This window comes from Muscardinus avellanarius (assembly GCF_963383645.1).
Source record: "Muscardinus avellanarius genome assembly, chromosome: 4".
Lineage (NCBI taxonomy): Eukaryota > Metazoa > Chordata > Mammalia > Rodentia > Gliridae > Muscardinus > Muscardinus avellanarius.
This window is the reverse complement of record NC_137789.1, coordinates 120,287,891-120,359,979: the sequence shown is the minus strand read 5'-3', so window position 1 is coordinate 120,359,979 and position 72,089 is coordinate 120,287,891. Positions and strand designations below refer to the sequence as shown.

At 41.2% G+C, this 72,089-nt stretch overlaps 1 protein-coding gene and 1 pseudogene across 2 annotated transcripts in view; both read right to left on the bottom strand.

Annotated features, from left to right (window-relative positions):
- MCU (mitochondrial calcium uniporter) overlaps positions 1 to 14,104 on the bottom strand; it is a gene marked incomplete at both ends in the record, with an annotated part of 180,900 nt that extends 166,796 nt beyond the window's left edge. Inside the window, one exon of the mRNA XM_080694594.1 lies at positions 13,961 to 14,104. Within this exon, the coding sequence (XP_080550720.1) occupies positions 13,961 to 14,104 (144 nt within the window). The remainder of the gene's footprint in view (positions 1 to 13,960) is intronic.
- Positions 14,105 to 24,994: 10,890 nt separating this feature from the next.
- LOC308262401 (glyceraldehyde-3-phosphate dehydrogenase-like) lies at positions 24,995 to 69,639 on the bottom strand (annotated as a pseudogene). The gene is made up of 4 exons: positions 69,572 to 69,639; positions 67,056 to 67,223; positions 54,322 to 54,376; positions 24,995 to 25,671 (listed from the first exon to the last, which is right to left on the bottom strand). The product of its transcript is annotated as a glyceraldehyde-3-phosphate dehydrogenase-like (transcript).
- Between the last annotated feature and the right edge of the window lie 2,450 nt (positions 69,640 to 72,089).

Genomic DNA, 72,089 nt, shown 5'->3' with positions numbered 1-72,089 from the left:
TGCACTTGAGATATCTGAGGGTTTTAGGAGAATAAACCAGGCTTTTGCAGCTCAATCCCTCATGAGCTCATACTATTAGAGCAGATGCTGTTCTGCATTTTGCACAAGACATGCTCATCTATGGAATGAAACATTATCCTTCTCCGCCTTCTCTGGGGGGAAGTACAAAGGGTTTTCCCAGGGATATGATAAATGAGGACATTTTATACCAAAAAAGGAAATTGGCTTTTTTGAAAGTCAAAACAACATTCCTGGTCTTAACTTTAAAAATGACATTATAAAGTTCTCTTTGCTGTCCCTCAAAATATTCAGCTAAAAACACATTCTGTCAACAGGAGAATGACTAAATACATGAAATAGAGACAGAAATGCCACAGAGTGGTTAAAAATGAATGAACCTGAACCACATGTATCAACTATTTTTAATATCAAGCAAAAAGAACAAATTGCAGATGGATACATACAGCATAATACAGTTTTAAGTCAGGTTTTAAACATGCTTACCATACTATGTAAACGTTTATAGATACATATATTATATTCCAAAAGGATAAACACATGCATGGATGGTAAACACCAAATTTAAGAGAATGTTACTTTGCCAGATGAAGACACACAAAAAAATGGTCTAAGGAAGGGTACTTGAGGACAGCAATTACAGTGTTTAGTTTTTCAAGCTAAAGAACATGCATTACATTACTACTCTTATTATTATCAACATGACATACTTTATAATTTTAAAAGGCTTTCCCATTATATATGTGACTGAACACAATGCCATTTCCTTTTGAAGCACACCCTCCACCCTTCTGGTGATGGATGGCCTTGCCAGTGGGCTCCTTTGAGAAGGTGCTCATCAGTAAATTCTTCTGTCTTTTCTTCCACCTGTGCTGTGATTTTCTGATGCCAGCTGTAATGTGACCTTTGGATCCAGACTCAGGACCTCAGCTCGCCTCTACTTTTTAATCCGTCCAGAATACTCACTTTAGGCAAGAAATCTAATATAGTTCTCTTTTGTTCTTCCCCTTTGGCTGCTAAAAGCTCTAGCAATCATTAAAAAAAAAAAAAAGAAAGCCATTATATATTTAAAGCTCACCCAACTTTGTGGCACTTGGTCATGCTAAGAACTTGGATTCATTCTGAATCAAAGGCCAATACAGAATGAGATACTAAAATTAAAGAAAGCACTGACTAGCGTTCAGCTCTATATAAATGAATATTCCAAAATTATATGTTATACAAAATTTCTGTTTTATCATCTCAACTGTGCCTAAGCAACAGTTTGCTTTGATACGTAAGTAGAACTAAAATTAAATATGTTAACATTTAATTTCCTTTTGAACTAAGAAAAAAATAAAGTATGGTCAAGTGTGATAGCACACACCTGTAATTCCAGCTACTCAGAGGCTAAAGCAGGAGAATCAGAAATTTGAGGCCTGCCTCAGCAATTTAGCAAAGTGCTATCTCAAATTTAAAAAAAAAATAAGGATTGGGGATGTATCTTAATGGAAGAGCGTCCCAGGGTTCAATCTCCAGTGCCAGAGGAGGAGGGGGGGGAGGAGAGGAAGAAGAGGAGGGAGGAGGAGGAGGAGGAGGAGGAGGAGGAGAAGGAGGAGGAGGAGGAGGGGAAGAGGAGGAGGAGGAGGAGAAAAGAAAGCCAGGCATGGTGGAATATGTTTGTAATCCCAGTACTTGGGAGGCTGAGGCAGGAGGATCATAAATCTGAGGCCAACCCAAGCTATTTAGCAAGGCCAACCCAAGCTATTTAGCAAGACCCAGTCTCAAAATAAAAAATTTAAATGTTTCAGGGGTAAAGGGGATATAGATATAGCTCAGTGGTACAGCACCCTAGTATCACCAAAACAAACAAACAAACAAACAAACAGGAGCTTGGCATGGTGGCACACATCTGTAATCCCTGAGAGAGAGGAGGATCACAGGTTCAAGGCCAGCCTCAGCAACTTAGTGAGGCCTTCTGCAACTTAATGAGAACCTATACAAAATAAATAAAATAGAGCTGGGGGGTTGGCTCAGAGGTAGAATATCCTTGGGTTCAATCCTCAGTACCACACACATAAAAAGTAAAATAAAGAAACAAAACCGAAGTACTAACACGTATTCATATAATTTCATATAATTTCAGGCATGTGAATGCATACTACTAGAGTGCCCTAGGGGGGGGGAAAAAAAAGACCAAAACCAAAACTACCATCTGTGTGACCAGAAAATTTGTTTATGTCTATCCAGGAGCTTCTAGCACCAGCAGCCAAAGATCAGGGGAAGAGGGGCAAGAGAAATTGACAGATTAAGACAGATATAAATTGATATTCTTCTGTTTACAAAGGGAAAAAGGAAAAAGGAATTCCATCAGCAGCAAATGGAAAACCTTCAGTCCTCTCATTAGGTTTTTACTACTTCTACTCCATTGGAATCTATCCTTAAATACTTCTTTAAAGTATTCCAACATCTGTATTCTAGTTTTAAGTGAAAAATAGGTTTTTATCCTACTTGGCCACTTGCCGCAGCTCTGTTTCATGACAGCTAGGATTCTGGCAGCACGAGGTATGGACTGCAGTGATGGCAGAACGGAAATTCAAAAAGTCCCAAGATGAACATCTCCAAAATTCTGCCATCTTTGAAAACCTATATATGTGAGAAATCCAGAGTTGGCAGCATCTCTTTCAAATAGTTCCTTTTTCCCTTCTGCAATGTCCAGCACTATCCAACCCCCACCAATATATGCCAGATAGATATTATTTTATCATTCCTTATTTTTGTGTATGTATGGTACTGTGGATTAAACTCAGGGACATTCTACTTCTGAGCTAAACAATCCTATTTAAAAAAAAAAAAAAAAAGAAGAATCTCACTAAGTTACCGAGGTTGGCCTTAAACCTATGAGGCTGTCTTAGCCTCCCAAGTACTGGGATTACTAGCGTGAACCACAATGCCAGGCTATCTTTTTTTTTTTTTTTTTTTTTTTTTTTTTTTTTTTGTGGGTCTGGGGATGGAACCCAGAGGCATTTGACCTCCGAGCTACACCCCCTGCCCCATTTTTTATTCTTTATTTTGAAACAGGGTCTCATTGAGTTGCAGAGGACCTCACTAAGTAGCTGAGGCTGTCCCCGAACCTCAATCCTCTGGTCTCAGCCTCCCGAATGCTGGGATTACAAGTGTGCGCCACCACACCCGGCTTTGTAATTTTTTTTTTTAACGCTTGTTTTCGTGGTGTTGAGGATTAACCCCAGACCTTGGACAGGCTAAGCAAGTGCTCTACCACTGAGCTATAACCCCAGCCTGCTTTAATGTAACAGTTCTATAATTGTTTCACTGTTACTGTTACTTAGCCTTTAATACAGTTCTGCTTGTTTCAGCATAATGTGAACTGTTTTATGATTTCTAGCTGCTGCAGAGAGCAAATAAGTCATTCTTTCTTGACATTTCTATGATCTATCACTCATATCTGGGCACAGAAAACAAGATGATCTATATCTGCATTTACCCCCAGGGTTCAGGACTTAGACAACGGTCTCTAGGACTGCTTAACGTGCCAACTCGCGTTCATCCAACATGGGCTGAATGTCTACAATTCTTAACAGGCTCCACACAGAGCTGGAAGAACTTAAGGGCTATAGGACTATGGGCAAGTAGTCAGATTTTTACACTGAGGTTTCCAATAGCATAACCACTGAGGAAACCAGAAACATTTTGTTTCAGACTGGCAGGCCACAACTAAGAATAAATCTACCAATACAATCCCCTTCCTGCTCTGTCTCTTATCCCAACTCCCTGGACTCCCCACACCTTTACTTCTTCCTCCAAACCCTCAGCAGTTTGTATTAGAGAAAAGACAAGAAAGAAAGATGGGACTGAGGGCATCATTGACTGTTTAAGAGGAACAAACAAAAGGTAAATTGTTCATCAAGGTGTTCAGTGACTCTGAAAAGGAGTGGAGGACTGTCTATCCAGTTCTAGCTCCTAACCCTGTGAGAATAAGCAAATATATGATACCGGGGTTTACAATTTTATATAAGCCATACAATTAACTGATGTAAAAGACAGTTATAAAGGGTTAATTAAAGAAGCCCTTAAGTTCACCTAATCAAGCACCCTATTGAACTGACAAAAGTACTGTGACCAAAGAGGTTAAGTGACTTGCCCAAGGTCAAATCACAAGTTAATGAAAAGAAGAGGAACAGAACTCAAACTCCTAACTCTATTAAATCACAGAGCACCTAATCCTCTTTGATTACTTTTATTTTGGCAAGAAACACACACAACTACCATCTCTTTGTTTATTTAACTATTTCATAACAATAATAAAAATACTTAGTGATGGTACAGCAATCCTTTGCTGCTGAGATTTCAAAGGTTCACAGATGACATTAATTTTTTCTGGTTTAAAAATTTAAATAACCAGCAAATATAAATTCCTCTAGTGGAACTGATACTGTGGTGTCTCGAGAAAAATAATGTCATTATTAAAAAAAGCTATTTTTGCATTATATTGCCTAGAAGACTGAAGAATATATGCTTTCTAAATAAAGCAATCCCTTAAGGTACTAGTCAATTAAAATGCTAGCAAATCACTCCAAATGATTTTTGTTTTGTTTTGGGTTGGTTTTCTGTTTGTTTGTTTGTTTGTTTGTTTTTGGAACCCAGGTGCATTCTACTTCCAAACTATACCTCCAGCCCTACTTTTATTCTTGATTTTAAAACAGGGTCTCACTGAGTTGCAAAGGATCTCACTGAATAGCTGAGGCTTCCCGGGGAACTTGGATCCTCCTATCTCAGCCTCCCAAATGCTGGGATTACAAGCGTGTGCCACCACACCCAGCTCTATTTTTATTTTTCAGGAATCTCATATATTCACTTTTCCACTGTGGAAAGAAAGGTTGTTAAAATTTTAGCTTTAGAAAAGGTTTGATCCTTAGAAATGACTACGTAAGAAAGAAATGGTGTTCTATTGTCCAGTAGTGACTACAGATAAATGTATTTGAACGTTCTCACCACAGAGAAATAATAAATGTTTGAGGAGATGTTTACACACTGATTTGAACATCACACAATGTATATACGTATCAAAGCATCACGTGGTATCCCATTAATAGGTACAATTTTATGTCAATTTAAAATGTTAAAAAGAAAAACAGAAATAAGACCATCATCATATAATGCTCAGTATTCCCTATAGTGAATCCAAACAAGTTAAGCTTATTAAAGAGGTCTTTACCCATTCATATTTTACAAAACTGTAAAGAGAACAGAGTCAAAGAAATATAATCAAAAGTATTCCTCTGATTAATAAACATAGTAAGAGTTACTACACAAAGTTTTGGAAGAATGTAATACACAGAATATACTCTTTCAACAAAGATTTTCAAGCTGTGTGTACCTTTTCATACTGCTGTGCAAATCTTCCAAATTCTATGGGGAAGAGGAAGGGAGGCAGGTTCATGAGAATAAAGCTTCTGATTTGACATGTAAATTTTTAAGTCACTTGCAAATAATTAAAACACAAGAGCACATTTTAAGTATAAAATCAGAGGCACAGAAAAGACAAATATATTTAACATTACTATATAAAAGACACATCAAAAAAAAAAGGGCAAGAAACAAACTTTCAGTGCCTGAGTCATACCTTGAATTGAACTGCCCTCTTCTACCTGATACTAGCTCAAAGATAACCCACCAAATTCTAACTATTCTGCTCCTGAAATCTCCCTCTTCTCTTTTCCCAATGCCACTGTGGTGGTTCAGGCACCTCTAGCCTGGTCCATTGAGCTGCCCCTGACTGATCTCTCTGCCTCTCTGGCCCACTCACCTCTCACACCGATGCCAGCATAACCAACCTAAAAGCACAAACCCAACCAAGTGACTCTCTTATTTAAATTCTTCAAGTGGGATATGGTGATGCATTTCTGCAATCCCACTACTTGGGAGGCTAAGACAAGAGAATTACAGGTTCAAGAACAGCCTCTGCAAGTAGGGAGATTCAGCAATTAGGGAGACCCAGTTTCAAAACAAAGAATAAAAAGGCCTGGGGGTTTAGAGAGTTAAAATGTCCCTGGATTCATTTCCCAGTAAAACACACACACACGCACACACACACACACACACACACACACACACACACACACACACATACACACACACGCACGCAGTAAATTTTTCAAACTTTGGCTTAGGTTGTAAATCAATGTTAGGGGAGCTCCCATCAGTATTTAAAAAAACACAAACTATGTGTGCCTCATACATAGTAAAAAAAATTTGTTTCATGAAACTTTTCTTTAGTTTTTTCTGTACACATACTGGGTCTTGATATAAAATGCTCTTCTATGTAGGTTGAGAAACCACTGACATACAGAATAAAATTTCAAGTCCTTCACAAGTCCCTTCATTTGCTGGCTGTGATCCTGAGTAAGTTATTTACTGTGGGTCACCAGCTGTGAAGCCATGCAGATCACTTAACCAACCTGAGATAAGTTTCCCCATCTGTAAAATGAGGATAATAACTGTACTCATGTCATAGGGGTAACCAAGAATTAAGTGAGATAACAATGTCAAGTGCTTGGCACATGGTGTACTTGATAAATAGCAATTATCATTGGTATCACTACACCATCCAGCCTAACCCCAACTATCCTTGTCCGTACTCTGGTTGTATGCAATGAACTACTGGCTGCTTCTCAAATATGTATTATTCCCTCATATTGTCGTGTGAGTTCTTGGTGCTACCTCAAGCACCAAAGACACTAACCAGTCTACCATGCATTGTATTCTTCTGTTTCACCTCAAACAATCCTCAGCACCTCAAAAAGCCCACCACATAGCTCTGAGTGCTCCCCCTGAGCCTCAGAAACAAAGGCAGCAGCTCAGCCAGTCGGACTCTCCTCCTTTTCCCCCCTAGCAGGACTGTAAACTCTTTTAGCACCAACATAAAAGTATCTCTCTTTTCCCAGTGAAAAGCACAGCATCTCACAAAATGATGAGTTCCACAGATATTTTCTGAAGAACTCCAGGTTATTTAACCTTTCACCTTTCCAGGTGTTCATTTTCCATCTGTAGAATGAGAGTAGTATTTCGCCTAAAGGATTATTGTGGAGGTCACTGGAACTGTTATAAGAGTGCATGGTATTGAAGCAATACTCAATAGTTGCCAGGTTTACTGGGAACAGCATTGCAAACTAAATTACCAAGACCCCCAAAAGGCAAATACCTTAGACCCCAGTCAGTTAATGTCCAGAGGGAAATATGAGAAGATTTAAGAAATGTCAGTGGAAAGGACCTTGAGATGTCTTAAAAGAAAACTTCAGTAGATACTTAAGAAAGGAACCGGCTAAAGGAAAACAGGAAGAGGAAGGAGGACTCACACTGACACTCAGCAAGGTTTAGTTTTAGTTCTTGCCAGACCGAGGCTTAGGTCCAAAGCATTTCTCTTGTCCATCTCTGCATCCCTGGCACTGAAACAGTTCATAACACTTAGAAACAAGGGAACCTACCTTATCCTCAATTTCCTCATCTATAAAACTGGGATAATAATACCTCTCGTGGGATTATGATGAGAATTAAAGAAATAATAATGCCCTGAGATCATAGATCCTTTCTTCTATGCTCCTGTATCTACAGAAGTCGAGTAGATCAAGCTAAACAATTTGCTCTCTTCTTATGTGACAAATTATCCATCACATTAACTTTCTCTGAATAAACTAACACCACTTGGCTATAAGTAAGAAGCACAAAGAAGGCCGATCTTGGAGCTAAAACAAGAAGTTTTAAAGCATCTTATTACCTGTTAGGCAGTACAGTTCAGAAGTGTACATTTTTTAGTGTCTTCTGGACAGTATCATACACCTAATGGGCTCCTCAGCAGTTTTCTGGTGATTGCTACAAGAACTCCTCAAACAGTAAAAAGGACAATAAATACAAGAAAAAAATATGTAAAAACTGCAAGCTTTAGTAACAAAGCATGAAAGGTAAACACCTTGTAGATTAATAAATACAATTAATGTCACTTAAGAACCTTTTCCAAAGAGATGGCATAATGCAATGTCATATTACCCCATTACTCCAGAACTGCCTTAGAAAAGTTTAGCATGCTATTAGACCCAATTGGTGATGTGTTTGCCAAGTTATAGTTTTATCAACATATAAGATTCATGCTGAGCTAGGCATGGAGGTGCACATTTATAATCCTAGTATTTGAGAGCTGAGACTGGAGGTTCACAGGTTCAAGGACAGCCTCAGCAAGTTGAGACTCATCAACCTAGCAAGGCCCTGTTTTCAAATAAGAAATAAAAGTAGGCTAGGGGTGTAGCTCGAAGGTAGAACGCCTTTGGGTTCAATCCCTAGTACCACAAAATAAATAAATAAATTAATTAATTAATTCAAGCCTATGCATGGCTTGTGAGCCAGTAATTTACTAAACTGAGCTACATTCTCTGCCCTTTTTTTCTTTTCTGAGACAGAGTTGCAATAAATTGATCAGGCTAGCCTTTAACATGTTATCTTCCTAACTCGGCCTCTCTTGTAGGTGGGGTTACAGATGTGTCCCACCATGCCCAGCCAGCTATGACTACATCATTCTTGACACCACATTTTCTATTTAGATTTCCTCCTGGAGTAAAGAGTTCCATACGGCATAAAATAGAGCACCATGGGATTTAGAAAAGTTCAAATAACCAGAATTTGTTAAATAAACCTAAGTTCATTTATTCAAATATTTTATGAATTTCAAAATGAGAATTTAAGCCAGGCATGGTGGTGAACACTTATAATCCCAGCACTTGGGAGGCTGAGACAGGAGGATCGCAGGTTCGAAGCCAGTCTCGGCTACTCAGTGAGGCCCTCTGCAACTTAGTGAGACCCCATTTCAAAATAAAGAGTAACATAGGATGGGCTGGGTATGGCTCAGAGGTAGAATGCCCCTGGGTTCAATTCCATTCTTGTGGTACTTGGGATTAAACCCAGGGGCAGTCTACCTCTGAGATATACCTCTAGCTCAATTTTATTTTTATATGGAACAGAGTCTCCCTAGATTGATAAGTCTCACTACTTGCTGAGACGGTCCTCCAACCGTCAATCATCCTGTCTCAGCCACCCAAGTACTGGAATTACAAGTGAACACTTACATGCCCGGCCAAAACGAGAATTTAAAATGAATCAAAAGATGGTTGCTTCCTTAAAAACAACAACAACAAAAAATCTGTTCTAAACATACTTAACAGAACCCTCAAAGTCTAATTATAGTAGAATAAAACAACAAACTTGGAATCTGATTCAAGTATATATTTATAATAATCCAGCTAATTGACCTCCTTTTGCTGTTAGTGACTGCTACAGAACCAATGGTACCAACTTTCCACCAACTTACCCTGAAGAAGTATAACTACAACCAAAGACATCACTGGCAACACTAAGCTTAAAACAATTGCCCAACTTTGGCTACCTAAGCAACAGACTAGTAAACAAGGCAAAGGGGAGAGGTGGTGGTAAGATATATATTTTTGTCTTCTCTCTCCAGTAAGATGAGGTGTCCACAAATGAAACATTCAGAAAACAAGACAGTAACATCTGTGCCCTGAAGATAATGAATCCTATCAGAATTCAGAAAGATTGCATAGAATGGAAAGAGATTAAGATCCAAGAATCACTGGATGAGGTGGTACATGCCTGTAATCCCAGCTACTTAGGAAGCTGAAGCCGAAGATTACACATTTGAGGCCAACCTGAGCAACAGAAGATCCTGTCTTGAAATATAAAATAAAAAGGGCTGGGGGTATTGCTCAGTGATAAACCATCCCTAAATTCAATCCCCAGTATCAAAAAAAAAAAAAATTTAAGTAAGAAAAAGAGAGACAGACAGACAGACAGACACAGGCATAGTGAGTGGTACATGTTTGTAATCCAGTTCTTGGAAGGCTGAAACAGGAGGATCACAGATTCATGGCCAGCTGCAGCAACTTAGCAAGGTCCTTAGAAACTTGGTGAGGCCCTGTTTCAAAATAAAAAGGGAGGAGAATGTAGCTTGGAGGTGGAACGCCCCTGGGTTTGATCCCCAGTACCAAAAAGAAAAGAAAAAAGCCAGAAATTACATAAATTAAGATTCAGACTAGAACTTCTTAAACTGACCTCCCCTTAGAGAAATTTTAATCCCAGATGTTTTAACCACAAACATAACCTAACAAGTGACTTCCCTCCGTTTCCAAAAGGTTTATAAAGGGATGATGTTAGATGCAAAAGGAGTTGTAACCGGGTGCACACCTGTAGTCCCAGCTACTTGGGAGGCAAAAGCAGGAGAATCAAGAGTTTGAGACCAACCTAGGCAAAATAAGTCATATAAAGAGACTCTGTCTCAAAAAAAAGAAGAGAAGAGGAAAAAAGGAGAGGGAGTATTGGGTCAGTCTTTGCCCTAAATATGGACCCTAAAGATTTGATAGGGGTAAGTAAGGCCAAAATTCAGCCATAAAAACTGCATATGCATTGAGTGTGCATGCATAAAGACATTTGGGGAAAGTGCGGGGACTCACTTGAGTACAGCAGAGTATCTATGCTGGGGAGGACCTGGCAAAGGAAGATTGGACCAGACCATGAGAAATTAAAGAACTGGGATTTCTTTGTGCCCAATAATGTAAATTGGCTAAAACTTTCAGATTAAACTGAAATAATATCACTGCCAAAACAATGCAACATGTAAAACAGAGAGGGACAGCCACAAACTACAACCACACAATGACAGACTAAATAAGAGATTTAGTAATTCAGCCATAGCCGTTGACCACTAAGAAATGCCAACAGTCAGACTGTCATAATCAGAGATGAGACCGTTTGATTTAACAAAAGGATTATACAGCCCACCACAAAAGGCTGTTCTCCTTGAAGGAATCATGGAATCATCCTTGAAAACAGCAGTCACCTTCACTTACCATACTGAAAGGCAAACAGCAAACATTTTTCAAGTTTTAGTTACAGTCACAAGCTAGAGAGCAATAACAAGTTCTTCAAATAGGAAGGAAAAATCACACTCCATTGTGCTAAAAATACTGGAAAAAACACTACCCCTTTACTCTTATTTACTCAGTTGAACTATGTTTTAAAGCAGGGTATGATGGTGCATGTCTATAGTTTCAGCTATCAAGGAGGCTGAGGCATGAAGATCTCTGGAGCCCAGGAGAGGCCAGCATGGGCAACATCTCAAACATCTTTGGACACCATCTCAAAAACAAAAGAACCCTGGGGTGAGGGGAACACCTGTATACGTAGCTACAGAGCACCCCTGGATTCAATCCCCAGTACTGGAAATAAAGGGATCCGAATGAAGTTTTAATGGGATTGGAGAAGGGCAAGTTAGGTTTATAACTTCGCAACTGCATTTACCAATTAGCCAAACTACTATATTGCTTTGAACTCATTCTCCAAACTTAGAAAAGAAGTATTTCAGAAAAGATGAGCTGAGCAAAAAATTAAGCAGTACTCTAATTGGCTATGCCCCCCAGCTCTACCATACCTACTAAGGCAGAACTAAAGTGGCACAAGGTAGACCTGTGATCCAGCCCAAGGCAATGCAGACTGCCATCTGCTGCACACACACAGGATGTCTCCTCTGCAAGAGTAAACCCCAGTGTCTCTCAGACCTTTATTAGAACATCTATTCTTTGAATATATGTACCTCAAATCACATCTACTTACAGAATTCCACTTCATGAAGTTTTGAAATAGCAATAATTTCCCAAAAGACAATTTGTTCATTTTATAAGGGAGGTAATAGATATAAAGGCACAACTGCAATTTATAATAAAAAGAATACAACAAGGGAGTCATACTATCTGGGGGTGAGTAGGAGCCCTACAACTGTTCCATATTGACTGTGTAATCTTGGCCAAGCCTCTCCCCTTTCTGGCCTCATTTTCAGGCAAGAAACACAACAGTTAAATCTCTAATAGATACCTTTCAAATTGTCTTGTGAGAAATCACAGAATATCAGATGAAGACAGTGTGGATACATTATGGTTTCTGAGCAATCATAGAAAAACAAAAAAAAATCTGTTTACACATTTTAAATAATCAAAGTTCAACTTTTCTCAAAATCTTAGAACTCTAAGTTCACTTACAAGTCACCACTCCCATGAGAGCACTTCTGCCCTTCAGAAGTAACACTTTACTGTAAATGTGCTTTGAGTTACAAATTCAGCACATCAGTTTTACCTGCCCCAGAATAGCACAGAAGAACACTTTCATGAAGTATCCCCGGGAGGAAGGCACTCACGGCCTGATGGAATCACAGTGGGAAGACCATGAGGCACAAATTTTTTAATGCTACCTGAATACCACACCCAAACTGTATTAAAAACAAACTGTGCAAAGTCGGAAGATGTCTTATAAAAAAAAAAAATAGAGAAAGAGACAACTTGGGAAGTCTTTAAATAGTTTGGCAGATAAAGAAATGCAATCAGATTTGGGAATGGCCTTAATGTTTTTAAGAGAGCAAGACACATAACTGGAGGCCATGAAACACATAAATCTGAACTGAACTGCAGAAAATCTCGGCTCTCACCCAAAAGCTTCTGCAAAGCAATATGCCAGGATGCCAAATATGAAAAAGTACAATCTTCTCACAAGAATGAGGACTGGGTCCATAACTACGACTAATAATTGCAATACTATCTTGCATTTGCAACAGCATCCGTTCTCTTCATAGTTCTCAGACGATTTTATGCCATCATGGGTCTCAGGGTACCCTCTCTGAAAACGTCCAGTTGTGTCCTCTGAAGAGCTATGTGATCACAACAAGACAGGTGATGTATCTGTTGACGGCTGAAGGCGCTAGTTTCTTCCATTGGGCTGTCTGCAGTGATCCTCTTATTAACTACCACTCTATACAACTTAGCCTTGGGAAATAAAAACCTACGCTCATTCTCTCAGAGTTTACCAGAGTCCAACACATACGGGTCTAGAAAGACCAAAGGAAGGGAACCCGCTGACTTGTTAGGTCAAGAACTCCATGCCAAGTTGAGCTCTGGCGATTGAAAAAAAAAAGAAAAGAAAAGAAAAGAAATCTCCCCCTCTCTCTCCCTCCTCTGCTCAACACACACCCCAAGGCTGTTCAAATAGAAACTCCCTTTCATTGCCAGCCAATGAAACCCAGCAATAACTGGTTAATACAACCACCAAATCTCTGCCTCCGAAAGCAACTAGTCATATTCGCTTCTCCGGTGCCTGCTGCCCACCCTCCCTTCCCTGGGCACGCGTGAAGCTCCTAAACCAGCCCTCCGAAGGGACCACGAGGACCTTTAAGGACCCGAGGGGAAGGAGCTCGCCTCCCGGAGCAATGCAGCATCCATCTGGAGGAGGCAGGTCCCCGAGCACACGCACGCAGGAAGTCCGGAGGGGGCTAAAGTTTGATTTTCCTCCTTGGACATCCCCGCAGGGCCGAGCGAGGGCGCGGGAGCGGGCGCGCCGGGGTCCTGGGCGGCTCTCGGGAGCCAGTGCCCAGCGGCATGGCACTGCCACTCTCCCGACACAGCCGCACGCCCGCGCGGCAACTCGGGACACCCCAGCCCGCCCCGGGGAGGAGGGAAGGGGCAACTTGCAAGGGGCTCCGCTGCGAGTCCCCGGGCCGCGCGGGGAAGACCGGAGGAGGGAGGCGGCGGCGAGGGCGGGTCCCGGAGAGGTTCAAGTCCCGTCCCCTCCCCGCCCCGGTGTCCCCAGTCCTGCGGGAACATCCCCGCCGTCGCCCCTCCTCCTCCGCCTGGCTTCCTCCGCCCGCCCTCCCTTCCCGGTCGCCGCCGCAGGCGCCTGAAGGGCACGGCGGCTGCCCGGTGCCCGGCCACTCGGGAGCGGCCGCGAGTTGAGGGAACTCGCCCGCTGCCCCGGCGGCCTGCCCCGCAGCCCGCCCGCCCGCCCGCGGCTCCTCACGCCGGCGCCGCCCCGCCCTCCCCGCGCCGCCGCCGCGCTCGCTCACCGTCCGGTGCTGCTGCTGCTGCCGGTGGCGGCTGACGCCCAGCCCCGGGAAGCAGCCGGCTGTCAGCGCCCCGCAGCCGCCCGCGCCGCCGCCGCCCCGGGAGGAGAGCAGCAGCAGGAGCGATCTACCTGCGGCGGCCGCCATCTCTCGACTGGAAACGGCGCCGACCCAGGCAGCGCAGCGGACGGCCGGGGCGGGGCTAAGCGCCGCCACTCAGGGGCCCCAGGCCAATTGCCGCCCGGGACCGAGTGGTTGAGGCGGGGCTTCCTGCGACGCCCAATCGACGGGCGGGAGAACCTCACTTGAGGCTGCCAGTCACTTCCAGAGTTACCTATAGTGGGACCTAGTCAATTACGGGCAAATTCTAGGGAACTGGTAATTGGCACCCGAGCCCCTTGGAATAGAGCAATCGGAGATGACATGTTCGATTTGGCTAATCTTCACCACGGATAGAGCTATGAGGAGGGGTAACCAGGGAAATGGATATAGTGTGCAGAGCTTTGCTCTGAGTTGCCTGGGTGTTCTAAGTTGGCAAAACGGTCACCAAATGCATAACCATTAACTAGGTAGTGCTTGAACTCTCGACGATATGCCCAGAGTTAGCATTCATAACTGATAGCACTTGGATATGCTGAAATTAACCCTAGATCATAAAGTGATCTAATGGCTGGAAGGAGGAGATGATTCCAATGTCAGATTCCCAGAATGAGTACACGCCATGGGAGTGAATTAACAAACCTGTGCACATTTCAAGAGCACCTTTATGCTACTTTCACACTCTCCAGAAGCAGCACTTTCCATACTTGACCTTGTGTTCCTTCACTAAACTACAAAACAGAACAAGTTGATAACAGAAAAATCGCATCAAGATTATTTTAATAAAGTTTAGTAGGTCTGCTAAAGTAGCCATTCTAGACTACACTTCGGAATAACTTAATCGCTTTCTTTGAAAATACTCCTTTTCACAAGAAACAGTTCATAACAAGGGCTCATTAAATGCTGTGTTCAAAAATATAGATGTGGAGTTCCTGAATTCCTTAGAAGAAACTTCCCAGGTGTCTGTTTATTATGATGAGCTGTTTAATTCTCACGCCTCCTTTTAAAATCTGAAGAAAAAAAAGCAATTTTGAAAGCAAATACAAGTATTAGTCTACAATTTTGTAAAAAAAAAAAAAATTATAGTGTAGCCTTTAGGGAGAAATTAAAGAATGCTCAAAAAATTATCACTTGTTCTAATAATATTCATTAGTCTTACTGAAATGGTACTTTGTTGGCCAAGAATAGCCAAATAATAGCCAGGCATGGCGGTGCAAGCTTGTAATCCCACTACATGGGGAGCAGAAACAACAATATTGCAGGTTCGCAGCCAGCCTCAGCTACTTAGTGAAGCCCTACACAACTTAGTGAGACCTTGCTTCAATATAAAAAAGTAAAATAGGGCTGGCATAATAGCTCAGAGATAGACTGTCCCTGGGTTCAATTCCTAGTACCAAAAAAAAAAAAAATACCCAAATAATGAAGTGAAACTTTTTGTTTAATTCTTATACCCCAGCCTAGAATAGTAAAGTGATTGACTTCTCCAGGTGAGACCAGCATTCCATTCACCCAAGTGGAAACTGAGAAGTCAGGAATGAGTGCCCCATTCAACAGCTGAGCAGAGGAGCCATCCACACCATGTCTGGAAATTCATGACATTCCTAAAGAAACTTTACTTACAATCATGTTCCACCCGTCTCTATTTATTCTAACTTGGATTTTATGTAATTATCCATTCTGTGCCATTTTTCTCTTCTCTCTGACCCCTTCATGCCTTCTTAGTAACATCACCATGGATTTTAGTTCTGTTTTTGTTTTTTGTGTTTTTGCCAAATCTGGTGTTGTAAACCAAGATTGTTCCTCCATCCCTACTTTGCACTTTGAGAGATTCCCCTATTTTTCCAAATATGGAAATTAATGTGCATCCTGCAGTCTTGAGAGTTAGTCCCCTGCGTTGGCAAAAGAACCACACTGAATAGTTCAGGAGAAGCTGGGTGCAGTGAAATACGCATGTTATCCCAGTGCTTGCGAAGCTGAAACAGGAGGATACCAAGCTTGAAGCCAGAGTGTGGTAGACTTAACAAGACCTTGTATCAAAATAAATAAATAAATAAGCTGGGTGTGGTGGCACACTTGTAATCCCAGCATTCCAGAGGTGGAGACCGGAGGATCGGGTTCTCGGACAGCCTCAACTACTTAGCAAGACCCTTCGCAACTCAGTGAGACCCTGTTTCAAAAAAAAAAAAGACTAAAAAAAAATAGTGTTGGGGGTGTAGCTCGGAGGTACCATACCCCTGGGTTCCATCCTGTACCACAAAAATAAATAAATAAATAGGACTGGGGATATAGCTCAGAAGTACAATGCTTCTGAGAGTTCAATCCTTGGTGCCCCTCTCACTCACTGTCTGTCTGTCTGTCTGTCTGTCTGTCTGTCTCTCTCTCTCTCTCTCTCTCTCTCTCTCTCTCTCTCTCTCTCACGCGCACACACACACAGTTTGGGGGGAGTGCACAAACCTGAAACAGGAGGGTTTACCTAAAACTTTCTTCTTCCTATTTACCAAGATACATCATCTTTTATCTGTCAATATGAAAGCTAATAATTAGTCTGACCAAATGTCAGCTGTCTGCTCACAGAGAAAACCTTTTCATAGCTGCAAAGGACATATCTCACATACCAAGTCTAATGAGGAGAAAGTGTACATAGCTCAAGAGAAAGTCATCCTCATGCCTAAAAATGTTAATATTTGCTGCATACCTCCATGTACCAGAGACTATGCTGATCATTCTAGAGATTGTGTGTGCGTGCGTGTGTGTGTGTGTGTGTGTGTGTGTGTGTGTGTGTGAGAGAGAGAGAGAGAGAGAGAGAGAGAGAGAGAGAGAGAGAGACTAGAAACTAAACCCAGGGGCATCATTCTACCTCTGAGCTACATCCCCACTCTTTTTTATTTTTTGTTTTGAAACAAGATCTCATTGGGTTGCTGAGAGCCTAAATTGCTGAGGCTGTCCTTGAACCTGTGATCCTCCTGTCTCAGCCTCCCAACTACTGGGATTACAAACTTGTGTCACCATACCCAACTGAAATAATACATTTTTTTAAATGGCAAAGTAATCACAAAAAATATTTAAAAGATTATTAGTTTTGTAAAAAGTTGAAAAATACCTCAATATCTTCCACGCTAACCTACTAATCTTATAACAAAATATTATTCAACCATTTAAAAGCAAATTATTATTTCTGTACTTTGCAAAATGTAAAAATACAGATAAGATAGTACAGATGATCCTTTAAAAGTAATATAGAATAATATAAATAGATAGCAATTTCTGGAAAAATAATCAGAAAAACATGCTATTTCTAGAAGGTTTTAAGGTATAAATACCCTTTTGAGTGGTTTACATTGTTACCACTTGCATATTATGTGTGTGTGTGGAGGGTGGTACTGTTGATTGAAGCCAGGAGTATTCTACTTCTGAGCTATACTCCTAATCTGATTGATTAATTGATTGATTGTACTAGAAATTGAACCCAGTGTTTTGCCTCTGATATAGACTCCTGGCCCTATTTTATTTTTTATTTTGAAACAAGGTCTCCCTAAGTTGCTGAGGGTCTCACTAAATTGCTGATTCTGGCCTTAAACTCACTATCCTTCTGTCTCAGCTTCCCAAGTACTGAAATTACAGGCAGCACCACCATGCCAGGCATATTATCTTTATAATTATAAAAAAACATGATCACTAAAAGCAGTATGAGTGCAGAATTGTTTCTGTACCAGTTCTTAAGACTAGGTTAATCAGTGTTAGGGCTATAGTTCAGCGGTAGAGTGCTGTGTGTGTGTGTGTGTGTGTGTCCCTGAGTTCAATCCCCAGTACTGCCAAAAAGGAAAAAAACAAGTTGACATTTTTAAAGCTAAAACTAATCAGATTTCCTGAAGCATGAAACCTTAACTAGGTTCTCTGATGAAATGTACACTGAAGTCAGCTCCCAAGTATGACTCAACTCAATGGAGTATTTGCCTAAGTATTCAAGAATAGCTAGGGCGGGTAGGTGATGTGCACAGTTCATTGACGTGAGCAAGAACGCATGAAAGGAATCTGCTTAGAGTCTGGGGGCTGTGTTTCCTGCTTTACCAATAACGTGAATTGTTATTCAAGTGAAAATCACAGTTTTTAAAGAAGAGGAAAAAATATATCAAGAGAGCCAAGCATGGTGGCCCACGCCTGTAATCCCAGTACTTGGGAGCTGAGACAGGAGGATTGCAAGTTTGGGGACAGCCTCAGTTACTTAGTAAGACTCTCAGCATCCTAGAGAAACCCCATTTCAAAACAAAAAATTTAAAAGGTTGTGGGGTGTAGTTCAGAGGTAGATGCTCTCGCATTCAATCCCCAGTACAGAAAGAAAAGAGAAAAAGAAAAAGGAAATGAAGAGGAAGAGAAAACGGAAAGGGTATCGCCTTCAGATATTTACCATAAACCACAGCCTAGACCTGTTTGCTGGCTGTTTTTCTTTCCCACCTCTTTCATATGGCATTGTTCCCATTTCTCTACACCCACCCATGGAGATGGAGTCATCTCTCCATCGCTCCCGCTCACATTCCCATGACTTCCTAGTTTCTATGATCTTTTATGTCAGCTTTTCTGAATAACAAATATTTCTAGTTAGCATAGCTGAGAAGGGCTCAACTACTCATATGTCCCACTACATAGCTTTTCCTGTCTATATTGATTTTCACCTCATTAAGCCCACAAATACACGTTTTCCTATCTCGTTTTTGTTTTTCTTCCTCCCATTTCCCCTATTCTAACTTAGACCCATTCAAGATCAGAGATACATTTACATACTCCCTCTGAAACTTTTTGTGTGGCAACAGGCTCATGTCCTGTTCTCCGAAGGATGACGGCCTCTGTATTCATTTTATAACTCAATGACCCTATGCTCCAATGTTGTTTTAGGTCAGGAACATTCAATCTCTTGGTCTTTTCTATATATACAAAAAAAAGCAGAACATCAGGAGAACACTGAGTTGAGACGGGCAGGACATATTCAGATAGGACAGTCTTTGTTCACGTCTCTAAGGATCCTAGAGGTTGGCGGCAAACTGTAAAGCTGTCCCTTTTGTGTCAAAGTGACTCATGTTATCCCCTTGTCTCTGCCATTTACTAGATTTTTGGATCTGAAGTCTTTTGTCTCTATCTGAAATGATTCAAAGGAACAGGACACTTATTTTGCACTCAAATAAACCACACCTCCTGAGTGAAAAGGAATTCAGCTCACTTTCGTACAGAACCCAGCATCATCCATTCCGGAGCCTTCCAAAGACTGTAAGAACATTCCCTGGCAGGGCCTGACTAAGAATTCCAAATCAGTACAGAGTCTTGCCTCTCTCCCTGCAATCTCCTCCCAGATTTTTATTCTCCAGAACCTGAATGTTCCCCAAACTGCCAACCTCCAACCTGTTTCTCCTGCTGTCCCAATAACCATCTATCTTACTCTTCTTTTTTAAAAATATATTTTTATTGGTGTATTGTAGTCAAACATCTCAATGGCATACAAGACTTAGGAGGATATACAAGCATACACCATCCAATTAGCCTTTATCAAATCCCCATCCCATTCCCTCCCCCCCACTTGATCCCATGCTTGATTTAGTGATTGACTTTGATATATTTGTTTAAGTACATCATGTGCTTTAAAGAGATTTCATCTTCCCCCATCCCATCCCCTCTGATAGGTCGCCTTAATTGCTCCTCCATAGGGCCCTTTCTTCAACTAGATTTCCTCCTATTACCCATTTCTTCCTAGTTTTTGCATATTAGGGAAAGCATTTAATTTTTTATTTTCTTTTTTTTTTTTTTTTGGTGGTGGTGGTACTGGGGTTCCTGGAAGCCCGTCTATCTCCGGGCTACACTCCCAGACCTATTTTATTTTTGGAAACAGGGTCTCCTAAGCCAGCGCGGCTGGCTTCGAACCTGCGCGATCCTCCTGTTTCTGCCTCCCAAGCGCGGGGATTACAAGCGTGCACCACCACGCCCGGCTAATTTTTTATTTTCTGTGATATTTCTCTGTGGATGCCACATTGCAGGCTCCGATCCCACTCTCGAAGGCCTCGGCACCGGCCTTGCCACGCAGCAGGCTCCAATCCCGGCTTCACTGGCCCCAGCACCGGCCTTGCCACCTGGCTGACTCTGATCCCGGCCTTGCTGGCTCCAGCACTGGTCTTGCCTCATGGCAGGCTTTGATCCCAGCCTCAGAGGCCCAGCACCTGCCTTTTGAATCCAGCTTGGCCTCCTCTGAGAGTAAATGTCCAGGTAAAACTAAACTCCCCCTCTTGCATGCTCTCATAAATTGTCCGACTTTCCATCAGAGTTGCTGGATATTATATCATAGCTGGTCTATGAGATGTACTGCATTCCATAATGATTAGACCTATCTGATCAGGCCAATTTGGCTGGTTGGGCCACAGTCCCCTTCTCTCACCATTCCAGATGTTTTTTTTTTCATTATTTCCAGAGCTCTTCGAGGTTAGAGATGCCAATCTGGTAAATAATTGAAGCTAACTCTAGATTATGTAATTTACTCCTTAGATGGTGTCTTTTGCACAGTACATACATTTATTGGAGCCTCAAATGCTGCTGTCTAAAAGAACATCACAAAGTAGAGCAATTTCAAAAGGTCATTTTGGCCAGGCATGGTGGCACACACCTATAATCTCAGTACTTGGGAGGCTGAGACAAAAGGATCAGTTCAAGGCCAGCCCCAGCAATGTAGCGAGACACTGTTTTCAAAATAAAAAAAAAAATAAAAAGGGATGAAGGTGTATCTCTGATGTAGAATCCCCCTGGATTTAATCCCCAGTACCAAAAATAAAATAATTTTGAGGTAATACCTAGACACATGTGTCTGTCTTATTCAAGGTCAGATACATCTTTATAGTGTGCTGGATCTTGGCCCAAATTTCAGCTCTTCTGAAAACAAACCAATTTATTATCAAAATGCTATATTGTTTTTAGTTCTAATATAACATATATAAGCTTCATCAATACTTATTTACACATAAACACGTAAGGATTCTGGGATATGGGTTGCAGTTGGCAAGAGGCAGGGGGTGGAGGAAGCCGTGGGCGGGAGATTGGTCATTGCCAGTTAACAACAGGTGCGAACATTGCTCTTTAAATTTAGCCACTGCAGTTGGCATCTTGTCTCCCAGCCGTCACTTATGACAACCACTGCTGCTTTGGAAAGGATCAAAGAAAGGATGACAGAAAGGGTCATATTTATTGAAAGAAAGAGAGAAAAAAATTCCGCTCTTTTATTTAAGAAAAACTAGACTAAGCAATGAAAAAATAGTATAAATCTTAGAAAGTGTAGAGACAAAGAAATGAAAGGGGAAGGAAATTATTCAGAGATAATAATCATTAACAAATCATTCCTAATTAAGTACTTTCGAAGCCATTCCAGCTGCCAAATACGGAAGCAAAATTATCCAAAATTTTAGGTGGAGGCTAAGAAAATAATTACTACTAATTCAGAGTTTGAATAGAGTCAGGGGACACAATTTAGGTGAGTACAAGTCATTCACTCATTCATTCATCCAGTATGTTAATCAAAAAATATATTAAATGCCTAGTGGGTGCCAGGCAATACAAAATAGAAGAAAGTGCCAAAAATTTGCACTCCCTACATCAGGTATTTCTTTTCCGAAACATTCATTTAGTCATTCCCAACACTGACTTTGAAAGGGAATCAATTTTTTCTACCACTTTGCAGTCCAATATTTATATATCATTCAAAAGAATGAAAGATCCCTTGAGTACTCTCTAGGCATTAACATAATATAAATTTTAAACATATTACCAGGGTATGGTTCTTTTGTTGTTGGTGGTGGTGGTCATAGAGATTGAACCCAAAGGCATTCTACCTACAAGCTGCACCCCAGACCACTGTATTTTATTTGTTTTTGAAACAGTCTTATCAGGCTTCTGAGGATCTTGCTAAATTCCTGAGGCTGGCATGGAACCTGCAATCCTCCTGTCTCAGCCTCCCTCCCAAGTACTGGGATTACAGGCACGAGCCACTCTGCCCAGAGGTACAATTCCATTTAAATAGCTTCAAGAATATAAACGGAATCTCAGTCTCAAAAAGTTATAAGAAACCAGGCGTGGTGGCAAACGCTTGTAATCCCCGCGCTTGGGAGGCGGAGACAAGAGAATTGTGCAGGTTTGAAGCCAGCCGTGCTGGCTTAAGAGACCCTGTTTCCAAATAAAAATAAAAAAATAGGTGTCTGGGAGTGTAGACCGGAGATAGAAAGGTTTCCAGAAACCACAGTACCACCAAAAAAAAAAAAAAAAAAAAAAAGCTATAAGAAGACATTGTGTTACTTTCTTCCTTTTTTACTTTGTTAAATTGCTATCCTGAGTTGAACCAGGGTTCGAAGGTTATCTAAAAACAGGGGGAATAACTCAATAGTCTTGCTAATTTTTTTTTTTTTTTTTTTGGTGGTGGTACTGGGGTTCCTGGAAGCCTTTCTACCTCCGGGCTACACTCCCAGACCTATTTTTACATTTTTATTTGGAAACAGGGTCTCCTAAACCAGCGTGCGCGGCTGGCTTCAAACCTGCGCGATCCTCCGGTCTCTGCCTCCCAAGCGCCGGGATTACAAACGTGCGCCACCACGCCCGGCAAGTCTTGCTAAAATTTAAGTGGGGTTATGGCATGTATAGATGCTACTACTTTAAGGTCCCAAACAGATTAGTTCTTTTCAAGAGAATTATCTATTCAATTAAAAAGTTGACTTAACTGGGAGTGGTGGCATACAATTATAATTCCAGTACTTAAGAGGCTGAGACAGGAGGCTCACAGGTCCACGGTTAGTCTCAGCTATTTAGTGGTGCCCTCCAAAACTTAATGAGATCCTGTTTAAAAATAAAATAGCAGCTGAGCATGGCGACACATATCTGTAATCCCAGTACTTGGGAGGCTGAGACAGAACCACAGTTTCATGGACAGTCTCAGCAAGTAATGAGACTCTCGTCAAACTAGGGAGATCCTGTTTCGAGATAAAAGAAATAGGGATGGGGGATAGCCCAGAGATAGAATGCCTTCGGGTTCAATTCCCAGTTTTTTTTTTTTAAACTTTATTGCCAAGAAAAGAAAAATTTCACATAAATATCATTTGATTCTTAACCCAAGATAGTATATGACACTGCCCTAACTTAGAATTCTGAGTTAATTTTGGAATATCAGTATTATCACTCCCTACTTAAGAGGATTTGAGAAGATTAAAAAAGATTTGAAAACAGGCATGGTGGCAAACTTTCCAGGCCCAATTACTCAGGAGGCTGAAGAAAGAGGTAAGCTTGAGCCCAGAAGTTTGAGGCTAACCTGGATAACTTAGTGAGAACCTGTCTCCAAGTAAAATTTAAAAATCTGGAGCCAACTGTGGTGGCCCAGGCTTATAATCCCAGTACTTGGGAGGCTGAGGCAGGAGGATCACAGGTTCATGGCCAACCTCAGCTACTTAGTGAGGCCCTCCGTAACTTAGTGAGACCCTCTTTCAAATTAAAGAATAAAAAACAGGGCTGGGGGTGTAGCTCAGAGGTAGAATGCCCCTGGGTTCCATCCCCAGTATCATTAAAAAAAGCAAATTGAGAATGGTAGCTCAGTGGTAGAGTATATGTACAAGATGTACAAGGCCCTGACTTCAATGCCTAGTACAAAAAATTCCACATTCATTATTTCAACAAATGATGTAACTTTCTGTTTGAGATGCCACAACTAACAAAATAAAGACTCTGGCCTAACAGCAGTTGCCGTGTGATAATGAGAAGAGAAGCAGGAGAGCATTCAGGAGGGCGTTTGAGATCTGAGGATCGGGAAAGGCACCTCCAGGGAAGAATACTTGTTGAGAACTGAAAAATTAAGGAGCCCAGTGAGATATATGATACCAGAGATGCACGGGAAACAGGTTATGAGAGGCTTTATAAACCATGGTAAAGGATTTAGACTTTACCCAAACAAAAAGAAGTCTTAAGTGTTTTACAAATGGAAGAGATTATTTTGGAGACTGTAAAGATTGAAGGCAGGGAGATAAATTAGAAATTTTAGGCAAAAAAAGCTACTGGTAAGGGTTATAGTATTGGCTATAGGAAAAAAGAAGAAAGAATAGAATAATTTGAGATGTTACATGTAAGGAGTTAAATCAAAGCCAGGCATAGTGATACTCACCTATCCCAGTACTTGGGAGGCTGAAGGGGTGGGGGATCGTAGGTTCAAGGACTGTCTCAACAATATAGCAAGGCCCTGTTTCCAAATAAAAACTAAAATAGAACTGGGGGTGTATCTCAGAGGTAAAAATGACCCTGGGTTCAATCTCTAGCAACACACACACACACACACACACACACACACACACACACACAGAAGTTAAATCTAAAGTTCTTAGTAATACAACATGATGACTATAGTTATTAATATATTGTACTATATATGGGTGTCTGTGGTACTGGGGATTGAACACAGGAGTGCTCTACCACTGAGCTATATCCCAAGCTCTCCTTCTTCGGGGGGGAGGGGGATGCAGTGGATTTTATTGATGGTGCATGACAGTAGGGCTCCCTAAGCCCCTCCCTCACCTCTTTCAGAGGGTCTGAGATGGAAACTGGAAGGAGGGGAGATTCTCCGTGTGTTGGGGGACTGAGTTGGGGCAGGGTCTCCCCATAGCTGAGGGCCTCTCTCTCTTCCTCTTGTGTTCTTGGGCTGATGGTCCAGGGTCCCTTAGTCCTTGGAGGCCATGGAGACCATGAGATCCACTGCCCTATTGCTATAAGCAAATTCATCGTTATACCAGGAAATGAGCTTGACAAAGTGGTCACTGAGGACAATACCAGCCCCAGCATTAGAGGAGGAAGAGTTGTGTCATTGCTAAAGTGACAAGAGACAACCTGGTCCTTGATGTAGTCCAGGATGCTCTTGAGCAACCTAGGACACCTGCCTCATCACCTTCAGGATGTCATTCTGCTTGCCAGCTTTCTCCAGGTAAGATCCACCACCAACACAGTGCTGGTGGATGCAGCAGTGATGCTCTGGGCAGCCCTACAGCAGTCACGCCACAGTTTCCCAGAGGGGCTGTTCATGGTCTTCTGGGTGTCGGTAATCACTTGGATGGTGGTCATGAGTCCCTCCATGAAGTCCAAGTTGTCAGGAATGACCTCGGCCAGGGGGGTTAAGCATTTGGTGGTACAGAAGCCACTGGTGACGACTTTGATGGAGTTATCCATGGCGAACATGGAGGCATCAGCAGCAGAAGGGGCAGAGATGATGACGCTCTTGGCGTCATCCTTCAAATGCGCCCCATTTGAAATTCCGTGGCTATGAAAACTCCAGTGGACTCCACAGCATATTCAGCACCAGCACCGCCCCACTTGACACCGGTGGGATCTCACTTCTGGAAGATGAAGATGGGATTTCCATCAGTGATAAGCTTCCCATTCTCAGCCTCAATGATGTCACTGAGTTTGCCATATTGGAACATATAGACCATGTAATTGAGGTCGATGAAGGGGTCACTGATAGCGATATCTACTTTGCCAGAGTTGAAATAGCCCTGATGATCAAAGTACCCAATATGGCCATTCACTCTGACCTTCACTATGCTGTCGCAGGGACACTGCTCACATTGCTAGAGAAGATGTGGCTCTCTGTCAAATGAGAATAAGCAAAGAGCCCCTCCCCTTTTTTGAGACAGGATTCTGCTAAGTTGCCCAATATGGCCTCAAACTTCAGTCCCCCTGCCTCAGACTCTTGAGTTATTAGGATTTCAAGCATGTGCTACCACACCCAGAACTATATATATATATATATATATATATATATATATATATATATATATAGTGTGTGTGTGTGTGTGTGTGTGTGTGTATAACTGGAGATTGAATCCAGGGGCATTCTACCTCTGAGATACACCCTTAGCCCTATTTTTATTCTTTATTTTGAAACAGGATCTCACTAAATTTCTGGGGCCTCACTCAGTAGCTGAGGCTGGCTGCAAACCCATTATCCTCCTATCTCAGTCTCCCAAGTATTAGTATTACAAACACCTGGCTTATATTTTACTTTAAAAAATGCTAAGGGAGCCGGGCGTGGTGGTGCACGCTTGTAATCCCCGCACTTGGGAGGCAGAGACAGGAGGATCGCACAGGTTCGAAGCCAGCCGTGCGCGCTGGTTTAGGAGACCCTGATTCCAAATAAAAATGTAAAAATAGGTCTGGGAGTGTAGCCCGGAGGTAGAAGGGCTTCCAGGAACCCCAGTACCACCAAAAAAAAAAAAAAAATGCTAAGGGAGTGAATACTAAGTGTTCTCACCATAAAAATAACTATGTGAGGTTATACATATACTAGTTAGCTAAATTAAGCCATTTTATAATATATATACTTCAAAACACCATGTTGTACATAATAATTACATGCAATTTTATCTGTCAATTTGAAAAAGCATTGGTGATTGATAAGGATATGGTTGGGAAGTAGACGAAAAAAAGCAAGGTATAGAGGAAGATTTCTAGGTGTTTCCCTTGGGCAAGTGGATAGATGCTGATGCCATACACTGAAAGATAAATCACAGGGTAAAATATACACATAATATATTTTATAAAACATAAAATATAGGGGCCGGGCGTGGTGGCGCACGCTTGTAATCCCTGCGCTTGGGAGGCTGAGACAGGAGGATCACGCAGGTTTAAAGCCAGCCTCTGCTGGCTTAAGAGACCCTGTTTCCAAATAAAATATAAAATAGGTCCGGGAGTGTAGCCTGGAGGTAGAAGGCACCTGGGTTCCATCCCCAGTACCACCAAAAAAACCCATAAATATATTTATATAAAGATATGTATTTTATATAAATATATATGTATTTTTGGAGGAGAGAGGATGAGTTAAGTTCCAAAATATTGTGTGGTGCCTTGAGATAATCAAGCTTTGGTAATAGGTGTTTGAGTCCTAAGTCTCCGAAGGACATCCAGGCTCTAGAAATAGATGTGGGAGTCATCAGCATACAGATAGTTGGTAATTGAAGTCATGGGAGTGGATGATACAACACAAGATACGTACACAGAAGAAAAGAAGACTTAAGATGCTCTTTTCCATATAATGTGTCTAATGAGTGAATAAAAACATGACTCAATAAAACTTAGAAGGCATTTTAACATTTGCCCAGGATGTTTTTTTAGCTTCTAATATTCACTGGCTTCGGATAGGTTGTGATGATGAGTTGTTCTATGTTCAAAAATATTCTAGGTTCCCAATAAATTTTTTAAAATCTCTCTGCAAGAGTCTTATTTTATCATGATGACAATATGTGTAAAGTTCCCAGGCTGAGTTCTAGTGTTTCAGAAAGAAACAAGCTGACATACCTGGCATAGCTGGGTCAGGTATGTTACATCATTAGTCCTTGCACGTAATTAGTGCTCAAAAGAATGTGCTCAGAGAAGCTGGGCACAGTGGCACACACTTGTGATTGCAGTACTTAGGAACTTGAGACAGGAAGAGTTCAAGGCCATCAAAAACATCCTTCTGTTCAATCCCTAGTGCCACAAAGTGGAAAAACAAAAAAAGAATGTGCTCAAGGAGACTTGTGGAATGAATCACTAAAATTCATATTCCTATTATCTCACAATAGAGAAAATTATAAGGCCCCTGCTAAGAACAGGGTTCTTAGGTTCATTGAGGTACTACGATAAGAACAACATAGAAATTCAGTCCTTAGAACTATTTAGTCAACAGAAGTACATTCTGACTAGTCCGGATGCTCAGGCATCTTGACAGATAGCTGTGGTGATATGTTCAACAAAGAACTCACATTCAAAACTTACACAGAACTCATATATCTATAAGAAAAAGGCAGCAACCAATAGAAAAATTGACAGAAGACTTAACAGAAAATTCATATAAGAGTATATCCGAACAACCAGTAAACAAAATGGAAAGCTGGTTGATTTTATTACTTATCAGCAAAATGCAAACTAAAAAAAAAATACAGTGCAGTGCCACTTTAAGACCACCAGAATGGTTAAAATCAAAGAGGTGACAAATACCAAGTCTGGGCAAGAATATAGAACAATCATGATTTTTGCATGAGGCCAGCAGGAGTATAAATTTGTACAACCACCACATCAGTTACAGTAAGTCCAGCCAGGGGACAGAAATCACACCACTCATTTGAACAGAAACAATTTAATATAAAGAGTTGTTAACAAGGGGCCCTTCTGTAAGTTTTAATAATTCTAACCATTTCCCTTTGTTTTCTCAGCCAGGGAGGTTATAGATGCTTCTAGCAGATATTATCAGGATACATTAGAGTTTTCTTTTCACTTTTCAGTTACCACTAACATCTTTATAGCTATTTGACAATTACTTATATTGATATATTTATCTCTGTTCAAAGAATTTGTCTGGATTTTGTCTCCAAAATTGGTACCAAATGTGATCCAGAAAGGAGACTTTCAAATATGGGAATTAAGGATATTTTGATTAACCCTTTGGGTTTCAGTTTGGTATTGAGCCCTACACAATTAAAAAACTTGATGCTATAATCCATGCCATGTAGTTTATTCATATTTAATCTAATTATTGCCTATGGGTAAATGTGATTACCTACTAAGGCAAGTGTCTTAAGGGGCTCAAATGTTTGTATTTTACCAGTACACAGTAAGGATGACTTCCAGGGCTGTCTAGCAGCCTGAGATACAGGAATCTAAAATTGTTGATTTTCACATTACTGAAAGTGGATGTATGGTAATGTGTGTGTGTGTGTGTGTGTGTGTGTGTGTGTGTGTGTGTGTGTGTGTGTTACTGGGGACTGAGCCCAGGGGCAATCTACCTCTAAGCTACACTGCCAGCCCTTTTTGTTGTTGTTGTTGTTTTGAAATAGGGTTTTAGCAAATTGCTGAGAGCCTTGCTATATATCTGAGGCTCTTTTCAAACCTGTGATATCTTGTTTCAGTCTCCCAAGTACTGGGATTACTTGAGAATGTACTCAAAGAAACTTGTAGATGGATCCACATCCTGCTGGTAATAAGGGTTTTAAGACTGAAACTACACAATTTTTATATCCTACTAGTCAGCAATAACTCTCCCACCCACAGTGGGAATAAATCAAACTTGGTAATTTTCAGAGAAACTACCCTGTGTCCTTGAAAGGGATATGTAATCTACTAATTTGAAAACTGGCCAAATTTCCAAAACAAAATGTTTATTACAAATATAAGAGAGAGATGGAAAGACACAGAAAGCACACTGGGAATAATGTAACCCCATATTTTCATTGGACCAAAAAAATTTAAGGAGGCCCCTCAAAGTAAATGACTTGGCCAGGAATAAGAAATAAATTAGTAGGACCCTGTGGTCCGGGCCTCTGGCCCCGACCCTGGGCGGGTGGGCAGGCGCTGGCGGGGCACACTTCGGCGACCCCCTCTCCACCTGGAAGGACCCTGTGGTCCGGGCCTCTGGCCCCGACCCTGGGTGGGTGGGCAGGCGCTGGCGGGGCACCCCTAGGCAACCCTCTCCCCACCCGGAAGGACCCTGTGGTCCGGGCCTCTGGCCCCAACCCTGGGCAGGTGGGCAGGAGCTGGTGGGGCACCCCTAGGCGACCCCCTTTCCACCCGGAAGGACCCTGTAAAAAAAGAAAAGAAAAAGAAAAAAGGAAAATATCGGAGAGGGGGTCAAGGAGACTGTAGTGGATGACAGGATACTGGAGATGCAGACAAAACATATCCAAATGAACTGGAATTATTGGAAAAATTCCCCGCTAAAGAGGACTGCTTCTTCTCTACATTGTTAAGAATCTTGGACATCACCTGTAAGGAGAGAGACTTTAGCAGAGACCAAGGAGAAAGGCGGTGCTGAAAGTGGTCTCCGCGTTGGCGGTGGAGACTTGTATTCAGGAGAAGCAGAAATCAGAGCCTACCAACCTTGTTTTTATTTTTGGAGAAATTACACCAAAGGTTGAATGCTACCTTCGTGCATGCTTAGGAACACTGGACAACATTCAGAGTGGAAAAAGAGCTTGGGAAAGATTTGAAATGGTGGAGGCAGTGGCAATGGCAGTGGCCAGTACTCAGGGGAGGCAGAGATCGGATGCATTACACCTGGAACCTTTGAAGTAATGACCCCAGAGGCAGAATGCTACCACCACACACCCTCAAGAATGTGGGACAAATGGTTGGGGGAAGAGGGTGCTTGAATTAGAGCCTGCCGAGGGGTGAGGCCGGCGACAGACACAGCAAAGCTGGGATTGGAGCCTGTCGTGAGGCAAGGCCGGTGCTGGAGCCTCCGAGGCCGGGATCAGAGCCTGCTGAGGGGTTAGGCTGGTGCTGGAGCTAGCGAGGCCGGCATCAGAGCCTTCCATGAGGCAAGGCTGCTATTGAGGCCTCCGAGGCCGGGATCGGAGCCTGCCGAGGGGTTAGGCCGGTGCTGGGGCCAGCGAGGCCGGGATCGGAGCCTGCCGTGAGGCAAGGCCGGTGTGGGGCCTCCAAGGCCGGGATCAGAGCCTGCTGAGGGGTTAGGCCAGTGCCGGGGCCAGCAGCTGGCATCAGAGCCTTCCGTGAGGCAAGGCCGCTATTGAGGCCTCCGAGGCCAGGATCGGAGCCTGCCGAGGGGTTAGGCCAGTACTGGAGCTAGCGAGGCTGGCATCGGAGCCTGCCGTGAGACAAGGCCGGTGCTGGGGCCTCTGAGGCCGGGATTGGAGCCAGCTAAGGGGTTAGGCCAGTGTCGGGGCCAGTGAGACCAGAATCGGGGCCTCCCATGAGGCAAGGCCGCTGCTTGAGCCAGCGAGGTCTGGGTCAGTCCACCGGGTAGCCAGGCCACAACTGGGGCCGTCAAGAGTGGGATCGGTATTTGCAACGCGGCATGCACAGAGAAATATTGCAGAAAATTAAAACCAGATGCTTCCCCTAATCAGCAATACTAGAAGGAAAGGGGCAACAGGAAGTGGTCGAGCTATAGAAAGGGCCCTATAGTAAAGCAATTAAGGTGACCAATCAGAGGGTATGGAATAGGGGAGGATGGAGCCTCTTTAAAAAGCAGGAGGTACATAAACATATGTATCAAAGTTAATCACCAAACAAGCATGGGATCGAGGGAGGGGGAGGGAATGGGATGGGGACTGGATGAGTGCTAATTGGATGATGTGTGCTTGTATATCCTCTCAAGTCTTATATTCCAATGTGATATATGATTACAATGCACCAATAAAAATAAACAAATTAGTAATGAAGCTTGGATGAATAACACCATCACCAAGTGCTAAGGACTTAACTAGATACCAGGCACTGTGCTGAGCACTTTTATATGGTGTAGCTCATTTAATCCTCTTACCAATACTGTAGCATAGGTGTAGTATTTCTCTTTACCAACGGGAACATTGAGGTCAAATAATTTGTCCACATTTATCACCCAAACTCAGGACAAGGTCTTTGTCAGTACTTACATCATTAACATAATCTTCCCCTCTGAAAGTCACATTTTCCATACACAATCCAATATAATTCTCTGAATGCTACAATTCAGTATCACTTGTGTAAGTGTGTATGTGTGTGTTGGTGGTGCTGGGGATTGGACCCAAAACCTTACACATGCTAAGTGTAGGCTCTACTACTGAGCCTATCCTCAGCTCTCCCAGTGATTTTTTCCCCTCTAAGGCCATTAAGTTTACAGTGGGAAAAAGGCAACACTGAAGGTTAGAATTCAAAACTAATAATTCAGTCTCTAGGTCCACAGTGAAGTCACTGAGGTCTAAGCTCACTGAGGTCTAATCAACTTTTCCAAGGCCACAGAGTCATTTAGAGGTGGAGGCTGGGCTATAACCCAAGTTTCTCAGCCCTCCAGGCAGTTTTCTATTTCCTATATCACAAAAGCTACCCCTCCTATAGTATCTTCTTTCAGAAGGGTGTGTATTGATATAGGTTCCAAAGGTCTTGTTGACTCTTTAAATGAATGGACTGATATGGAACAGGAAAGATTGATCATTAAATGTATACACCCTTCTACTTCCCGGTCTATATACAAGGTCCTCCAATTGTGCACAGGAGGCAGGTGCTGTTTCCCTACATTAGCTTTGCCTTGATAACTCAATTGTTTGCTTGATAATCATTGTTTGCTGCTGTGGATTAAAACACTGGAAACCTCTGTTAAAATGACAATGGACAATCTAACTAAAGAAAGGTCTTGCCAACATGTTAGCTGGAATCTGTGGATGCAATCAGCATTCCTCTCCAGGGAGTGAGTCTCACCAGGGAGTGAGATGCTGGAGAGATGAGGACTTTCTTGGCAAGATACAATAGTACAAGATTACCTCATAGGTGTGAAGTGGGCAAGAGTGGGACCCATGTGAAGTCACTGAGTACCTGGGGAGGATGGAAAGGAAGGGAAGGGACGAAGTGGTACAGAACCAGTGGGGTGAATGGAGCCCTCCATACGAATTAGAAAAAGAGGTATTATTGTGGCGCTACACACCTGTAATCCCAGTACTGAGACAGGAGAATTGCAGATTCAAGGCCAGTCTCAGTAATTTAGTGAGGCCCTCAGCAACCTAGCAAGACCCTGTTTCAAAATTAAAAAAAAAAAATTAAAATAGGGCTTGTAGTATAGCTCAGAAGCAGAATACCCTTGGGTTCAATCCACAGGAACACACACACACACACACACACACACACACACACTCACACACACCACACACACGAAAAGAAAAGAAATAGAAAAAGAGGCTCTTTTGCATATGTTGAAGAATGGAACACAGATTCTATTTCTATTCTCCTTTTACCCTGAAAGACTATTTGTGACAGATTTGTATCAAGTACACACATCATAATGGTCTTTTTGGTGCTCTTTTTGGTGCTGCTCTTTTTCCAATATAGTCAGAGAAAGAGAGAAGGAGACTAATATGTACAGTGCCTGGCTGCAGCCCTCAAGGAATTGACAAAGCTCCTACTTTATGCAGATAGTGTCGTCACAAAACACTCAATGATTTAGATATTATTGCCCCACTTCCACAGATGAGCAAGATGATAGCCTAAAGAGCTTAAATCTTTCCCCTGCGGTATGTAACTAAGAATCATTCAAAGAGGCTAAGTACTGAGTGCAGAGCTGAGTCAAAGGGAGGGCTCCTGACTCATGATTGTCTGGCTACACCACACCCCTTCACAGAAAATCCTTCCTAGAGTTTGTATAATTGCAGTCTCCTTCCCTTCACCCCTACATCCCTCCCTCTGTTCATCTCATTATTTCTCTTCCTTTTCCTTCCTTCCTTCCTTCCTTGCTTGCTTTCTTTCCTTTTCTTTCACTGCACATTCTTACTTTTTCCAACCCTATTCCTCGCTACACAGCATTGACCTTCAGTGGTCTCATTTATCATAGGTAAGCTGTTGGTGTCTCATTTGTACGTGGGCCATCTGGCAGGCAGCATATGGAAGCAGACCCTTTGACAAGGTCACAGAAAGGTAATTAAATCTAGATTTTAAAGAATTTTTCTAGCTGGGGATGTAGCTCAGTGATAGAACACTTGCCTAACATGCACGAGGCCCTGGGTTTGATCCTCAACACAACACACACAAAATGCATTTTCCTAAAATCTGAAAGAAAGAAACAGTGATTAAACCAAGCACTATCTATTAGCAAGGTGTTGTGCTAGGTACTATATTACATAATAATACCCGCTTAATCCTCATACTATCTCTATGAGGAAAATACTATGTTAGTTCCTCTTTTTCTGATGAGAAAAAGTGTGACATTGGGAAGTAACTTTCTAGAGATCTGTAAGTAGCAGGGCCAAGATATGGATACGGGGTATCTGGCATCAGAGTCCACACAGTGAATTGTATATCACCCCATCATACCTTCCCTGGTATGGAGCCCTTCGAGACATGAGAAAGATCTGAGTGAATCCTGTAGAAATTTGAATTATCGACTCAAAGGTAATCACTATGAGCCCATAAAGGATAACTTCATGATAAATGTAGAAGTAAAAAGGAAGAGTTTGTGTTTCTAAAAGGAATTTCTTTGGGCTAGGGATGAATGCTCAGTGGTGAAGCACTTGCCTAGTACGCATGAGACCCTGGGTTCCCCAGTAGCATATTTTTCCAGTACTAGGGATTGAACCAACCCAGCGGTACTCTGCCACTGAGCTATACCCACAGCCCTATTTTATGTTTTATAAGTTTCCCAGACTGGCCTCAAAGTTGAGATCCTCCTGCTTCTACCTCCCAAGTGACTCAGATTACAGGCACATACATTCATGCCTGGCAAAAATGCTTTTCTTTGATACATTGATTCTTTAGGTATAATAGGTATACCAGGTGGTAAACACTTCTTGGATAAATACCATGCCTTTGTTTTTCTGTTTTCTTCATTCACTGAATCATTTTTTTGTTTTTCTGGTACTGGGGATTGAACCCAGGGGCTTCCTATCTCTGAGCCACACCCAGACCTTTCTTTTTATTATTATTATTTTTTTTGTTTTGAAAAAGGGTCTCAGTAGGTTGTTGAGAGTCTCACTAAGTTGCTGAGATTGGTCTCGAACCTGTGATTCTCCTGTCTCAACCTCCCAAGTACTGGGATGTACCACCATGCCCAGCTACTGAATCATTATTATATAAATAATATTAAGCTTTTACTCTGGATAAGGCACTATCGTGACTAATGCCACCTTGGCGCATAATGAAAGATTCTCAAATATTTATTGCCTGACTGGTTATAGAAAGCAGCAGCCTTACTTGAAGTTCTCTAGATATCGTCCCGTGGGGCTTACTCATTAATGCTTTTGATAATTTCAAAAGAGATCGTTTCAAGAGATAATATTCTACTTGATAGGGGGCTGGATAAGAGTCTATGTTTAGTGTAATAATGTAAGCAGCAAATATTCAATACTTACAAACTTCCTGGGGAGTAAGTTGAAAATAATTGTTTGTTTTCTCTAAGATTTTAAAATCTCTTTCTACTGAGAGCAATAGATTGCATTAACATCAAAAGTTCTTAGCTCAGTTAATTCACTTGTGTTCTTTATTTTATTTTATTTTATTTTATTTTATTGGTGGTAATGGGGTTCCTGGAAGCCCTTCTACCTCCGGGCTACACTCCCAGACCTATTTTTACATTTTTATTTTGGAAACAGGGTCTTCTAAGCCAGGGCGCGCGGCTGGCTTCGAACCTGCGCGATCCTCCTGTCTCTGCCTCCCAAGCACGGGGATTACAAGCGTGCGCCACCACGCCCGGCATGTCCTTTATTTTATTTTAAAAGTATAGGGAACCAGCTAGACCTGATGATGCACGCATATGATCCCAGTACTTGGGAGACTGATACAGGAGGATCACTTCACAACCAGCCTCAGTAACTTAGTGAGGCCCTCTGCAATTTAATAAGTCCCTGTTTCAAGATAAAAAATAAAATGAGTCTGGGGGTGTAGCTCAGAGATAGAATGCTCCTGGGTTCAATCCCCTGTACCACCCCCCACACACACACACACACATACAGAGTATAGGGAATTATTTATTTATAGGAAATCAACTCACAGCTCTAACTTCAGCGTTCTTCCTGGAACCATTATGTTTGACTTATGGTACCATTGGTGAACCCCAATAAAACATGAATATAGTGTCCAGACACTTGAAAAATTTCTACCTTATTGTAAGAAAGACCCCTAATCTAATGTCTGTTGTCTCTACATTGCTGAAGAGATGTACAATGAAGAACATGAAGAACATGGGAGTGCAAAACAAATATTCCTGCATCCATTTCTCAAAAAGGCCACCAAGAAGCTGAAAGTTTACCTAGAAATCGTCCCAAAGCTAAAAATTCCAAGATTGCCACAGCCTTCTGTGACATCCTAAAAAGGATGTTAAAAGTGGCTTTGGAGGCCTAAATTCCAGGTGTAGATCTACTACTCTGCAATCTTTGAAAGTGTGAGCTGTCACTCAGTCTGCTTCCATGGCTGTAAAATGAGAATCCTTAAATCTCTACGTTGTTGTAAAAGCCAAAGGAGAAATAAAAGAAAAAAATAATATACTTAAAACTATGTGGCATTCAGAAAAATATTAGTTTTGGACTGGTGATGTGGCTCAGCGGTAGAATGCATGCCTACTAGGCATGAGATCCTGGGTTCAATCCTGAGTCCTGCAAAAACAAAGCAATAACAAAACAAAACAAAAAACCTAGAAATTAGGAAGAAATTATCACAGCTACAACCTTGACCCATTTCTTTTCCTTCTTTCTTTCTTTCTTTCTTTCTTTCTTTCTTTCTTTCTTTCTTTCTTTTTTGTGGTACTGGGGATTGAACCCAGGGACATTCTGCCTCAGAGATACACTCCCAGCCCTATTTTTTACTCTTTATTTTGAAACAGGGTCTTGCTAAATTGCAGAAAGCCTCACTAAGTAGCTCAGGATGGGCGCAAACCTGTGATTCTTCTGTTTCTGCCTCCCAAGTACTGGGATTACAAGTGGGATTTCTCTAGGTTACTGAGAGTCTCAATAAATTGCCCAGGAATGTCTCGAACCTGCTATTCTTCTGTTTGTCTTCCAAGTAATGGGACTACAGGTATATGCCATCACACCTGGCTTGGAGTTCTGATTTTTATAAAAAATTTCACCAATGAGGAAGTCTATGCAAGCTTTACATTCATTCTAGGCAGGGCAAAATGCCCACACCCTTGAAAATACATGTATGCCTAAGAAGGGAACTATGTGTCAGCTTATGTAATGAGAACTCATCTCACTGTATTGCATCTCTTAGAATCTTTTTCACTGGAATGAGAAACCTCTTGATTTCTGAATTATGACTGGTCTTGTTCCTCCACATCTACAAGGTTAAGCAACAGATGTCTTAAATGTAGAACAAAAGATGCTCCAGCCCCACTCCTTCTCTTCTATTTTCTCCTCACCCCCCCCTGGTCTATTCTCAGAGCTTGGAATGGACCACATTACCCCTCAGACTAACACAATGGACTAGCCAACCCACTGAAAAGCTGAGCTCTCCAGCTTGCTGATTCACATTTTCTTTAAGCAAAGAGATGATTGTTTTTTTTAACTTGTAATGTCTTTTTTTCCTTACTCTTAATGAGTGTCAGTCAACTAAGATCCTTTTATACCACATAAGTAAATATTTAAATAAATGAAATGACAATGCCCCTAAGATTTCAATTTGAGATATTCTTCCCTAGTGTAAGCCTCAAAAATAAATTGTCCTGTCCATCTATAATGAGAAATTAACTAAACTAATGCTGATTAGACCCTCATAGCCTTAGGCTGATACTTTTTTGGAGGGTATACTGGGGACAGAACCCAGGGACAATCTACCTCCAAGCTACATGCCGGCCATATTTTTTATTCTTTATTTTTAAACAGGATCTCACTGAGTTGCAAGGGCCTCACTAAGTAGCTGAGGCTGGCTGCAAACTGTAATCTTCCTGTCTCAGCTTCCCGAATGCTAAGATTACAAGCGTGCACCACCACTCCCGGTTTAGGCTGACACTTTTTGATGAAGTTTAGCAATTTATTTAGCTTAATGGCAGGATCAATGAAGGAGGACTGAGGAGACCTGGATTCTACTTTCAGTTCTAATTCTGGTTCATTACCATTACTTTGCCCTGACTGTTTTATATTATTATTTGAAATCTCAATTATGTTAGCAATGCATCATGGTCTGGAAAAAATACTCTGTGTGTTAATGAATAAGAGAATGCAGCAGTCTTGTTTCTGCAATTGATATAGCATTGTTGCCTCAGATAAAAAGAATATTACCTAATTTTTGTGTCTGTATATATGTGGAATTGCAGACTGAACTCAGGGGCACTCTACCTCTGAGCTTTATCTCTAGCCCTATTTTATTTTTCATTTTGAAACAGAGTCTCATTAAGTTGTAGAGGGCCTCACTAAGTTGCCGAGGCTAGCCACAAACCTGTGATCCTCCTGTTTCAGCCTCCCAAACACTGGTATTGCAGGCATGCACCATCATACCCAGATGCTTAAAAATGATCTAACTTGGAACCTCAGTTTCTTTATCAATAAAATATGAAAAAAGATTTGCTTAAGGGCTGGAGTTGTAACTCGGTGGTACAGCACTTGCCTAGTAGAGTGAAAACTGGGTCTGATCCCCTGTTACTATTTCCTCTTTCCCCTCAGTTCTGTCACAGAAATGGAGTCGTGAGCTAGGTGTGGTGGTGTATACCTCTAATCCCAGAATTTGGGAAGCCGAGACAGGAGGATTGCAGGTTTGAGGACAGCCTCAGCAAGTAGTGAGACCCATCAACCTAGTAATATCTGTTTCAAAATGCAAATAAAATAGGGCTGTAGCTCAGAGGAAGAATGTCCCAGGGTTCAATCCCTAGTCCCTTAAAAAAAGGAAGAAAATGAAACAATGACTGTGAAAATGGTATTGATACTATAAAATTTTTTCTTCCTTTTTTTTCCCTTTTTTGCAATATTGAGGATTGAACCCAGGACCTCATACATCTTACACATGCTAAGCTAGTGCTCCGCCTCTGAACTAAATCTCCAGCCCTTTTTATTTTATGTTGAGAAAGAGTCTTGCTAAGTTGCTGAGACTGGTCTTAAACTTGTGATACTAGGCTAAGTTTCCTGAGTAGCTAAGATTATAGGCATACACCACCATGCCCTGTTATAAAAGATTTCTGATCTCCTTAGAATGTTGTTATAGAAAGATAAATGTCTTTTTCGTGATTTCTACTGGCATTTTTAGGTACTTAGTGCTCCCTGAGTTTGAGCCAAATCAGTTCTATTTGGAAAAGATTACTATTTATACTATGATTCTTTGCAAAGCCTTTACAGAAATAGAGTAGGCTATGAAGAATATGCTTTAGGAAAACAAAACAAGACTGTTGGCAGTTAAAAATTCTTGTGATTCACATTATTATTCCTAGTCAAGAGACAGCCTATTAGTTCAGAGCTGTCTATAGCCATGTTGTCTAGGTAGCAAATACCAGTTAACAAGGAGGATACCACTCAGTTGATCCTAGTTATTCCAGGAATTTTGTAAAGTGCCCAAAAAAGGTGTGTAGGTAGTGAAGGGTTTTAAAAATTTAATAGTCAACCGCTTCTAATCTGTTTCATTTTGTATATGTGTCAAACCTAAGAATAAAAATTTTTACCCATCTCCTGTAGATAAAGGAGTGTTGATGGATAAGTCATTTATCCAATTGCTAAGAGAATTACTGTTGCTGTTATTATTAATATTATTATTGCTATTATTATTATTATTATTATTATTATTAGGTACTGGGGATTGAATTCAGGGGCATTCTACCTCTGAGATATACCCCCAGTCTGTTTTATTTTTCATTTTGAAACAAGATCTCACTAAATTGTGGAAGGCCTCACTAAGTTGCTAAAGCTGGCCATGAACCTGCCATCCTCCTGTTTCAGCCTCCCAAGTACTGGGATTATGAATGTATGCTCATTTTTTCTTTGTTTGTTTGTTTTGGTGGTCCTGGGAATGGAACCCTTCTACCTCTGGGCTATACCCACAGACCTATTTTTTATATTTTTATTTGGAAACAGTATCTCTTAAGCCAGCGAAGCTTGCTTTGAACCTGTGGGATCCTCCTGTCTCCCCCTCCCAAGCTCAGGGATTACAAGCGTGCACCATCACACCCGGCTTTTTTCTTTTCTTTTTTTCTTTTTTCTTTCTTTCTTTCTTTCTTTCTTTCTTTCTTTCTTTCTTTTTTTTTTTTTTGAAATAGAGCCTTGCTATGTTGCCTAGGGTAGTCTTGAACTTGTAAACTGAAGCAATTCTTGGGCATGCATCACCATGCTCAACTTCATTTAAAATTTTGAAGACTGTAATGACAATTCATTTTGTTATACAATCTGTTTGTCACATGAGAGTACTCTCAGATTCAAAGCTCAGGGCTAGGGTGTAGCTCAGTAGTAGAGTTTAATCTAAGAGTAATAATTAAGAGTAGAGGGCATTGGGTTTAATCCCCAGCATGAGAGAGGAGGGGGAGGGAGGGAGAGAGGGAAGAAGGGAGAGAGAGAGACAGAGAGAGAGAGAGAGAGAGAGAGACAGAGAGAGACAGAGAGAGAGAAGAAAGGAAGAGAGAAGGAAGGAAAGAAAGAGCAAAAGGAAGAAAAAAGAGAAATCAGATAGTGAAAGAAAAACATTCTTAGACTAGACATACTGTTATTAATATAAAAATGAATCTGAAATGGATATGAAATGGATATGAATTTATAGGGTAAGGACTAGAGGAACCTAAGTATTTAAAATCTCAGCCAAATAAGACCACAATCTAGGGCTGGGCTGGTAAGTGACAAAGGTCCTTGCAGGCGGGTCAGAACTATAAATGCCTGGCAACAAGTACTACGGATTAGTAACTAGGAAACTAGAGTTCAAAGGCAGGAAATGCAGTTGCTTTGGTTACAAAACATACAGTAAAAAAAATCTACAAACTCTCTGAGGACATGTCTTCATTCATTCATTCAATAAATATATATTGGCATCTATATATACACCAGATACTATTCTAGATCTGGGAAATCAGTAACACACAAGACAGACAAAGTCGAGCTTATATTCTAGTTGGGGGGAAAGACAATAAACAAATAAGTAAAATATATAGTATGTCCATAGATACAAGTCTATGGAGAGATTTTAAGTGGCGAATGCTAGGGGCCACAGTATTAAACAAGGAGGTTAGGGAAGGCTTCTCAGAGAAGACTGTATGTAAACAAAACTTTAGGGTGGGGGTGGGGCTCAGTGGTAGAGCATTTGCCTAGCTTACACAAAGCACTGGGTTTCATCCTCAGCACTGAGAGAGAGAGAGAGAGAGAGAGAGAGAGAGAGAGAGAGAGAGAGAAAGAAAGAGAGAGGCAGAGAGAGAGACACAGAGAGAGAGACAGAGACAGAGAGAGACACAGAGAGAGACAGAGAGACAGAGAAACAGAGACAGAGAGAGAGAGACAGACAGAGACAGACAGACACACAGAGAGAGACAGAGACAGAGAGAGAGACAGAGAGAGACAGAGAAAGACAGAGAGAGAGAGAGAAGAGAAGAGAAGAGAAGAGAAGAGAAGAGAAGAGAAGAGAGAGAAGAGTTATGAACCTCTGGAGAACAATGTTCTAGGCAAAGAATAGAGCAAATGTAGACATTTGAAATGCTATCCTGCTCAGTACATTTGAGGAACAGTAAGGAGGCCGGCAGAGTTGGAGCAGAGTGAGAAAGGGGAGGGGTGATAGATAATGTCAGAGAGGTATGGAGAGACATCGGTAGAGGTGTATCACCAAACCACTGCGAGGACACTGGCTTTTACTTTGAGTCAGACGAGGAACTATCCAAAAGTATTGAATAAAAGGAATATACAACGTGACTTCTGCTTTCAGACCACATTATGGAGAGGAAAGGATGTAAGCACAGCATTTAGGATACAACTACAACAATCCGAGGAAGAATTCAGTGACTCACATAGGCTGGCAGTAGTGGAAGAGTGAGAAGTAGTTGGAATCCATATATATAGAGATTTTTTTTTTCAGTACCGGGGATGGAACCCAGGGGCATTCTACTTCTGAGCTACACCATCAGCCCTATTTTTTATTCTTAATTTTGAAATAGTCTCACTGAGTTACAAAGGGCCTCACTAATAGCTGAGGCTGGCCATGAAACTCCATCCTCCTTTCTCAGCCTCCCAAATGCTGAGATTACAAGCATGGGCCACCATGCCCGGCTCCAAATATATTTTGAAGGTAGAGTCATCTGGATTGCTAATGGTCTTGAAAGAAGAAGCAAGGTGTCAAAGATGAGACTAAGATTATTGGCCTAGCCAGGCGTGGTGGTACACTCTTGTAATTTCAGTACTTAGGAGGCTGAAACAGGAGAATTGCAGGCTTGTGGTCAGCCTCAGCTACTTAGTGAGGCTCTCTGCAACTTAGTGAGACCCTGTTTCAAAATAAGAAGTAAAGAAATAGGACAAGGAGTGTAGCTCAGAGGTAGAATATCCCTGGGTTCAATCCTCGGTACCAAAAAAAAAAAAAAAAAAAAGATATTTGGACTGATAAGCTAGAAAATGAAGGTGCTATTTACTGACATGAGGAAGGTTGTGGGAAAAATTACTTGTTCCTCATTTTCTCATAGCCTGGCCTAATGTCAGGCACATTATAATATTCAGTGAATACTGATAATCTAATCTGAATCTAGTTTCTGTGTATTTAGGACCAAAGTTGTAGATACAAGATTGACTTGTTCGAGTTACTAAACTAGGGCTTTGTTCCAGACTCTTGTGCAGTTAAAACCAGTGGTGTGCTGGCTTATACAAGAACCAATTGATAAAATTTTAGGATATTACAAAACATTAAACATAGCCATTATTTAAAATTAAATCATATAAACACACTGTGGTAAATTTTATTATAAACAAAGGTAAAAATACTTACACTCATCAATTTGTTTGTTTGTTGTCTGCAGTGCTGGGAATTGAATCCAGGGCTTCATGCATACTAGGCAAGTGCTGTACAATATGCTACATGCCAAGGCCAAAACTCATCACTTCTTAATTATTTCACTATAATCTAGTATCTCAGTCAGCATTCTCATTCTCACTGACTTAATCCAAAACAACTGACTACACAACTTAGAGAAAGAAACATTTATTTACTCACAGTTTTGGAGATTTCAGAGTTTCAGTCCATGTGAAGACAGGTCTGCAGAGCTCAGTGCATGGTAGTGAGAAGCAGAGAGAAGGAAAGAGCAAGTACCTTGCTCTCACATCATAGGGGCTGGAAGTAAGAACGCAAGGGGCTTCGAAGACACAAGCATAGTCCCTAAAGCCACAACAAGGGACCCACTTCCTCTAACCATACCCCACCTGCATAGGTTACCACCAGTAAAACTGTTGTAACCATCATGACTTAAGTACATCAACCCTGAACATTAGCACATGAGCTTTTCAGGGAACATTCTATTTGTAAACATAACGTCTAGGCTCTGAAGGCTACTTATGCATATTGTATCTATATGGTGGAAATACCATATAATGGTGTGTTACTGCCCTTCTCTTCTCAGCTCTTTATTCCCTGATATTGTGTCAGCAGTTTTAAATTGGCCATGGCCATGAATATTTACAATACCCCAATTGACAAATGCTACCCATGGCATTTGTGGGCCCCTCATACTCACCTTCAGAGATACTTAAATCTGTCAGTGGGGTTTGATTTTGTCAGCTTTGAAGTCAGCGGTAGAGGATGAACAAAGGTCACAGATCTTGTAAATATGCACATGTATAAGCACGTACACAGAGTATCATAGTAGGGTTATAAAGGAGGACTTCCAGGTTCAGGTAAATAAGGGTTGGGGGCTGAGAAATTAGCATTAAAGGGACATGCAAGGAATTCCACATGGCAAAAGAAATGTCTTGTATATTGATCACACTAGGATATAGTCTAGTGGTCTCTCAACATATAGGAATTGCTGAGATATGAGCACATGCATGCAATCAATGCCTTAGTGGAATTAAATCTGTACCAAATTATGAACTGTTAATAGAGGTGATGAACAGCTTTCCCCTGCTTCTTTGTGCATTTGATATTGTAGAGGACGGAGAGAAAAGAAGGACTAGTCAATACCAGTGAGATTTTTCATTTAGGACTTTTAAAGAAGCAGCATGGAGAATACTAAGAACACTGATTATTCCTGTGAGACAGCTAGAAAAACAGAATAGTTTATTTTATTGCTTTTGTTTTACAAGGAAGTAAGCTGGACTCCAAGGACTACTAATGAATTGCTGAGAAAAACATTCTATTTCAGGGTGGAAAAGTAGAAACTCTACCATCTTGGCTGCTATAAGATAGATGACAGTGAAAATGCAGTGTTTAGTGATCTATTTTTCAAGAAAAGCAGGATTAAAAATATGTACGTCTGTAATCCCAGTGACTTGAGAGGCGGAGTCAACAGGATCACAGGTTTGAAGTCGGCCTGTGCTATTTAGGAAGACCATGTCTGAGGCAGGAGGATCAAGGTTCGCGACCAGCCTCAGCTACTACTTACTGAGGCCCTTTGCAACTCAGTGAGACGCTGTTTCAAAATAAAGAATAAAAAAATAGGGCTGAGGGTGTAGCTCGGAGGTCGAATGCCCCTGGGTTCCATCCCCAGTACTGGAAAAAAAAAAAAAAAGGGCTAGGATGTAGCTCAGTAGAAGAGTGCCCCTGGGTTCAACCTCCAACACTGAAAGAAAATTTAAAAAAAAATGTTTATCAACTACATACATGGCAATTAAAACAAGAAACTATGAAAAAATGCATCTCTATTTTTTGCCAAATTCCCTCCATTCTTCTGTCTCTATCTCCAAAACTGTTTTTTTTTTCCTTTTTCTCAGATGTATTCGTTCTCCATCTTTTCTCATTGGCTTTCTGTTTCAAAACTTGAACCTTTTGTACCGATGGTATATATTTTTTCATATTGAGATTGAGCCCAGGAACATTCTACCTCTGAGCTACACCCCCAAGCCCTTTTTATTTATTTATTTTTTATCTTGAAACAAGGTCTCACTAAGTTGCTGAAAATCTCACTAAGTTACTGAGGCTGGCCCCAAACTTGTGATGCTCCTGTATCAGCCTCCCAAGTACTGAAAATTACAGGCATGTGCCACCATGTCCAACTATGTTTTCATAAACTTGCTTTCTATAGCTCAGTAGAACTTCAGATTGAGTAAAATCATTTGGTTTGAGTCTTCGACTTATTTCCCCATAAAAAGCTGGGATTACAGGCACGTACCATCCCACTGGGCAAAACTCATTTTTTTTTTTTCCTTAACAGTCTTGGAATAGAACCCAGAGCTTCATGCCTACTAGGCAAGCACTCCATTTATGAGTTCTTTCTATAAGAAAAATATGAACCCTTTATAGTTTTTGTAGGTATTTTTCTATTCTGTTGCATATTTTTGGTCAATACAAAAATATGTTTATATTTTCCTTTGAGTTTTTAAAAAATTGCTTCTAAGAATAAAAAATAATCATCCTCCAGAGTCTTATTACATATCCAATTCTACTTTATTTTAGTATTTACACTGTTTAATATTTTATATCTACTTTTAAGTCATCTGAAATTTATTTTTATGTATGGTATGAAGAGATGGCCAAAACTATTTTTTCTAAATTGATAAACATTTTGGAATAGTTCTTTCTTTCTTTACTTTTTGACACATTATATTCATATACATATATAATAAAGCTATTTCTGCTCTATGCTATTTGTACTGTGTTTTAATGTAAAGTTTTGATATATTATTCTATTCTTTGGTTTAGTCCTTTTCATAATTGAAAAGTATTTTATTCTATTATTTGCATCTTTCTCTACAACTGAGCTACATCTTCAGCCCTTTTTATTTATTTTTGTCTTGAGACAAAGTCTTGATAAGTTGCCCAGGCTGGCTTAACTTGCAGTCTTCCTGCCGCAGCCTCCTGAGGAGCTGGAATTACAGACATGTGCCACTGGGCTCAGTGTGGTCTTTTGCTTTTTGATAGAACTATAGTTATTTCTTTAGTGTTGCTAATTATATTAATCATTACTAACTATTTTAACAATAAGGAAATCAGTATTAAAGTTGATTTGTGCCACTGACTTCTGTAGTATTGTCTGAAACACTTCCAGTGTCTTAAAGTCTGATGGAGAAACATTTTTTTAAGGCTTAAAAGTGACATAAGCGTCTATACAAAGTTCTCCCTGGGAAGCTATTTTATGATTTGGAAGAAAAAAGATTTCTCTTTGAAACAAATAAATACAAAGAATGTGAAATATAAAGAGATCAAAAATATAAATTTAACATGCTCTTTGGTATATTATATATCATGCAGTAAACCTTTCATAATGTTTCTGAAATTTAAGCCAAAGCATTTGTGAACAATTTAATAATAGAGCTATGTGTATATACTGTCCTATTGAAGTCATTTTCGAGGTACAATAATTTGCCTAGGAATCACTTAGAACCTCCTTGAAGATTTAAGGAAAGAAAATTTTTCTCTCTCAAATTTATTTTTTTTAAATGACATTATTGGAAGCCATGCAGAAATTAAGCATTTTTATAGTTTACAGTAAACAGTTCTCGGTATTTCAATAAAAATTAGATTTTATTGTAACCTGACCTACTTAAGTCTTTATGCTTTTAGATGGGACTCTACAGGTCTCTACTGTCATCTTCTGTCATATATATTTCAGGTAAAAGGCAGCAAAAATATTCAATTTGAATTATTTTCCTAGGATCTTATGGCAAAGATCTGGAGTCTCGTCTATAACTGTTCCTAACAATATCTAAGGGTTTTTTTTTTTATTATGCAACAAAGCTGTTAGTGCTCCAAAAATAATCAGGAAACTAGACTTGCCCAATAAAAACAGCTGTTCTTTGTAAATGGGAAGTACAGAGGGCGAGTGAGAATCCACAGAGAGCAGCTTCATGGGCCTCACACTGCTTTTCTGAAATGATTCTATCAAAGATATTTCATTATAGTATAACCATTATAATTAGATCCATTTAAAAAAAAAAAGAAAAAGTCTGCCATGTTAGAAAAAAATGTCAAGTGTTCAAGAATCACTCATTTATATATTCCTGTTTGTAATTGATCAAGCCTTTTTGAGATATTATTTCATTTTCTCATCTTGATTTTATAATATCCCTCTTGCTGATAAAACATATATCTCCTGCTTTTGATTTGTCGTGTTTCCTTAAGTGGAATACTTGCACAATTCCAGATCTCCTTTATTACTTGCTTTCCAGTGGCCATGCTTTGCTTTGTCATCTTCACAGAGAATAAACGGTGTCTGTGGTAGAACTGGGTTTACTCACCCAACTGAAGAGCCACACCCTTGTAATTAGAGACGTGGTTGCCGTTCAGCAAATGGTACAGTCATCACCAAAATATTGTGCCACAGGCGCTTATGTAAACAGTTTTATTTGTTGTTTTTTTTTTCAGTGAATCTAGAAACTAACCAAGAAATTCACCAAACGCAATACGTACTCTTGATCTCTTCGAAAGTAGTAAGGTGACATTTTCATTAGAGAGATCTTATAGGAGCCCAGCATGTTGGCTCACACCTGTGCTCCCAGTATTTGGGAGGCTGAGACAGGAGAATCGCAGGATTAAGGCCAGCCTCAGCAATTTAGCAAGACCCTCTGCAACTTGGCAAGACCCTGTTTCAAATTTTAAAAAATCTGGTAGTGTAACTCAGAGGTAGAATGCCCCTGGGGTCAATATCCAGTATTAAATAAATAAATGAATAAATGAATGAATAAATAAATAAATAAATACTTTTTTTAAATGAAAGAAAGATCTCATAGTTACAAATGCAATGCTTTCTATGCTTCCAACAGCTCATAAGTCTTCTTCCTCCTTCCTTACTCCAACCGATATGTTACTAGATCACCAGTCATCTGCAAATGTTCAAATGCTATGAAGGAAAATTTAGAATAAGAGGATTCTCACAGGGAAAATGGTAGAAGTCAGTCAATGTTGAGATGTATTGCTTTTTCAAAAATCAGGAGTATTAACAGCTATCTAAAAATACAGGTGTGGTGAAGTAAACTATAGCTAATATACACAATAGAGTACTAGATAGGTGTGTGTGTGTGTGTGTGTGTGTGTGTGTGTGTGTGTGTGTTTTACTGAGAAGTGAACTCAGGAGCATTGTACCTCCAAGCTATACCCCAGCACAATTTTATTTTTTTATTTTGAAACAGGGTCTCACTAAGTTGCAGAGGGCCTCACAAGGTTGCTGAGGCTGGCTGTAAACCTGCGATCCTCCTATCTTAGCCTCCCAAATACTGGGCTTATAAGTGTCCACCACCACACCCAACTCCTAGATAGTCTTTTAAAACAATGATAGCCGGGTGTGGTGGCGCACACTTGTAATCCCCCGCGCTTGGGAGGATCGCGCAGGTTCGAAGCCAGCCGCGCTGGCTTAAGAGACCCTGTTTCCAAATAAAAATATTAAAAAATAGGTCTGGGAGTGTAGCCCAGAAGTAGAAGGGTTTCCAGGAACCCCAGTACCACCACCAAAAAAAAATGATATAAATTTATCTTTATTGATACTTATGTTAGTCATCTTTTCAAAACTATAACGAACACTTCAGGAAATGTGCCACCACACCTGACCCTTTTCTTTTTATAAAAAAGAACTTTTTATAAAAAAGTACTATAATCCCAGTACTTTGTAGGCAGAGACAGAACTATCACAAGTTCACAAGTTCAAGGCCAGCCTCAGCAATTTAGCAAAAACCTGCTTTCAGATAGGAAATAAAAAAGGCCAGGGATGCAGCTTGGAGGTAGAATTCTCCTGGCTTCAATTCCTGGCAACACACACACACACACACACACACACACACACACACACACACACGAGAGTGGGGGATGAAAAGAAAGAGATAAAAGGGTTCATTTATTTTGGCTCGTAGCTTTGAGATTTCAGCCCATCATTTATTCATTTATTTACCTCCTTACTTTGGGACTGTGGCAGCATATTATGGCAGAGACATATGGTAGAACAAAATCTCTTGCCTCATAACTAGAAGCAAAAAAGAAGAGGCTGAGGTTGTACTATTTTTTTTTCAAAGTCATGTCCCCAGTGACCTAAAGACCTCCCGCTAGGCCGTATGTATGTATGTATGTATTTCAGCTACTGGGAATTGAACCCCAAGGCATTCTACTTCAAAGCTATACCCCATTCCTATGTGTGTGTGTGTGTGTGTGTGTGTGTGTGTGTGTGTGTGTGTGTGGCACTAGGGATTAAACCCAGGGGTACTCTACTTTTGAGCTACATCCCCAGCCTGATTTTATTTCTTATTTGGAAACGATCTCACTAAGTTGTGGAGAGCCTTGCTAAGTTGCTGAGGATGGCTGAGAACCTGTAATCCTCCTATCTCAGCCTCCAAGTACTGGAATTACAAGCATGTGCCACCATGCCTAGCTCTATTTTTATTTTTTATTTGGAAAGAGTGTCTCGCTAAGTTGCTGAGGCTGGCCTCAAATCAGTGATCCTCCTGTCTGAATCTCCCAAGTACAGGGATCACTGGCTGTCCCAGCACACCTGGCACTACCATATCTGGCAGGCCTCATCTCTAAGAGGTTCCAACAATTTCCAGTAATTCCACAAGCAGGGACCAAGTCTTTAACATGTGGACCCTTGGTAGATATCCAAATCATAGCAATGTGTAAAGATATTATGATTAATAAATTGATAAAGGGAGATTATAAAAATCTTACTTTGCTTAAAGTAACAAAAAAGATAAATTTTATTATTTTTATGTGCATATTGTGGTTTATTTTTTTATTTAATTTTTTTTGTGTGTGTGGTACTGGGGATGGAACCCAGGGACCTTCTACCTCCGGGCTACACTCCCAGGCCTATTTTATATTTTATTTGGAAACAGGGTCTCTTAAGCCAGCTGAGGCTGGCTTCGAACCTGCACGATCCTCCTGTCTCAGCCTCATAAGCGCGGGGATTAACAGCGTGCGCCACCACACCTGGCTATTTTTTAATTTTATGTGGATCACATTGAAAATGGCATATATCATACTGTGGTTTAGATATTGAAAGGTAGTGTCTTGGTACTGAACTCAACTAACTGTCCTCATACTTTTTGTGTTTTCTGGCTTTCTTTTTACAAAAAGCACCTATTACTTTCATAATCAGACAAAACAAAGGATATTCCTAGTGTAAAAGAAGAAGTAAATATGAGTTGCTTGGTACTGAGAAAAGTCTTTCTTGTTCTTTCCATCTTTTTTTTTTTTTTTTTTTTTTTTTTTTTTTTGGTGGTACTGGGGTTCCTGGAAGCCCTTCTACCTCCCGGCTACACTCCCAGACCTATTTTTACATTTTTTATTTGGAAACAGGGTCTCCTAAGCCAGCCGTGCGGCTGGCTTCGAACCCGCGCGATCCTCCTGTCTCCACCCTCCAAGCCTGTTCTTTCCATCTTTCGATTCTGCTTCCCTATAACGGGCTTGATCCCAAGCCTCAAGGTGGGAAAGATGACCGCCCCTAGATCCAGACTCTACACAAACCCAAACCAAGCATGTAAAGACAATCTTTACTCCCTCCAGCAGAAAAGTCATAGGACAGACTGTCTTGACTTAGTTCAACATCCAACAGGAAGGTAGGAAGTGAGTGGGAGTGGGTAGGGAATGTTATTTTCTGACCACATAGGTCTTGGTTCCAAGATATTCCTTAAGGTCAGAGAAGAAGGAACCGGTGCTGACTTGTTTCCTGTAGTTTGGATCTTAGATGTCCCCTAAACGCCCATGTCTTAAAGGCGTTGTCCCCAAAGTGGTGTCAATGAGGGGTAATGGAGTGAGCCCTACAGAGGTGGGACCTTGCAGGAGATTCTAGGAGTGCGTGGTGCGCCTTTGGAGCCTGTTCTCTTCTTTCTTGTCTGCTTCCTGGTCATGAGGTTTTGCTTCACTGCGCATTCCCACTGCGAAATGCCACCTCATCACAGGACATAGACAGGAACCTCCAAACTGTGAGCCAAAATACTTTTTTGTCCTTGTAAGTCGACGATCTCAGGTGTTTTGCTACAGTAATGGAAAGCTAACCATTTCCAATAGGAGAGAGGAGTTTGTCATTTGAACAGGAACGAAGAGGCTAAAATAACAGATAGCCTTTGTAATATTCATTTAGATGCTCATCATAAGAATAATGGATTTTTTTTTTTATTTTGCGGGTCTGGGGCTGGAACCCAGAGGCATTTGACCTCCGAGCTACACCCCCTGCCCAATTTTTAATTCTTTATTTTGAAACAGGGTCTCACTGAGTTGCGAAGGGCCTCACTAAGTAGCTGAGGCTGTCTGCAAACCGCAATCCTCCCGTCTCAGCCTCCCGAATGCTGGGATTACAAGCGTGCGCCACCACGCCCGGCGAATAATGGATCTTAAAAGGAGTTCATATGGGGTTTTTCTTTGTTTGGCAAATGGAAATCACTATTTAATACCTAAACTACAATACTTATTCATTAAAAATACTCATTATTCAGGTGAAGGAGGTGGTACAAACCTGCAATCCCAGTATTTGGGAGGCTGAGACAGGACAATTACAGGTTTGTGGCCAGCAACTTAGCAAGAACCTATTTTCGTATAAAATAAAATAGGACAGGAGGTATAGCTCCAAGATAGAATATTCCTATGTGCTCAGTCCCCAATACAACAGCAGCAGCAGCACTCCTATGGATCTTACACATTAAGGCATTAACAACAACTTTTAAAGATGAATCTGGAATTGTGCTCTGACTGTCAATTTTGTTGCAGTAGTTGAGACTTAAAAAATGCAATTTTTGACTTCCCTATAATTCTTGTTTTTCTTGTCTGTGAACACCATAGTAAGATCCTGTTCTTGAAAGAAACCAAGCTGAGATGAGTCATGAGATTTCCAGGTAGGTGAGAAGAACACCGGCTTCTGCACTTTGTTATTAATGGAAAACAGCATTATCTAGACACATCCACGGTGTTCTGCAGCACCCTGGAGCTTTAAGCCACGCCATTTAACCTGCCCTTACAGGGGCACTGGGCAAATCACTCCAGTGGTGCATATTCAATTTTAAGCAAAAACTCTTTTTACAGTTGACTCAGCAATAAACAAACTCCTTCATGCAGTCCAATAACTTAAAGTACATACATCAAGACAAGATATTCATCTAGTGTCTTGTTAGTATTTATCTTTGATATAGCAAACACCTAATGCTGAATCTTACAAGTTTTAAAAAGAGAGCCTAAAGAAAGTGTTGGCTAATGTATTTTTACACATTTTTTTTTATAGTGGAGAGTAAACTCAGGGGTGTTCTACCTCTGCGCTACACTGGCCCCATTTTATTTTTTATTTTGAAATGAGATCGCTAAAGTACTGTGTGCAGGCCTCGAACCTGTAATCCTCCTGTTTTATTCTCCTAAGTAATGGGATTATGGGTATGTGCCACCATCTGGACCACTGGAATTTCTTAATGGTTTTAAAAAGCATCAACTAGGTGTGGTGTCACACATCTTTAATCCCAGTACTTGTACTTAGGAGGTTAAGACAGGAGAATCTCAGGTCAAAACCATGCACAGTAATTTAGCAAGGCCTTGTTTGAAAATAAAATGTATATAATAGGAGTGGAGAATGTAGTTCAGAGGCAGAACACCCCTGGGTTCAATCCCTGGTACCACAAAAGAAAGGGGAAGAATGAAGAGAAGGAGGAAGGTGAGGAATAAAAAGAGGAGGAAAAAGAAAAGGAGGAGGAAGAGGAGGAGGAGGAAGTACAGGATACAGTGGCACTCACTTATAATCCCAGCTACTTGGGAGAGCAGGAGGATCTCAAGTTCCAGGTCAGTCTTAGCAAGATAGCAAGATCCTGTCTCAAAATAAAAGAATAAAAAGTTCTGGGGGTGTAGCTTATCTGTAGAGCCTGCATATGCCGGCTAGAGGCCCTGGATTCAATCCTCAGTACTGAAAGCAAAACAGAACAAAAGAGAAGAAAAGAAAAGAAAAGAAAAGAAAAGAAAAGAAAGGAAAAGAAAAGAGTAGAGCCAGGTGAGGCAGTGTTGCCTGTTATCCCAGCTACTTGAGAGGCTGAAGTGGCAGGATCACTTGAGGGCTCCCCCTCCAATAAGTGCATAGATGGGATAGCAATACAGTCAGTGTATATGCTTAGCATGCAAGAGGCCCTGGGTTTAACAACCACACACACACACACACACACACACACACACACACAGACACACACACACACACACACACAGATAGATCTAGGGATGAAAATTTCCTAAAGAACAAGACATTCTCAGTAGTGGAATTTGGGAAAGTTGGACGTTTTGAGTCTAGAACACTTGGCCATATTCATTTTATGCTGGCCTAATTTTCATCTGTGAATCACTTTAATTCTTATAACTTATCTTTATTTATTTCTTTTTAGGTACTAGGGATTGAATCCAGGAGTGCTTTGCCAGGGAAATATATTCCCAGCTCACCTACCCACCCCTTTTTTTTTCTTGGTTCTAGGAATTGAATCCAGGAGCAGTTTACCTCCGAGCTACACTCCCAGCCCCTTTTTAAATTTTTTTTTTGTTTTGAAACAAGATCTTGCTAAATTGCTCAGACTGATCTTGAACTTGGAATCCTCCTGTTTCAGCTTCCCAAGTACTGGGATTACAAGCATGCACCACCATGACTGGCTATTCACTTTTTTTTTTAAGGGTAAATGATCTCATATCCATCCATCTTCTTCCTTTTGATCTCTTTCTCTTTTCTCTTCTTTACTCATTAATTCAATCATGCATTCATTAAATAAGTATTTAATGAGAGTTAAGTACTGTGCTAGGTAATAAGGATACAAAAATAAAATTCACACTTTCACTCAAATATCACAGTATTAATAAGGTAGCACATATGAACTCATCATCCTAAGATTTTTCAAGTAAGCTCAATTTTTTAAAAATAGCTACAAAAATACACACTAGTCTTCCCCTGCTGGATTTATTTTATAAGAAACATTGCGTTGAAGTTGAGTTGTTGAGGTAGGCAAGAGCAACATTTCTGCCCTATTGTGCTTTCAGTGAGTCATATAGTAAGCTACCCATCTGTCACAGTATAGCTTCCAATCTTTTATATATTGAATGAAAGAATATAAATGCCTGTAATTCATTGGGTTCCACATAAGAGATTGAAATACATTATCGACTTTAGCAGTTATACTAATTTAAAGTTCTTTGGATATCTTTGGAGTATTTTGTGAAGTTCTGTTACTTTGAATGTGCCAAATTCTTCCCAAAGAGTCCAGCAATAGAGCTTGCTATTTAGTTCCTGTTCAATTCCAAATTCTTCAGGGTTAGCTGACCATTTCCTCTAGATTGTTCGTGTCTTTCTCTCCCATTTTTAAGTCTCAAGTTGCAGCTTAACAATTGGTTAAAAATCTACTTCTGAATCGGGTGTGGTGGCTCATGCTTGTAATCCCAGTCCTTGGGAGGCTGAGACAGGAGGATCCCAGGTTCATGGCCAGCCTCAGCTACTGAGTGAGGCCCTTTGCAACTTAGTGAGACCCTGTTTCAAAATAAAGAATAAAAATTAGGGCAGGGGGTATAGCCCTGAGATAGAACGCCCCTGGGTTCAATCCCTAGTACCGCAAAAAACAAAAACAAACCCTACCTCATGCGGGTAGAGTATGTGCTCCACATGCATGAGACCCTGGGTTCAATTCCCAGCATCAAAACAAAACAAAACCCACTTCAATGGCCAACACCAACTAGAGTTGCTAATGAGGAGCTAGACATTGTCATACAGTGATATGTGATATGACTAATATATTATAAGCCAAACACAAATACAGGTTCACCTCATCCATAGAGGCACCACAGCGATTTCTGATGCAGTAATGCACAAACTTCAAACTAAAGGGCAAAAGAAAGAGATTCTGAAGCAAAACCAGCATCAAGAGGAAGACAGCAGGAGGGTATAAAGAGAGGACAGTATTTCTGCCAAGAACATATTCAAACCTAACAGGTTCCCAGGAGGAAGCCTTATTCATAGCATAAAGTTCTCTGTAACTAGGAGATTTATATTGCCACTATCATATCATTGTTGTTGTTTTATAAAGTGTGAGTTTTCTCACAAAAAGAAAATACAATGAAAAAAAGGAGAATAGACACGAAGAGAAAGAAGTACTTGTAGGCCTGGAGGTGGCATGGCTTGAATCCTTGGGTCCCTTGAAAATTCACATGCTCGCCGGCCGTGGTGGCGCACGCTTGTAATCCCCGCGCTTGGGAGGCGGAGACAGGAGGATCGCGCAGGTTCGGAGCCAGCCGCGTGCGCTGGCTTAAGAGGCCCTGTTTCCAAATAAAAATGTAAAAATAGGTCTGGGAGTGTAGCCGGGAGGTAGAAGGGCTTCCAGGAACCCCAGTACCACCAAAATAAATAAATAAATAAATAAATAAAAAAATAAAAAAAAATAAAAAAAAAGAAAATTCACATGCCGAGCCAGTCCCATCATGGTGGTCTTAGGAGGCCTTTGGAAGGCAGTCAGGATGAGAGGAGGTCATGAGGGGTGTCGCGGGTGTGGTGCTCGATGCCCGTCCTGAGGGAGCTTGCTTCTCTCTGCTTTCCCCCAGGCGAAGATGCACTGAGAGGCCAGTAGTTTGTGATGATAGTGTCCTTGCTAGAACAGCCATGCTGGCACTCTGACCTCAGATGTCCAGCCTGCAGAACCGAGGGAAATAAATTTCTGTTGTTTACAAGCCACCCAGTCTATAGTAATATTTTGGAGCAGCCCGGACCAGGATAGAGGGGTTCATGAATTTACATGTTGGAGATATACAACCATTCAGTACTCTACATGAAGAAATAATTGTGGCTTGAGACATAATAACATTATTACTAACAATAGTAATAATAATTAACAATCAATAGCAATAATTGCTAACATTTTTTTCTATGTGTGGTAGTAGGGATTGAACCCAAGGGCATTCCACCTCTGAGCTACACCCTCAGTCCTATTTTATTTTATTTTATTTTATTTTATTTTATTTTATTTTTGCGGGTCTGGGGATGGAACCCAGAGGCATTTGACCTCCGAGCTACACCCCCTGCCCTATTTTTTATTCTTTATTTTGAAACAGGGTCTCACTAAGTTGCGGGGGGCCTCACTAAGTAGATGAGGCTGTCCGTGAACCATGATCCTTCAGTCTCAGCCTCCTGAATGCTGGGATTACAAGTGTGCGCCACCATGCCCAGCTCCTATTTTTAAACAGGGTCTCATTAAGTTTCACAGGGCCTTGCTAAGTTGCCAAGGCTGGCCATGAACCTTCGATCCTCCTATCTCAGCCTCTCAAGCACTGGGATTACAGGTGTGCACCACCATTCCTGGCTCACTTACAATTATTGAGAATTTATTTTAGGTAAGGCACTATCAGTGCTTTACATGATTTATCTCATTTAATGTCCACAACAACCCTAATTACTATTATTCCTCTTTTCCCTATAAGAACAATGAAGGAGCCGGGTGTGGTGGCGCACACTTGTAATCCCCATGCTTGGGAGGCAGAGACAGGAGGATCATGCAGGTTCAAAGCCAGCCGCGCTGGCTTAAGAGACCCTGTTTCCAAATAAAAATATAAAAATAGGTCTGGGAGGGTAGCTCGGAGGTAGAAGGGCTTCCAGGAACCCCAGTACCACCAAAAAACAAAACAAAACAAACAAAAAACAAACAAACAAACAAAAAAACAAGAACAATGAAGGAAGGAGAATTTAAGTAACTTGATTAAGGAGAATTTAAGTAACTTGATTAAAGTAACACAACTTATCAATATTTAGGCTGGGGTTGGAAACATAGACCCCAAAGCTCATGCTTTCAACCATAACTCAGTTCACTGTTCTAACTTAAATTAGAGAGATTATATAGCTATGACTATCTGACTCAGAGTGGCTCACAGTACTTTAAGACTTCTGCACTTTTTGCAGCTCCTCTGGGCCTTTCGTGATGTATTTGTCACCAGTAATGCCAAAAGAGCTAATGGTGATATAAGACACTGGCAGGTAGTTGCAAATAGGAAGCAATCTGTAGCTGCTGAGTATGCACTGCACAGAGCTAGGGGTTACAACCCTCCAGTTGGGTAGAGAAAGCAAAATCCATCAATACAGATGGTGTAACTAATCACTACACAGAATATTGCCAAGACTAATGGCTCCTCTTTAAAAGCAAAAAAAAAAAAAAAAAAAAAAAAAAGATAAATAAAACTTACAGATTTTTAAAAATGATTTGCTTTCCTTTTGCACTGAAAAGCAGTAAGTAGGGCTGGGGATGTAGCTTGTAGCTTGGTGGGAGGGCACTTGCCCAGCATGCACAGGCCCCGGGCTTGATCTGTTACGGGAGATGGGGACTTCTGACTCAGTGACAGTGGTAACAAAACCAAGCGAGGTTTGGGAGCCCGCACAGGCAAAGCTCTAATTAAGGCTTCAGCTGAAGGGAGACAGACTGATAGAGGGTCCAGGCTGCTCCCTAAACAAAGGGAGATATAAGCTGCTTATTTTATTTTTTGTGCTGAGGATTGAACTCAGGACCATTGGATCTTTGAGAGATATCCCAATCCTTACTTTCTTTTGAAACAGGGTCTCACTTAGTTGTTGAGGGTCTTGCTAAATCGTAGCCTGCGATCCACCCGTTTCAGCCTCCCAGATAGTGGAATTACAGGCACGTACCACCACACCCAGGGAGATAGAAGCTTTTTGTTGATTTGCTTAGGTGAGCTGAAGTCCAGGAACTTTCCATTGGCCAAGGACACAATTCCAAAAGATATTTTTTCTTCTCAAGACTCTGATCATACAGTAGTCATAGTAAACCTGTCCCATGGACTAGGTTACTTGTATAGCTGGTGCTATCACTCAGTGCAAGTGTTCTGGTTTTGTGATTTGTTCTGGGTCTTTCGATAGGGCTGGAAGCATTTAAGCTGCTATAGTTGCTTAAAAGAACACAGAGTAGGGTAGAAGAAAACAAGTACAGCTCCAACTGTAACCAACATGTCTACATACAGAGCCGAGTAGATTGTGACCTTAAAACTGAGGCAGCAAAGGGGACAGACATTAAGACAGAGGTGCCAAGACATTTCATCCTGTTCCTGTCACCCATCCGACATCTGCAGGCTCAAGAGAAGAGTTGGTGTTTTCAGCAAGAAAGAGCTTCAAGGCCCTGAAAAGTAACCTAGGCAACTGTTACCATCATAACCCACATGTCAGAGGGATTGTCGACAGCAAAAGCAGTGGGAAACTAATCGCGTATTGGCTGGCTATGTGACCTACAACATTAGCGATTTTTAAGTTGACTAAAAACAAGTGAAGCTAGAGGTCTATTTAGAGTTTTCCCCTGATAACAATTTCATCTTGTGCATCTGCTTCTGGGGTTTTATCAGGGCCACATGACAGGTCTGTTGGAAAGAGCACAAGGGTAGAGAAGCAACATGCCATCTACGAGGGTAGGTGATAGTTTATTGTGCCCAGGGGTTTAGTCCAGTGTCTCAGCTATTTGTGCTACCTTGGTGGTTCCTGTCTCAGATCCCCAGCACTAAAAATAAAAGAAGCAGTAAATACATACGCATGTCCAGATTGTCTTGGATATTGTTAGCTGAATGGGGATGTTGCACTGAAGCAGTCTCTGCTGGGGGAGATTATGCCAGTGGTGTGTGATAGAGGAGTAATTGATTTGCAGGAACTCTTTCGTGAAGGTTCTCTGGCAATACCACATCCTCTATGTCACACCAAATGGCATGATTTGACTTCATCAATAGACACCCAATATAGGTCCCCAGTCAATCCCTGCTTTAAAAAGCCATTTTCCTATTTTTAAGATTTACCACTCACAACCTTGTTTGAACAGATTTCCATGATTTTAACTTCCATGCATATATTGGAAGGTTAAAAAAAATCACTGAATCAGGAAGGAAAAGAGTTGTTGGTAATAAGGTTCAGGAGATAGAAATATGCAGATACATATCTCGCTTTGCCAACTTCTGGAAGTACATATACACAGACGTTTCTAACAATTATTGTATGGGAATTGTTTATGATTAGTGAAGGGCTAACCGGGCATGGTCTTGCACGTCTATATCCCCAGTACTTGGGAGGCTGAGGCAGGAGGATGGCTCACAGGTTCTCAGCCTCAACAACTTAGTGAGACCCTATTTCCAAATAAAAAAATAAAACAGGGATAAGGGTATAGCCTAGAAGTTGAAGGCCCCTAGGCTTCATCCTCAGTACCCCACCCCCCCCACACACACGAAGTTACAGTCTGTTGTGTGTGGTGCTGCACACCTAGAATCCCAGCTACTAAGGAAGCTGAGGCAAGAGGATCGCAAGTTCAAGGCCAGCCCCAGCAATTTAGCAAGACAGTTTCAACATAAAATAAGAAGGGATGGAGATCTGGGTGTACTTGGGAGGCCAAGACAGGATAATCACAGGTTTGAGGGCAGTCTCAGCAACTTAGTGAAACTCAGCAAAACCCCATTTTAAAATAAAAAATAAGCCAAGCATGGCGGCCCACCTTGTAATCCCAGCATTCGGGAGACTGAGACAGGAGGACCATGGTTCCCAGACAGCCTCAGCTGCCGGAGCCAGCTGACAGAAGTACAGGTTCCGAAGAGAGGCGTGAGGATGAAGAATTTAACTCTAAGAATTTGATTCTCAGAATATTTAATTTATTTTAACATGGGGCGGGGGGGAGGGGCGCGCCAGCCTACTATCTCTACTGGCCAACCCCTGTTCTTGGGTCAATATTTCCTACTGGTCGACAACTACTCCTGGGTCAGAATTCTCTATTGCGCCGATGCTGGGTTTGTTTTTTCAGAGGTATTTATACAGTTACAGGTCAATCAATATCCTCGTGCTACCACCACCAGAATACAATAAAGATCAATACAAAGCACATATATTACAGATAGGTTAATCAGTACCCTCGTGCCATCACCATCTGATCTTCTCCCAGACCTTTTACTCTGAACTTTTCATGACCCCAAATCTTGTTGACTCTGGGTGAAGGACAGTCAGCTAAAAGTCAGAAACATTAATTTAGGGGAAAGCCTTAATGGCTCCCCACACTCAGCTACTTAGTGAGGCCCTTTGCAACTCAGTGAGACTCTGTTTCAAAACAAAAAATAAAAATAGGGCTAGGGGTGTAGCTCGGAGGTAGAATGCCCCTGGGTTCCATACCCAGTACCACAGACCAAAAAAATGATAAAATAAAATAAAAAAGGTCTAGAAGTGTAGCTCAGAGGTTGAATGTCCCTGAATTCAATTCCCAGTACAACTAAAAGAAAGTTTGTTTTTTTTTGAATAGTTAAGGGCTAAATTTTCTGTGGCGGCCAAGGCTGTCAGAAAATCCATGGTAATGCCCTCCAAGCTGACATCGCTGTTGGGTTCCCCATGGTGTAGTGAAATCAGAGCGTGGTGATGTCTGTCGGGCTATTACAGTTGAACAGGAGCCCTAACAACTACAAACGATCTGATAGCACAGAGCGCCTTGCACTCCATGGTGCATAAGAACCACATGGGAGCTTATTAAAGCAGATCATGAGGGCTCTCTCCAGAGCTTCTAATTCAGCGGGCCTGTGGAACTGTGAAGAAATCTGCATTTCTGACTAGCTCCCAGGTGACACAGACGCTGTCTGCCCCAAGACTGCATTGTGAGTAGCACTGATCTAACAGTAGTGGTGAATGTAAAAGTTCACAGATTCTATAATTTTGTCACATTCCTGCCTGAGTGTCCCTCATGGCTGAGAAGAGTGGACGCTGGAGAAAGTAAAAATCGGCAAAAGGTGTGTATATTCTTTGTCTAGATTCTTAGAGTGGGCAGAACTCATCTGTGTGTTTCTGTAATACTGGGGATTGAACCCAGGGATGTTTTACCTCTAAGCTATATCTACATCTCTTTCTTATTTATTTATTTATTTATTTATTTTTGTGGTGCTGGGGGTGGGACCCAGGGGCATTCTACTTCCAAGCTATGCCTCCAGCTCATTTTTTTTTTATTCTTTATTGTGAATCAGGGCCTCACTAAGTTGCAGAGGGCCTCACTAAGTAGCTGAGGCTGGCCATGAATCCAGATCTTCCCATCTCAGCCTCCCAAGTATGCAGGTGGATTACAAGCATGTGCCACTGTGCCTGGCTCTTTTTATTTTTTATGTTGAAACACGATCTCTTTAAGTCGCCAGGAGCTGCCCATGAACTTGCAATCCTCCTGTCTGAGCCTCCCAGGGACTAGGATTACAGGCATGCCCCTCCATGCCAAGCAGAACTCATCCTTGATCAAGACACCATGTCCATCATGATGAGCCTACTCCTCAGGTAAGGTAATCTGTGCGTGAGGGCCCTTCCACATCCTACCTTTCAACACTTTTGCATTGGGGATTAAGTTTATAGCATATGAACTTTGATGACATGTTCAAACCATAGAAGATGGTATACACAGAAATTAACAGAAGTGTTAAGGCAAATATTAGAGAAGTAATCTTGAAGCAAATATCCTCATTCTAAGCTCTTCACTGTTGTGATTGGAAACCACTAGACCAGCACTATCAACATTGGCTGATAATTTATTATTAACAACCCTAGGGCTCCAACCCAGACCTGCTGAACTAGAAATTCTGAAGGCGAGCCTGGCATGGTGGTGCACACTTGAAATCCCAGTACTTGGGAGGCTGAGACAGGAGGATCGTGGGTTTGCGGCCAGCCTCAGCTACTTAGTGAGGCATTCTATAACTTAGTGAGACCCTGTTTCAAAAAAAAATATATAATAGGGCTGGGGGTATAGCTCGGAGGTAGAATGCCCCCGGCATCCTAGAGGTAGTACTGCAAAAAATAAAAAAAAATAAAGAAAAGAAATTTTGGAGGTGAAGCCCAACAAAAAAGGAAAGGGTTCCATTTTGAGGCAGGGTTTTGCTAAATTGCCCAAGTTGACCTCCAACTTGGGATTCTCCAATTTGAGATCCCCCTGCCTCAGCCTCCTCAGTCACTGGGGCTACAGGTATGCATCACCATGCCTGGCAATTGTGTGTGTGTGTGTGTGTGTGTGTGTGTGTGTGTGTGTGTGGTACTGGAGATTAAACCCAGGGACCTTTTACCTCTGAGCTATACCTCCGGCCCTATTTTATTTTTTATTTGGAAACAGGGTCTCACTAAGTTGCTGAGGCTGGCCGTGAGCCTGTGATCTTCCTGTCTCAGCCTCCTAATTACTGGGATTACAAGGCTGCATCACTATACCTGTCTTCTGTGGCAATGTTTTTGAGAAACACTGCTGTAAGTCAGAAGCTTCCTAAAACATTTTTTTGGGGGGCGGGGGGAACCAGGATTCACATGGTACATCAGGAGTCATAAACTATAAGAATATTTATAACTAAAGAGTTTCACAAAACAATTGTGATTTTATACATACAATGGGTTCTGTTCTTTAATGTGCTTTTATTCGTGCACTATAATCTCGTATCCTTCTGATTTTTGTTACTGTTGTTCTATTTCGTTTTTGAAATGCTAGTGGTTACTCTGGAGGTGCGGCTCGGTGATACAGTGATTGCCTAGCATGCATGAGGCCCGGGGCTTGATCCCCAGCACCAACAATTGAATAAATAAATACATAAAAATAAAATACAGGAAGCAGAATTACCGAATCTATTTCGTGACCTTCTCATGGGTTGCAAATGCAACCTGAAAAGCGTGCCTTTGATCATTGATTCTCAGGCTTTACAACACATTTGCAGATTCTAATTCAGTAAGACTGGAGTGAAATGGGACTTGAGATTCTGCATTTCTAACAAGTTTCCAAGTGTTGCTAATGCCTCAATCCATTCATTCCATTTCTAATAAGGCCAGGACCACAACAAGCGCAGAGTGGTGAGGGTGAGCTTGATGCTGTTCCCATCATGAGCCCAAGTCTCTTTATAGTAGGGAGCTTTGGAAGGATTTGCAACTAGACTAGTGTATTATTCTGCCCTGATGTAGAGGACAGTGACCTGCCCTTAAGAGTGTCACCGCTATTTATGGAATTCAAACTCTCAGCATGTGGGTGTAAACACATCATGTTAGATGAGTGCGTTCATGAGAGCTCAAAAGGAGAATATTGTCTATTACCTACCTGATGCAATTCTGGGGTAGGGTAGGCTTACTCACTCTTAAATATCAGAGTTGGAGCTGGGCATGGTGGCTCATGCCTCTAATCCTAATACTTGGGGCAAGATCATCACAGGTTCGCAGCCAGCATCAGCAACTTGGAGAGGTCCTCCGTAATTTAGCAAGACCCTCTTTCAAAATAAAAAAATAATAGAATAAGGCTGGGGGTGTAGTTCAGAGACATATGTCTCTGGGTTCAATTCCCAGTACCACACACAAAAATCAGAATCAGGAAAAATGAAAATTTGGGATCATGTAGGTTCCAGAACAGTGAATAGATAGATAGGTAGATAGATAGATAGACAGACAGACAGATAGATAGATATAGATATCTTGAATCACATAATTAAAGGATCCCTTCCTATATATATGTGGAAGTTCAAAGAAGTGGTTAATACTGAGGGTGGGGTATCATCACCTGAAAACTGGCTGACTGACCCTGTGGGTGGGTGTTACCTCAGTGAACTCACAGACTAGGATCTGGCCCTCAGCCACAAAATAGTGCTGAGACTCTCAAAGCACTGACTGACATTTATCTAAGTCACAGAGACTGATACATAAAATAAGAATGCTGGGATCGGTTGTTTGTTTTAGCAATGAAAAGTGTAACCACCAAGAGGTCTGACACTTGTGTCCTTAGACTTCTGTCCTTTCTCTTGTGTAGGAAATTGTATATAAGAAGGCAAATTATAATTATGATGCTGCTGGGTAAGCATGGAATCAGAGAAAGAGAACTTTGTTAAACATTTCAAAGGTCATCTCTTTTATGGATCATCTCCATAAAAGAGAACTTACGTACTAAAGGTCACCTTTATCTGCACCAATATCTGCCTCCAGGAGCCTCTGTTTCCGTGACTTCTGCAGCTGAGTGATCCACACTCTGAATCTTTTTTTTAAATCTATGAGTACAGTTAGCATGTCGAATCCCTTAAATTTGTATCTTTTCAATATTTTTTTTGCGTATCTCCGCTCTAACCCATAATTATGTGTTATCTGTGTGGTCTCATTTTTTCCCTGTGTTTGCAGTTGGCTTTGCATATGGAGGCAGGTGCTCTACCACTGAGCTACATCTCAGCACTTATCTATTTATTTTTAGGAGACAGGGTCTCACTGTGGCCCAGGCTGGTCTTGAACTCCTAAACTCAAGTGATCTGTCTGCCTTGGCCCCCAGGTGGGACAGGAGCTTATCACTATACCCATCAATTTTTGTTTTGGGGGGGTAGATATTTCATTTACCCCAACTTTAACTACTCTGGGTTTAACAACTAAATTATTAGTGTCACGAAAATATCATACTTTCCTCATTTTAGTCTAAATATTTTATATGCTTTTTATTTTTATTAGGGCTGAGTGTGTGGCTAAATGGCAGAGTATTTGCCTAACCTGCTGGTGGGCCTGGGTTCTACCCCAGCACGCACTCACCCAGACACTCACAAAAATATTGGGGATGAAACCTAGGGGCATTCCACCTCCAAGCTACATACCCAGCCCTTTTTAGTTTGAAACAGGATCTTACTAAATCACCCAGGCTGACATTGAACCTGTGATCTTCCTGTCTTAGCTTTCTAAGTACTAGGATTACAGGTATGTGTCATCATGCCTGGCAAATTTGTTTGTTTGTCTTAAATCAAAGTAAAACATTGCACAAGCTTTTTAAAAGGCCAATAATGTTAAGCAATTATAATTTTAAAAACTGTGTGTGGTAGCCCATGTTGTAATCCTAGTATTTGGGAGGGTCTGCTCTAGCCCATAATTATGTGTTGCCTGTATAGTCTCGCAAGAGCAATGCTATTTTTTTCTGTGTTTGCACTGGGCCTTGCATATGGAGGCAGGTGTTCTACCACTGAGCTACACACCCAGCTCATATATATTTATTTTTAAGAGATAGAGTCCCTAGCTGGGCATGGTGGCGCATGCTTGTAATCCCAGTATTTGGGAGGCTGAGACAGGATGATGGGGCAGGTTTGAAGTCAGCCACAGTTACTTGTGAGGATCTCAACAATTTATTGAGTCCCTGTTTCCAAACATATGGTCTTACTATGGCAAGAGGATCTCAGGTTCAAAGCCAGTCTCAGCAACACAGGGAGGCCCTCTGCAACTTAGTGAGACCCTGTCTTCGAATAAAATAGGGCCAGGGTACAGTTCAGAGGCAGAATGCTCCTGGGTCCAATTCCCAGCAAAACACACACACACACACACACACACACACACACACACACACACCAAAAAGCAATGGGACAATGCCTTTCTCTTCCAACACTTTCCCCCAAAGTTACTACCCAGAGACACCATTTTCAATTTTTATAAACTATCTCTCTTGATATTTACCTTGATTCATGTGTCTAAAGAGTATCTTTAGGCTGCTATTTCTGTTAAATTTTAGGCATTATCTACTAACTTTCTATGGAAGATGAAGATTTGGAACTCTTTTACCTACACCCAATTTAGTTATATCACAATTTTTACTAAGACAGTATGTAAAGTTTACATCATTATGACTATGTAAACATTATTCATTTAGCTATGAGGTATACTATGAGAGCATTTTCTTTTTTAAGTAATATCTTGGCTTTCCTAGAATTTTCCCATCTCTCCATCTCCAATTAGATCTTCAAAACACACATATACCATAACTTAGAAATTTTAGATTTATTGAACAATTTTGAAAAGAGTACAGAGATTTCTCATATACTTCATACCCAGTTTTTCCTTTTATTAACATCTTGTATGAGCATGGTATATTTGTTGAATAATGAACCCAAATTGACACATTATTGTTAAAATGAAGCTCCTACTTTATTGAGATTTGCTTAGTTTTTATCTATTCTCCTTTTCTGTTCTATATCTCAAACTAGAATAGCACGCTCTATTAGTAGCCATATCTCCTTAGTTTCCTCTTGGAGATAAAATTTCTCAGACTTCAGCCTTGGTTGGTCTGCTCAGATAACCATGAGAAATTCCAGCAGTACTTCCTTGTTTTTACGACCTTAACTTTTATGTATTTAATTAATTAATTAATTAATTATTGTGTGCTGGGGGATCTTATCCAGGGCCTTTCATATACTAAGCAAGCACACTACCGCTGAACTACACTCATAGCCCTGACCTTAGTCTGGTGAGGATTGGTCGGGCATTTTGTAGAAGTACTTTAACTGGGATTTGTCTGATATTCTCACGATTAGACTGTTTGTATGTTTTGGGGAGAAAGACCATGGAGGTAAATCCCACTTTCATCTCTTTGCAATATGGTCACTGTATCTGACGGCTCTCCCCACCACCACCTCCTGGGAGTCATACCTTCTAGTTCCGCCGCTCTGCTCCAGTTTAGATCTGGTTCTCTCCCTAGGTCAGCTGACTGTTGTCCTGGGCTTTATCTTCACCCTTCAGTATTAGATGTCATGTTTCTGCCTCTCTTCTTTCATGGCTCAGTTTTTCATTTGGGTAGATGATATTCTCCAGAGAAAGGGTAAATAGGCTTTCTTATTTTGGGGTTCTTATGGTCAGAAATGCTCTTATTCTGTTATACTTGATTGATAGTTGTGGTGATTTGTTTATTTGATAACTTCTTCCACTGTATTTTTCCTCTAATCTCACATAGTCATATGTTATTAGTTCTTTCATTTTCTTATCTTTCCTTCTTGTTGTTCACCTCTGATTGTGTGTGTGTTTGTATGTAAGATATTTCACAAATAAAATATCTTTTTTATCTAAGGATGGCATGTGTGTGTGTGTGGGGGGGTGTTTTACTAGGGATTGAACTCAGTATATTCTACCTCTGAGCTACATTCCCAGCCTGATTCTATTTTTTAGTTTGAAACAGAGTCTCACTAAGTTGCTGAAGATATTCTTGAGCCTGCTGTCTTCCTGTCTCAGCTCCCAAGTACTGGGATTACAAGTGTGAGCCACCACACCCAGCCCGATTTTTTTTTTTTTTTCCGGTACTGAAGATGGAACCCAGGAGCATTTTACCTTCAATTTATACCCCCAGCCCCATTTTTTATTTTTTATTTTGAAACAGGGTCTCACTAAGTTGCAGAGGGCCTCACTAAGTAGCTGAGGCTGGCCCCGAACCTGGATCTTCTTGTCTCAGCCTCCCAAGTACTAGGATTACAAGCATGAGCCACCATGCCTGGTAAGGATGCCAATTTTTATTTATTTTTTATTTTTTATTTTTTATTTTTTTATTTTTTTGGTGGTGGTACTGGGGTTCCTGGAAGCCCTTCTACCTCCGGGCTACACTCCCAGACCTACTTTTTTTTTACTTTTTTTTTTTTGGGAACAGGGTCTCCTAAGCCAGCGCGTGCGGCTGGCTTCGAACCTGCGTGATCCTCCTGTCCCTGCCTCCCAAGTGCGGGGATTACAAGCGTGCGCCACCACGCCCGGCCGAGGATGCCAATTTTTAAAAACGCTTTCTTTACCTCCTACACTATGTCTGTTTCATCCAAGTTCGTTTCCGCTGTGTCTGTCTTTCTCAGTAGTGGAGCCTTTTCACTTTTCTCATGATTCTCCACTGTCTTTTCATCGTTAAAGCAGGACACTGAAAACCTGAATGCAAGCTTGTTCTGTGCAGGTGAGGCTGCCTGGTAGGCATTCCTGCAAAGGGAGAAGGTAGCTGAGAAGATTCTGCCTGGGGAGCTCTGATTGGCTGTTAGCATTCTAGAAGTTAACTACGGACCCTAGAAGGAGAGGGGATGCGGTTACAGGATTAAGGAAGATTTTACTTAATCCCCTTTTTAGGTTTTATGCCTCATTTCTGCCTCCTACCTTGCCTAATATCCTGAGCTTGAGGCTGTTCTAAGTCAGTTCAAGAGGTATTGCTTGAGTAGAGAAGATTCTGCAAGGAAGACAGAGGGGTCTATGAATCTAATATTCTTTGAATGTATAAATTGCCAATCTACTCACTTGTTTTCTGCTCACTCCTCAGATTCAGATACACCCAATACCTCCAACTCCTGAAGCTTTGTGGCTTCTAAAACGTCGTCAACTTGCTTTTTGTTTTTTATTTATTTAGTGGAACTAGGGATTAAACCCAGGGGTGTTCTACCGCCAAGCTACACACCCAGCCCTGTTTCATTTGGAAACAGTGTCTTATTAAATTGCTGAGAGGCTTGCTATATTACTGAGACTGGCCCTGAACCTGTGATCATCCTGTCCTCAGCCTCCCAAGTACTGGGATTATAGGTGAAATCACCCTGGACATGCCAGTCTCATCGGATGTCAGCTTGCTTTTTATGCTTCTCCTTTGGCACCCAGTTTCTCTTCCTCTAAGTTTCACCAAAGTGACTTTTTCCCATCTATTTTGCATCATCTTGGTCTCCCCCCTTTCCATCTTCATCCACATCTAAACTTTTGATTCCACCTCTAAAATATCAATGAAATCCCCCACATACACACACACTTCTCCACGCCCATGGTCAGTGCGTGTATGTGTGTGTGCGCGTGGTAATGGAGGTTGAACCCAGAGGCATTTACTTCTGAGCTACACCCCCGGCCCTTTTTTATTTTCTATGTTGAAACAAAGTCTTGCCAGATTGTTGGGGCTGGTTTTGAACCTGCGATCCTCCTGTCTCAGCCTTTCACATGCTAAGATTGCAGGCCAGCTCCCGTGGTCATTGCTTTAGGCCCTATAGTTTCTCTCCTCTCTGTTGCAGCAAGAGTCTACCTATTCTCCTGATTCTAATCTCTGTCTACCGCCATACTTTATCTGCCTCCATCTTCCCATTTTTTCTTTCTAAAACATAGATCTAATTTTTTCACTTCTCCACCTAAAATTCTTTAAAAGGTCTTCTTGTTATTTGCTAGAATAAATTCCAAACTCTTCATGCATGACCCCCTTCCAAATCTGGACCCTGACTTCTCTTTCTAGTCTCATTCCTGGCCACCTTCCCCAATGTGGTACTCTAATTAGGCATGCTGCAAAACAAACTGTTTGCCATTCTCTGACATTTTAGGATCTTTTATAATCCCGTTCCTATTCCTAAATTTCTTTCCCTTTCTCTCTTTTTGGCAAATTATCACTCATCCACCCAAGCTAAGATCAGATATCACCTTCAAGAAACTTCTCCTGATCCCTGAAATGAGTCAGTTGTTCCTTCCCCGAGCCCCTCTCGCACACAACTGAGCCTACTCATCTACGCCCCTTCTCTGTCTGCCCCCATGCTCCACACCTCAGCATACAGTAGAATATTCAGAACATAGCAAAGGGCAGCTTTTTTTTTCCAGCACTTAGGAACTTAGTAAATATTTGCTGAATAAATAAAGACAACACATGAGAAATTCCAGGAAATCTAAGAGAGTACCTGCCTTTAGGATTTCCTGAAGTCCTAATTATAAAGTTTACACAAGGCTGGGCATGGTGGCACACACCTGTAATCACAGCATTTGGGAGACTGAGACAGGAGGATTGCAGGTTTGAATCCAGTCTCAGCAATTTAGCCAGGCCCTCAGCAACTTAGTAAAACCGTGTTTCCAGATTAAAAATAAAATAAGATGTCGGGCGTGGTGGTGCACACCTGTAATCCCAGTACTTGGAAGGCTGAGACAAGAGGATTACAGGCTCACAGCCAGCCTCAGCAATTTGTGAGGGCCTCTGCAACTTAGTGAGATACTGTTTCAAAATAAATAATAAAATAGGGCTGGGGGTGTAGCTCTGAGGTAGAATACCTCTGGATTCAATCCTCAGGGGGACTACAAAAAATAAAGTAAAATAAAATATAAATAAATAGGGCTGAGGTTGTAGCTTGGAAATAGAATGCCCCTGGGTTTGATTCCTAGTACCACTAATAAATAAATAAATAAATATTTACACAAAAACATACTTACAGGCACACATGTACATTTCCTTTATTGCAACTAATGACAAGAAAGGCAAATAAACTTAGACAAGATGATCACCTCCACAAGCCTGCCTGCAGGCCACCTTGGGACTTTTATTTATTTACTGTGGGATCTTCAGTGCTTCCTTTAAGTGCTGGTATGACTCAGGGTGCCGAGAGGAAACAGATGACATGCTCGAAATAGGATAATTTGAGGAGAGATCAATTATAAAGGTATAGAGGAACCACAAATGATAAGAAAACAACTTGGGTCTTATAACAGGGGAAGCTGTTACCACTACCCTTGGGTCTAAAGGAAGAGGTTACACAGAGCAGCTGCTTTACCTCAAGAAGAGCAATGACCACCAGTTACAGGCACCTGACATCTAAAAGGGCCACTCTTATGAAGGTGACCTCAGTCCAAATCAGTGTTCAGAAGGATGTAGAAAAACTCAGGCTTAAAGAGCTGGAAGTAATGGATAAGGAATCTAGTCTAGGAGGGGGCTCGAGGATCAGGAGTCTCGCAGCCACGACCGGTGAGTGCGTGACATACTTTCCATCATTCTTCCTTTTCTTTCCCCAACCTGGCCTCCAAGGCAGACTTATTTTTTTTAATCGGTTCTAGTTCCTTCCTACCTATTGGAAAAGCCTCTACAATTCTCAACACAGTGTTCTACGCAATGACTATCAGTAAATTACTGTTACCTGGCATAAACCCATTTGTCAAACTGGCTCTACTCAAATAAGGATACTAGTAGGGTTTGTGGGATCCTTCTGTTTTAAAGCACTTAGCCATCAGTTGGGGATGCCAAGGGCGGATTGGCTCCCAGGGAGAAGAGGCTGCCGAGTGATGGGCTAAGCAGACCTTTTTTGCGGGAGGGGCAGATAGCCAGCTAGGGTTCAAATTAGGATTCTGATCCTAAGGGAAAAAATAAGAATTCAAATCAGCAATCAAGCTAAAAATTTGTACAAAAAGCCATATACTAGACATATAGAATTTATTTATTATTTATTTATTTATTTATTTATTTATTTTTGGTAGTACTGGGGGTGGAACCCAGGTGCTTTTCTACCTCCGGGCTACACTCCCAGACCTATTTTATAGTCTATTTGGAAACAGGGTCTCACTAAGTTGCTGAGAGCCTCACTCAGTAGCTGAGGCTGGCTTTGAACCTGTGCGATCCTCCTGTCTCAGCCTCCCAAGTGCTGGGATTACGAGCGTGCGCCACCATGCCCAGCTTTAGAATGTGTTTATAAGAGTAAGATTGGCGGTTTTAGACTCTGCTAGTAAAAATGGTGTTTCTAAAATATTATTAGGCACCATGTGGACTGACTCAGATACTAGGTGCTACTGAATTCACAACAGCTAGAAGAAGGTTTTAGATTAATGCAACCAAGCAGAGCAAGATAGGAAAGGAGTAATAAGCTGTATTTCTTTCTTTTTCTCTTCTCCCCCTCTTTTTTTGTTACTTTCTAAATTAAGACAAAAGCTTTTGCTGTGAATACATAACTAAAATAAGCATACAAGATCATAATAACTACCATTTATTCAGAAGCTATGTTTTATGCCTTAGATATGTTCTCATTAATCTGCATAAAAACTCTATAAAGTAGATATAATTATACTTGACAGATGAGGAAATAGAAATTTAGAGAAATAAAGCAAATAAGTTGCAGCTCTAGGATTTCAATCCAAGCTTATTTGTCTTCAAAACTTGTATTATTTTCTGATATTTCAGCTGCTTGTGTTATCCTATTGAGATTATGATTTTAATTGGCCTCAAGTCTCCTCCTCCTCCTCCCCCCTCCTCCTCTTCTCTTCCTCCACCTTCTCCTCTTCTCTTCTTCTTCCTTCTTTTCCTCCTTCTCCTCTTTCTCCTCCTTCTCCTTCTCCCTCTCCTCCTCCTTCCCCCCCTTTTTTTTTTGCCATACTGGGGATTGAACCCAGGATCACTCTACTACTGAGATACATTCCCAGCCCTTTTTATTTATTTATTTATTTTTTTTATTTTGAGACAGTCTCAGAAAATTGCGAGGTTAGTATCAAACTTGTGATCCTTCTGTCTTAAATTCTTAGTCTTAAATTGTGTGTGTGTGTGTGTGTGTGTGTGTGTGTGTGTGTGTGTGTGTCACTGGGGATCCAATCCAAGGGGGTTCTACCTATGAGCTATACCCATAGCTCTATTTTATTTTTTATTTTGAACCAGGGTCTTGCTAAGTTGTCCAGGCTGGCTTCGAATCTGTGATCCTCCTGCCTAAGCCTCCAAAATATTGGGATTGTAAGGATGTGCCACAATGCTCAGCTCTAAGTCTTTGATTCTTAAGATCATTATAAATGATCAGGACATGCAAGCTTAATATATTAAGGCCATAAGAGGAGATATATTATCATATTACCAAGTATAAACTGAGCTCTAGGAGTGGTAGAGCACACTTGTAATCCCAGTACTAATCAGGCTGAGACAAGAGAATTGCAAGTTCATGGCCAGCCTCAGCAACTTAGTGAGGCCCTCTGCAACTTAGTGAGACCCTATTTCAAAATAAAAAATAATAAAATAGGGGTGGGGTGTAGCTCAGAGGTAAAACATCCTTGGGTTCAACCCCTAGCACCCTCCCACACACAATTAGATTAGCTTAGTTAGGA